We start from the raw sequence: 70,656 nt of genomic DNA on the forward strand, positions 1-70,656 counted from the left end.
TAAATAGACTTATTTATTTAAATTTAATATGGAAATTATTTCATTATTAAATTGATAAATATTTAAATATGTTTAGATTGAAAATATATTTTTTTATTTCATAGATGTATGTATTCATTTTTTAATATGCACTTAAATAGCATTTCATAGCTGTTCTGAGAGTAGACTCATGCCACTGTTGCTTAGTTTATTTTTTCTACCTGCATGTTGAGTCGTCCCCTCTGAGCCGCGAAGCCGTGGTGAGACTGCGAGGACGCCAGCAGCTGGTCGTCCTCCACCCGGTGAGACTCCAAACCCAGAGGAGGACACTCTGAGAGGGAGGGAAAAACACAAACAGGAGGAAATCCTCTGGTTCAAAACATTCGTTGGCTTCACTCGTGGGAGCAGTTGCTAATGAGGCTGTCAAAGCATTTTTTTTCTTTTTAATGAGACGCAGTAAAACATGTTTAAGACAAAAGACTCAGTGGATCAGTGAATAAACAGCGGTGGAAGAAGTATTCAGGTCCTTTAGTAATTAAAAGTACTAAAACCACACTAAAATATCCCCCATCAGTGTTTAATTTCTAAATAGTGATAAAGAAACTTTAGTTCTTTTCTTACTTTTTGGTTCGACAGGTACTGAGATCTGCCTCAGTCTCTCCTCTTCCTCCTCCTCCCACTTCTTCCTCAGCCGCTCAGCTTCAGAGGCGTAATGAGAAAACAACATGCGTCAAAACACGGACTCCCAAAATATTTCCATATGTGCTTGTACAGTGCACCTACATCCCCTCTTATATATTCCTGATGTGTTTCCCGTCTAAAATATGGGTCAGCTCGGTCTCCCGGGGTTGTTTTTGGCAAACAGTCTGGATTTTTAAACCAGAGTTTTGTAACTTTTCATGTGATTTTGCAGGAAATACCGAAATGTTGCGTAAGACTTTAGCAGTTATCAAAGTGATCCTTTCCGTCAGCTCCCTCCGGACTCTTGATATCATCATAACATCAGACAGCTGGTCTCTGAGGTTTACATAACAATCCTCGACCAAGCAGCTGTTAGAAATCCCAAACTCCCTCTAATGAATGCCACATCTCAAGAACGCCTTGAAAGAATTTCCTCAAATTTGGCACAAACGTCAACCTTAACTCCAGGATGAAATGATTTGATTTTGGTAGTCAAAGGTCACTGTGATGCTGTGTTCATCTCATTCTCATTAACATGATATCTCAATTTCCTCAAATTTGGCACAAACGTCCACTCAGACTTAACAGTGAACTCTTTACAATTTTGTGGTCAAGGTCACTGTGATCCCTTGTGTGTCTTTTGTGACCTTGATATATATCAGAAGTGACAAAAGGGAATTTCTTCAATTTTGGCACAAACATCCACCTGAACTCAACAATGAACTGATTACATTTTCGTGATCTAAGCTTACTGTGGTTCTTTGTCTTTCTGATTTTCTTTAAACACAATAGCTCAAGAACACCTTGAGAGAATTTCCTCAAATTTGGCACAAATGTCCACCTCAACCGAAAGATGAAATGATTAGATTAGAAATCAAGGTCACTGTGACCCTATGTGTCTTGTTCTTTTAAATGCGAGATTTCAAGAACGGCTTGAATTGAAGGAATTTCCTTTTGATTATATTTTGGTGGTCAAAGGTCACTGTGAGCTCTCATGTGTCTCGATCTCGTGACCTTGATGTATCAGAAGTGCCTCAAAGGAATTTCTTCAGTTTTGGCACAAATGTCCGCTTGAACTCAGTAATGAAATGATCACATTTTGTGGTCAAAAGTTACCCTGACCTTGAGTCCATCTAATTTTCTATGAAAGTGATAGCTCAAGTAGGCCTTGAGGGAAGCGTTCACTTGGACTCATCGATGAACTGATTACATTTTGATGGTCAAAGGTCATAGGTCCCTCTGACCCTGTGTCCATTTCTTGTGAAAGCGATATCTAAGCAATGCCTTCAGGGAATTTCTTCAAATTTGGTACAAACGTCCAACTAAATTCAAGGATGAACTGATTAGGTTTTTGTTCGTAATCCTGTCCATTTCATTGTCAAGAACGTAATATCTCAAAAACACTGTGAGGGAATCTCCTCACATTTGGCACAAACATCCTCTTGGCCTTGAACGCATTATCTCAAGAATGCCTCAGGGGAATTTCTCTAAATTTGGCACTGTAGTTTCTATCAAACAAGCAGAGGGAAATATTGCATTTAACAGGGACTTTTTTAAGCAAATCTGCATGACGTCCAGAAAAATATTCAATTAAAAACCTTTTTCTGCCTTTTCTTTTCGGGCTCTCTCCTCCTCCTCCTCTTGTTTCTTAGCCGCCACTGCAAAGACAGAATCAGATATAGAGAACAACTCGTCACAGTGCCGCAATCAAAAACTGCAGAGTAATTCGTGATTGGTGGGACGTTATCGTAATGATGCGCGTACAGTCAGCGTAGTCGTACTCTTCATACCAGGGGCCGACAAACGGGATGGCTGTGGTTTCCTCTGAAACAAAGCAAGCAGATGATTACAGGTTAGACTTTTCTCTAACCCTAACCCTAACCCTTCAAGGAAATACAATGACAATAGTAACACGTGAAAAATTAAAAATAAAAATAAAGTGAGCAGTGGCACAATTACCCAGTAATACATAAAAAAGTATCTATATAAATAAATAATATTAATATAACATTTATATACATATATATGGGTGAGAAATGTGATGACTTTACAAATTAAAAAAGAAAAAAAAGACTAAACTTGACATGGACTTTTACACCAGTGACTTGTGATTTCACTCTCATTTCGGACTTGAAAATACTTGAAACCTTCCCCTGAACCAAAAACTAAAAATAGCAGTACCTGGTATGTACATGATGGTCTCAGTAGTTGAAGTTTTTTGTCTAGCGCGGATAATATCTGTAAAAAAAAACACAACACACACCGTGTTATTATCACATTCTGCGACAAAATCAAATTAAAGAAACTTCACAGCAGCACGTTAATCAGCCCTGAAGTCTACTGTTATTATAGAAGAAAAACATTCCTTCCTTTAAATTCTCGATTATTTACACAGTAGTTTGTCTTTATGTTTTGTTGAAAACTATTTAAAAATAAAACTGTGTCATGGAGGACAGCAAATTCTGCTTTGATTCAGCCTTCATGTGCGTCTCGACATAAAATCTCAAAGCTCTTGTAACCCGCAGGAACCTTTACGCTCCGTCATAAAAGGAGTCGTAAAACTTTTGGCTCTGCATGAGTGGATGTTGATGAAAAAAACTGCATAAAAACAGACGAGGAGGTCGTTTTAGTTTTATAGCTTTAACAGCAAATCTATAAAATGATGCACCCACGCAAAGTATGCATGAAAAGTTTAGGCTATATTTAGCTGTGAAACTATTTAGAAATATTTAATTTTGTAAAATAAAGGTTAAGAGGCCACCTCAGTGACCCTGAAAATCCTCACCCAGATCCGGCTCAACGGGCTCCTCCCATACAGGGGCCTTCGGGGTCGCAGGTCGAACCACTGCGGAGATCACGTTAAAGAGTTAAAAACTACAGACAGAGAGGGTGATGTAATGACCAGTGGTGGACGAAGTATTCAGATCCTTTATTTTAGTAAAAGAACTATTACCACATAGTGGTACAAGTAAAAGTCCTGCAGTAAAAATGTTACTCAAGTAAAGTTAAGTAGGTATAATCAGGACGGTATTCTTGAAATTAAAAAATCTTAAAAAACAACGTACCAAAACCTTAAAATCATTTTTTTTAAACATAAAAAATCAAAATTATTTACAAAATATCCCCCAAATTAAAAATTATTAACACCCCGAACCCCCTCAAAATTATTTTAAAAAACCATCTGAATTATCAGAAAAAGAAAATTAAAAAAAAGACAAAACAAATCCCCCAAAAATTTTTTTTGTTTTTTAAAAGACACAACCAATAATTCACAATGGAGAAAAAATCCATTATAGAAAAATAGAAAAAAAAAATTAAAAAAAGTTTGGCATTTAATTTTTTGTCAGTCACCTGATGAATCATGACTAATCGTTGCAGCTGTACTCGTGTAAACTGTTTGATAATTGAATTTATCAGGAAAACAGCATATTGAATATATTAAATATAGTAAAATCTTTAGTTTTAATTTGTAAAGTAACTAAAGTTGTCGTTAAATGTAGTGGAGTAAAAAGTAAAATATTTCCCTCTGAAATGTAGTGAGGTAAAAGTATAAGGGGCATTAAAAGAAAATACTCAAGTAAAGTACAAATACCTCATATTTGTGATCCTTCTGTGGTTTAAAACCATAAATATAATGTTTACATACGTGTTCCCCAGCCGAGCTCAATCAGCAGCCTCTCCTCCTCCTCGTCCACAGACGACCTCTTGGTCTCTGGCGGCGGCGGCGTCGTTGTCGTCACCACCACCTTCGGCTTCTTGGTGGCTTTGGGCGCCTTCGGCTTCTTTGTTGGTTTTGGGGCTTTGGGTTTCTTGGTGGGTTTCGGGGCTTTGGGCTTTTTAGTGGGTTTCGGGGCTTTCTGCTTCTTTGCTTTGGCTTCCTTCTCTGCTGCTTTCTTTGCTCTGGCTGCAGAGGGTTAAAAGAGGAAAACAGTTATGTGACTGTTTGTGAACGTAAAGCAGCTTTGTTAAACATTTTATTGGCGCATTACAAGACGAACTTTTCTTTCTTGTTGTTATATGTTTGTTAGCACAGACACATTCACAGCAAACGTCACACTGTAACTATAAAACAAGTTTTAGCTCAGACAGACAGGACACATAAACGCAGCAGGAGCTGGCTCTGGAGGAGAATTCGTCCACTTCGCTGGTTTGTTTTGGTCTGAAACCAAAGTATAAAGTCCTCAGAGAGGAGACCAGAGCCGAGGCCTAAAAATATAAAAATAATCCACCCAGGTGTTGTTTTTAATACTGTACCGTGCATGATGAAGTAGTTACGTAAGAGCAGACTCAGTTTGATTTAATTTCAGAGCTACGAAAAAAGGTTATATTTTATTCCTCTGGGAGCGTGGCAAAAATCAAAAACGTTTAATTAAAGGAATACTTCACCCACAAAATGAACATTTGTATATTATTTTGTCAGGCTGTGAATTTGTGAAGAAAACTGTTTTTTTCTCACATGCCTCTGTGGTGAATAACTGATTCACTGATTGACTTCGGTCCATGTTTAATGACAGCGAAACTATTTTAAAATATCATTTCACAAACTCTTACACAACTCATGCAGCATAATTCAAATCTCACTTATCCCGTCGTATTGTTAATGCTTCCCAAACACATGCATTTACACTAATAAAAAACTTAGTGTTGGAGTTTGGCTTCGAGGAGACAAGTTTCACTTTTAAACTGCACAAGTTGTGTCAGTTTGTAAACAGATGTATTGATGAATAAGTTTGCTGTTTACATGGAGAAATGCATAAAAAAAGAACATTTTCTTTATGAATTTAAGGTAACACGTCATGATTAACTGATACACAAATGGTCATTTTGTGGGTGAAGTCCCTAAAATAAACTCACCTTTTCTCATTGAAACACTTTTGCGGAAAATTCAGCTTGCTCTCGTTCCAAAGTTGTCAAATGCTGCTGCTTTGGCAGTGATTTCAGCGTAAGATACCAACAGCAAAGGCCACCTTTCACGGCGGTGTGATTCTCCAGGGGTCGGCATCAGTTTGCATGAAGCTTTAAAAAAAATCCTTTTCTTTATTTATTAATTTCTTGCAATATTCGGGACATTTTATGCTCATTGCCTTTTCGTTCCATGTTTTTGAAAAAAGAAAACAATTAACTCAGGGTTCAAAGATTTTTAAATACTCGTGAAAGGCGTCTGAACACAGCACAAAACTGATGTGGATCCAGGTTTGAAAAGGGTTAACTCATCAAATTAATTTGTGCACAAACATTGAGGAACAAACCAGCATGTTTTTTGTGTGCACAGTAAATATCCACCGTAACATATTGAGGTAACCGGAAAGACGGACGGACGGATGTAGGCGATAATCTCAGACTCTTAAATCATCCTCAGTGTCACTTTACACCTCCTCAGCTGTCTGATGAGAAACTGCTCACAGACCCTAAAGTATAAAATAGTCGGTTTCAGGTGAAACTACTCTGAATATTACAGAGAGGAGATCCTCAAAGAGCTTTAGGGTTTTTAATCCAGTGTGGTTATGAAACCATCATCAGACTCAAGCGCAGACACAGAGGGCGGCTTGTTTTCGTCAGCCAGACATGTTTCCTGATGTTCCACTGGTCCTTAAACACAACAGCCAACCCATTACTCACCCCCGCTGCCCTGCAGCCACTCCTCATTACGGTCACCTTTTCTCTGTGGCTCAGAAACAACATTATACAACATGTGCTGGACGCTCCAGCTCCAAAAAGCTTTAACAGTTTCGGTTTCTAAAACACAAGTATGGATTTATGTCAAAGAGTTCAAATCTTTCCAAACGATGTGACGGTAAAAGACAAGCTGGACAGCAGGAACCAAAAGTCCCAGGTTCACTGCATGTCCAGTGTGTAATTTACTGTAGGTAACTGCACATTTTTTGGGGAACTGGTTTTTCTTGTATGCGTCAAAATCTTATTTAACAACCAAATTTCATCACAATCCATCCAGTAGTTGCTGAGATGTTTAAGTAGTGAAATGACCGACAGAAAAAAGTCTAAATACCAGACCTGGTTCCCAGGCTTTTTGATAAACAAGCTCAGTTTTGTGCTTTTTTATGCACTGTAGCAGTTAAACTCAATTTATGGCCCAAGGGCCAAATCTGCCAAGTGCCCCCCCCAAATAATTTTCTAATTAACAGTAAAAATAAAGTGATTCACAGTGGTACATAAGGTGCCAGAGTGCATAAAACAGCATCAAATTAGAGTTTGTCCTAAAGTCCTTGAAACTACCTAAAGTCCACGACAAGTCCTAAAGTCTGAGAAATTCCGAAATTTCTAGAAATTTCCTTAAATATGGTTATAAGGAAGTAAAAAAAGTGCTTTTATAATATTTTTTGTTATAAATTATTGTTATAGTTGAATAAATCTTATATTACGTGGTTACTGGCAGCATCGTTACCTGATGCTGTCCTTCATCATTTCAGGCACATGCGACCGGTTTCGTCCGCTGTCAAGTGATGTTGCTCGGGCACGTCGCATGTGGACGTTACCCACTGCCTTCAGGCCATCCGCAAGCATACAATAACAACGCCACTGGTTCTATCTGACCGCTTTATCATCTGCTGCTATTCGTACATGTTGTATGTGGACGCAGAAGGTGGCTTTTGGCGTCTGAAAGCACTGACAGAGCGGCGCTATTTGACGAGTTGGAAGTGAGAACAGGCCAGTAATGCTGGTGACTTATAAAAATGACGTGACAATATATGCTCGATGTTCGCGATGAAGTGATATTATACATCACACAAGCCACAATACATCGAGTATATCCAATATATCTCCCATCACTACGGCAAACTGTTTCCTAAAAATGGCGGTCACAAATGTCACTGAGGGTTCTTCATGTGTTTGGAAAGTACTGACTCTGAAAAAGGAGCCAAAAAACTCCCCCAAAATGACATTTTAAGACAATGATTGTTCCGACTTTTGCTACACAATAAAAAAGGAGGCATTTCGAACTATGCAAAAGTTACTTCGGTCCAAAAAACGCCTCTAATCTGCACTTAATGGGAAATATTAGGTTTGAGTTTGGGATAAAGAACCCCAAAACAAGTTTTCAAGCACTGCAGCAAATGTTCTCAAAGTACACACAAGATAAGATATGTTAGAACTATGCAAAAGTCCCTCTGGTCCAAAACATGTCTGTACTTTATGAGAACTTTTTTTGGATTTGGGGTGTAATGGCAAAATTTCCAGCCATGCATGCAGCAAATGTTCCCAAAGTAAACAGAAGATAACACTGAATGGCTCCAACAATCATAAAAAATCTGACGCTGAAACGGAGCTGATAGAGATGTTGCACGCTCAGCAAAGCCTCCCCTGCATAAACAAAGCGTGAAAGGACTGAAAAACTGTTTTGGGTCTCAGGTTTAGGTAATTATGGCCTTTTATGTAACTCGGATCAGCCACACATGAGGAGCTCTGGCTGCTACGGCCTGCGGTTTTGCTTCACGCAGCGGAAAGTTCAGAACATCATCGATGCTACTGAAAGTGGGTCGTCTCGTAAATCCTGCTCCACTTGTGGAAAATCGTAGTGGAAATATTTCTGCCGTGGCTCAGAGTGTGTATTTTTTACAGATGTGTCTTTGCTTGGGAGGCATAATTGAGGCACAGACGCAGCTCTTTGGTTGTAAAAGCTCATTTTCTGATCTGACAAAGCAAAATGTTTGTGCACTGGAGCTGAAGTCCGGGCAGAGCGGAGCGGGTCGGTGCCGTCACGCTGCCAAGAAACTGTCAGACCACCAACTGCAAGTTTCTGCCCCGTCATCTCTGAATCACTTTCATAACAAAAAAAAAACCCAAAAATACCCAACTCTTGTGCACACGAGGCTGTAACATGTGGAGACAAAGACATCTGAGGACGGGTTCAGAGACAAAGCTGGAGACGGAGATAACAGAGTTCAAACCGAAACGTTTTCCTGCCTCAGAGATTGATTGCAGCCTTTCCTGTCTGAGTGTCCTCAGTGTCTCAGCTGCATTTGTGCCCTTAAAGCAGGGACACTCAATGTGCTTTGTTTGGGGGACACTTTGCAAAATGACAGGAGGCAAGGGGCCAGTCACAGCAGCTCTGTACACGCTTCTACAGGACGTCTCTCAGATTTTAGGACATTTTTAGGGATATTATGAGGTTTTAGGATGTTTTGTTTTCGGACATTGCTCAAATTTCAAATTTCTCTGATTTTAAAACATTTCTAGGATTTTAGGACGTTTCTTTGATTTTCAGACACTTCTAAGATGTTAGGCTATTTCTAACATTTTAAAACATTTCTCAGGTTTTAGGATGTTTCTAAGATGTTAGGGCATTTCTAGAGTTTAAGGCATTTCTTAAATTTGAGGACATTTCTTGGATTTTAGGACATTTCTCGGATTTCAGAACATTTCTATGATTTTATTTCTGTTAGGGCATTTCTTATATTTCTAAGACATTTCTCAGGTTTTAGGATGTTTCTAAGATTTCAGGGCATTTCCAGAGTTTAAGGGCATTTCCTAAATTTGAGGACATTTCTCAGATTTTAGGACATTTCTCGGATTTTAGGACATTTCTCCAATTTTAGACCATTTCTAGGATTTTAGGACATTTCTTAAATTTCAGGACATGTCTCAGATTTTAGGACACTTCTGAATTTTAAGACTTTTCTGGGATTTTAGGGCATACTCAGAGTTTAGGACATTGCTTGGATTTTTTTTAGCACATTTCTCCGAGTTTAGGATGCTTTAGGATGCTGTTAGGAAGTTTCCGTGACTTTAGGACATTAGGGTCTTAGCTAGGACGTCTTGGGGGGGGGGATCCTGCTCTGGCTTTTTTTGTCGTTTTGCTGTAAGGTCGACCCTTAAATTCAAAGTCATCTGAAGAGCAGACTTTGTGTCAGTTCCTTCTTACCTGCCTCAATTTCCTCAGGTGTTTTCTTCTTCTTTGGTTTTGTCTTCTCTGGTTCCACCACTTCAGCCGGCTCATCTGACATTTCTACGTCTGTTTTTGGTCTCTTGTGCTCGGACAGTTCTCGGGTTTCTCTCACCTGAATCCGGTCTGTGGGGAGTTTTTGCTCCTCCACATCTTGTCGAGCGCAGACTAGAGCGCAGCACAGGCTCAGCCCCACCAGGACCACCAGCACCTGGGTCCTCATTTCTCCAGTGAAAACGCAGACCAGACGCTCTCCGAGAAGAACCCTGAATCTTAAACTAGCCGTAAAAACAACTCCCAGCGACTAACATCTGACCCGCAGATGCACAGATCCAGCTATAGGGTCCTCAGGAAGTCTCAGAGGACATGAAAGAGACGCAGAGGACAACAGGATGAGCCTGCAGAGCGTCCTCTTCTCCACTCGGCCTGCAGAGAGACAGAAAAGCTTCTGTGCTGAGAGTTTTAAAGCAGCCTCCTGCTCGAGCTGCAGCGGAGGAAATGCATCTGTCTGGAGTGGATTTTCTCCAGCCAGCAGCAGCAGAGCAGCACACCTCCCTCCTCCTCCTCCTCCTCCTCCTCCTCCTCCTCCTCAGTCACATCTCTCCTTCATGGCCCTTCACCCCCTTTTCCCCTCACCCATCTCTGAGCAGAGGGGAGGAGCGTCTGCCACATGTGACATTCCTACCACAGAGGAAAGAAAGAAAGAAAATTATAGGACATTTTTACTCGGCTTTGCAGCTCGTAGAGTGAAAGAAAAGACCAGAGACTGACTCAGTCCATGTGGTTTAAACCTCAGTGACGAATAACGGAAAACATGAAAACAAACAAAACCTGAAAAACAAACTGAGGCTCCACATTTCTACTCGATAGATTAATAGACATCAAGATCTCTGCTTACCTTATAGGACATTTCTAGGATGCTAGAAAGTTTGTAGGATTTTAGGACATTTGTAGAATTTTAGTAAATTTCTTGGTTTTTAGGACGTTTGTAGGATTTTAGGACATTTCCAGATTTTAGGACATTTGTACGATTCTAGAAAGTTTGAAGGATTTTAGTAAATTTCTTGGATTTTAGGACGTTTGTAGGATTTCAGGACATTTCTTGGATTTTAGGACGTTTCTCGCATTTTAGGACATTGTTAGAATTTTAGGGCATTGCTCGGATTTTAAGACATTTGTAGGATTTTAGAAAGTTTGTAGGATTTTAGGACATTTCTCTGATTCTAAGACATTTTTAGAATTTTAGGACCTTTCTTGGATTTCAGGACGTTTCTTGGATTTTAGGGCATTTGTAGGATTTCAGGACATTTCTTGGATTTTAGGACATTTGTAGGATTTTAGAAAGTTTGTATGATTTTAGGACATTTCTCTGATTCTAAGACATTTTTAGAATTTTAGGACCTTTCTTGGATTTCAGGATGTTTCCCAGATTTTAGGATGTTTCTCGGATTTTAGGACATTGCTAGAATTTTCGGACATTTCTTGGATTTTAAGACGTTTCTCGGATTTTAGGATGTATCTCAGATTTTGGGACATTTCTTGGATTTTAGGATGTCTCTGGGATTTTCTAGTATTGTAGAACGTTTTTAAGATTTTAGGAGATGTCTCAGGTTTTACGAAATTGCTTGGATTTTAGGATGTTTCTGAGATTTTAGGACATTGCTCAGATTTTAGGATATTTCTTGAAATTTGGGACATTTCTGGCATTTCAGGACGTTTACAGAATTTTAGGACATTGCTCAGATTTTGGGACATTTTGAGTATTCTGGTACATTTCTGGGATTTTAGGATGTTTTAATATATAAGTATCATTTCTGCTGCTGCCAAAGAGTTCCCGCTCAGTTCAAAGACTTTACATTATGAGGGCGTCACAGATATTTAAATCTTTGTTTGCTGCTGCAGGTAGTGTACAGGAGCTTTTTGCTGCTTTTTAGCTGCAGATTGAGGCGATAACTATTTGGGTTTTCACTACAAATAACATCTTTCATGCATCCTTTGTTCATGAGTATCGATCAGTGCAGCTTTAAAGACTGAAGCACACTGTTGACTGGCTCAGACTGCAGGGTCACCCTTCACATTATCGTGGTAAAAATCAAACGTGTCGGGTCATTTTGACGGCTCCGGCTGGTCTGATCTTCAGTCTGGAGGCAGAATATTTAAATCCTAAACGCCTCTGAAAGATAACCAGTCCTGACTGTCAGTGCTGACCTGCGACACCAGAGCAGACGCTGTAAAACGCTGAAAACATGCCTGAAACGTTAAAGCGATAAATGTCAAAAAGATGTGGATTTATCCATCTGGAGCAATATTATAAAGTATAATTGTATTACACAACACTTTTTCAATTGTGTTCTCAGTCAGCGGTCATCGGCCATAAAAACTGTTACCAGATGTGAAGTTTTTCTGTGTGAGTGAACAAACTGAGTCATGTTATAAAGTCAGCGGAGAGACATTCTGTTCGTCTCAGCTTCACATGATTAACTGACGTTAAATGAGACGGTTAAAGACGTAAAAGTGCTGCAGTTATACACACAAAACACGACACAGCAAACGTTTCCTGTGATAAAAGAAGTGCTGTTTGTCAGTGTAGACAGTTTTGGTGTGAGTCTGTCTTCTCTGCAGTATAATCAAACTAGATGGCACTCGGCTTGTGGTGATCAAAATACCAAAAAATATATTAAAAAAACTCTGTATAAAGTTTCTTTCATAAATCATGACCAGGTTACTAAAGATAATGCAAAGACCTTGTTGTGAGAAGTTTGATGGAGGAACCATTTTTTTTTACCTGAACAACATCCAGATCAAGATTTATGCAGAGACATTTCTGTTGGGTTTTTCTTTATTTTAATTTTTTTAAACCTGTTTTTTCAATTTCTTTTTTGAATTTTTTCCCTCCATTTTTTTCTCTTTTATGTGTTTTTGCTTTGGGGGGTAAATTTGAAATATTTGTTCTTTACTTGAGTATTTTCTCTTTTTGGTACTTTATACTTTTAAAGGCTTTTAACTTTTGCCTTGGCATTTTTTGGTGTTGACTTATTGACAAAAGAAATAACAAGTTTACTCTGTTCCTTCTTTTCTTTGTCCTGTTTTTGAACACAGGAAGTAGCAATCCAATCTTTTAAAAAAATATATCTATTTAGTTATTATTTTCAGCTGATTATTGACTAAAGAAAACACACAGATTATATTTTATTCCATTTCTGCTGATATATTCGTTTAAATTCTACACATTGGATCTCTAGGTTACATTAACAGAGCGTGATTTTTACTTGTTCCTGAGTATTTTTATAGTGTAATATTAATGCTTTTTTACTTCAGTAAAGGATTTAAATACTTCTTCACTTACTTGTAGCAGCTCTGTGAAGCTACATGTACAGACATAGTGGTGTTTGGAGGGAACTGCTACCATTTATCGTAACATCATATTAAACATTTTTATCTTCTAAACACCAAGCTTTCGTGAGTATTTCGAGCGTCTGTGTGCAGCCTCACGGAGCCGCCAGCGTGACTTTTAGTTTTCAGTCTTTTGTTCTGAAGTCAAGAACAATGACTTTGACTTTAAAAAATGTTCAGTGTCAGAAAGTGATCATCGAATCAGCGCTGACCACGAGACCGTGCGGTGACTCACGTCCATAAAACAGAATAAAAACAGCTGTTTCATCTCAGATCATATCTGCCCAAAAGACTGTGGTCTTCTTTTTTTTTGTTTTATCCAGTGGTTTAGTTTTTTTTTTTAGGATACTCATTTGCTGCAGCAGCTGCTATTATTCTTCCAGTGTATAACATATACTGTACATAACAGGTAAAAATAAAAATAATAAAAATAAATTAATTATAATGATAACAATGAAAACAATTTCAATGAGAAACCTTAAGTAATAATAATACAAAATATAATTTTGACAAAATTTAAAAAATAACGACAAGAAACTGATGATAATGATAATAATTTCAACAAGAAACAATGAGTAATAATAATAAAAATATAATTCTAACAAAAAATAATGAAAATAAGTTAATAATGATACAATATACAAACAAGAAACAATAAGCCATAATAATAAAAAATGCAATTCTAATAAAAGACAAAAGGGAAAATAATGAAAATACATTTTTAATAATGATAACTATTTCAACAAGAAACAATAAGTAATAATAAAAATTTAATTCTAACAAAGCAAAAAATAAAATAATAACATTAATTTCAACATGAAACAATAAGTAATAATTAAAACATAATTCTGACAAAACAAAAAATAAATAAAATAATGAAAGTAAGTTAATAATGATAACAGTTTCAACAAAAAACAATAAGCCATAATAATAAAAAATGGAATTCTTATTATAATAATTTAAATCAAAATGCATCTGCTTTGTTACCCTTCACAGGTGCATCAAACATATAAAGGTGAAACAATAATTCAGATCCTTTACCTGAGTAAAAGTATGTAAGAAGAGTAAATGTACCTCCGCCTTTTGTTTCTTGATTTTACCTCCTGCAGAAAAGGACGGAAAAACCTGCAACTGTGTCACTGGTTGACCATGTTGGTCGTGTTTAATCGTGCGAACTTTGTGGAAAACATTTGATTTGTTTCCATGTTCTTGACTCATTATCCTGCTCACGCTCATAATCTTTCCTTTTTCAGACCTGTGTGAGTGTGTGTGTGTGTGTGTGTGTGTGTGTGTGTGTGTGTGTGTGTGTGTGTGTGTGAGTGTGTGTGTGTGTGTGTGTGTGTGTGTGTGTGTGTGTGTGTGAGTGTGTGTGAGTGTGTGTGTGTGTGTGTGTGTGTGTGTGTGTGTGTGTGTTTTCTGGCCTCCGTCTGTTTCCAGTACCTCATCGATGATGGAAGTGGTTTCAGATCTGTTTCGCTCTGAGCTGCCTGCCAGCAGCTGATGATAACACGATGTTTCATCTTCTTTAAAATCTATTTTATAGATTTGAAGAAATATTTATGCAGTGAAGAAATGTGTAGCATTTCTATATGATTTTCCAAAAAAACCTAAATTCTTCACTGATTTTGTCTCGTTCACTATAATAGATGTTTGTTTGAAAGAGTTCAAAACCCCCGACATCTGAGGATTAGAGTCTGTCCCAAATTACAAACAGATGTGCTGAGCAGCGTGTGTGTGTGTGTGTGTGTGTGTGTGTGTGTTGAAGTAAGAAAGACTTATTCTGTGCATCTGTGTGTCTTTAAAAATACTTTTTAGTACAGAATGAGTTTAATTTGGCCCAGAAAGAGATACAGCGACTAGGGAGACCATCTGCTGACACACACACACACACACACACACACACACGCTGAAACTGCTGTGTGTCCATAGCAGAGGTTCAGCTCTGTTTTGTTTAACATCTCTTTTAACTGAAATCTGATCCTGACACTATTTTGGATTCAGACAAGTTATTTTTGAAGAAACACACATTGTTGTATTGCACTTCATTTCACTCTAATTTTAGATTTACAGGTTTGTTTTTTTTTTGGGGGGGGGGGGGGGTACTCATTTGCCAGAAATGAGTAGAAATCCTTTTTAAAAATAATTTCTTATTTGTGGGACATTTCTTACCAAGTTGCTCGCTGCCATTTTTAGCATGTTTTTGAGTGAAACACTTTTTTGCTCATGGTTAAAATTCTACATATATCCTTTTAAAAGTCCTATAAAAACATTAAAAGAAATTTACCTGAAATGTGCAACAAAAAAATAGAAATGTAGAGGGACAAAAACAGGAAATTGAAAATTTAAAAATTAAAATAATAATAAAAATATGTGGCTTAATTTTATATTCTATCTATTTAATTATAAAAATATATATTTCTTGATATTTTTCCCTGATTATTTGATATTTTCTGGGTTCTGTTTTTGTCACCTTTTACTGATCTTTTTGCCATTTACGGTGCATTTCATGGCTCTTTTTACTATGTGAGGGTCAGTAGGTCAATAAACAAAGAAGAAAGAACAGTTTTTATATAAAAAATGTTTATCAAAATAAGTTATAGCATAATTACATTAGAAAATATGTTTAACTCAGTCCAGTTCGGCACTAATAAAGACTCTCTTGAATAATAGTGCCATATTTTGCTCTCTGTGAGACGCTTTGGTCCATTTTGCGCTCAGTCTCTCATTATGTGTAATAGAGGTGATGCGGCAGAAGCGGCAACGGCGCGAACAGATGCGGTGGCGGAGCGCGCTGCGTGCACCACGGACTGAAGGTCAGAGAGGAGCACACAGCCGGGTGTGAGGAGGATAAGAAGGAGGAGGAGGTCAAGCAGTGCTCCTCCTCTGCCTCCCTCCCCTGCAACCGCTCCTTCTTCCACTTGGTGCGTCTGTTCTGAAACCAGATCTTGACCTGAGTCTCGGAGAGGCGCAGCACCGACGCGATGCTGTGCCGCTCCAGCACCGACAGGTAGTGGCTCCGCTGGAAGCTGCGCTCCAGCACCTGCAGCTGCTGCAGGCTGAAGGCGGTGCGGATCCGCCGGCTTTTAGCCTTCGACCTCCGGAGCTTCCCCGGAGCCTCCTCCTGCTCCTCCTCCTCCTCCTCCTGCTGCTCCTGCGGGGTGGAGCCTCCACCTGCAGGAGGACGCTGCTGCGCTCTGAGTTCCTCTGCTGACAGATAACAAAATACAGGATTAGATTTATGAAAACATGAAGTTCAATGTAACAAACTGCTGCAAAAATACCAACAAATTCTGACAATGTAACTTCTTCCAAACTTAAGTAAACGCAGTAAATGTTTCTGCTTTTTGGAGACAAAAACAACATTTAAGATTAAAAGTAGGATGTTGTATGATTTACTGCAGGGATACTTAACTCTCTGTGGGCCCCTTTTGCAAAATGACAGGAGGCCAGGGGCCAGTCACGGCAGCCACATACAAATTCGCAGGATTTTAGGATAAATCTGGGATTTTTTACTTAATTTTGATCTAGGCTTTCTGGGTGTTTAGGATTTTAGGACTTTTCTAGGATTTTAAGGTGTTTCTCAGATTTTTTAAATGAATTTCTTGGATTTTAGGGCATATTTGAATTTTTGAATTTTTTACGATTTTAGGACATTTCAAGGATTTTAGGATTTTGAGATGTTTCTCAAACTTTATGTGTTTAGGATTTTAGTACGCTTCTTGGACTTTAGGGCATTTCAAGGTTTTTAATGCATTTCTAGGATTTGAGAACCTTTTGGATTTTTGCACATTTCTCAGATTTTAGGATGTTTTTAGGATTCCACAATCATCATACATATTTACTGTAGGAAACTGATTATTTTAACTTAAAAAAAATGAAAAAATAAAGTTAAGTGAATTTGAAAAGACAAGTTGAGGTAATTTTTTTTAATGATTGAACTTTTTTTCTCAAATTCAGTCAACTTAAAAAATCAAGTTTACGTTCAGTGTAGCCAAAGTAGAAAGTAGTGTTACACTATAAACCTACATTTCACTATAGAATACTGTAATAAATGTAATATACAGTGTTAAAGTAAGTGAGGGCTGTGACACCTTAAATTAAGTGTAGGTGCTCTACCAGTTTGCTGTAATTTCAGGTTGAAAGTGTGTCTCAGTGTTGTGATCCCTGCAGGTCTACACTGTTTTTTAGGCCTCAGAGTGCCTCACCTGCTGTCGCTGCATCCTCTGCACAGATGATCCTCCTTGTAAACTTTGTGGGATCCAAAATATCCTCCACAGAGAAAGGTGTCCTGTGCACCAGCGGGACTTTGGCTGCGGCCGGCTGCATGTCTGCAGGTGGATCAGGACGCTCAGTCCGCGGTGTGTGAGCCGGGGCTCCTCCGGGGTTTATATAGATCCAGCCTGCGCACACGCCGCCGGAGCTCCTCCACATTTACATTTCATTCAAAAAAGTTACCCAAATGAAGCGCTGCAGGAACAATCGCAGCCTCTGTCTCTCCTGTGCGTAACGCAGACACGCTCCGGCCCCGTGGGGCCCCCGTGGGGCCCCCGTGCGGGCCCTTGAGAATGCAAATGACGCGCTCTCAGCTGGGGGGCACTGAGCGTGTTATTTATTACCGGGCATCTGGTTAAAACGTGCCCCCTTTCTCTCCCTCCGTGTTCCTCTTTGTGCAGAGGCTTGTCGTATTTGCAGTCGTCAGATTTTCCGCCGGTAGGACACGTGAGGGCCGCTTGTGATGCTAATTGATGGACTCATCAAAGGGAAAGTTGGAGCCTTTTTTTCTGTCTTTGTGTCTTTTTCTGTCTCTCAGTGTCCAAAGAGTCGTTTGTCCTGTTAACTGCAACAAAAACGTAAAGAATTGTTCGGTTTAATGAGAAGCTCACTGACAACTTTATGAGAAGAGCTGCAGGACAATGGAGGACCGAAACTGGAAAAAAATCCAAAATAAATGAATAAATGTGTCAATGCCCAAAATGACAATATTAATCTAATTTAATTTTCCATTTTATTTATCAGTGTATTTATCAGTGTATTCATTTTTCCATTTGCTTATTTATTTATGTATTATTTTCCACTTCGCATATTAGTTCCCAAAGTATCTGACTTGCTGCTGCTGATGAGATAAATCATGAAAACAGGACAAACTCAGAGAGTTTTCCATCATTTTTTATAACTTTACATTTAACTTATTTTAAGTGGTTAGTGCTGAAACACTTAGGTGGATTTATGTATTAGTTAACCCTTTGAAACTAAAAATAAATTGACTATTTCAGTCAAAAACACCAGAAGAAAAAAAAAAAAAGAAAAAATATATATAATATATAAGATATATTTAGATAGATAGATAGATAGATAGATAGATGATATAATTTCTATTATTTTTTTCATCTATCTAAATAGATTAAAAATAATGATAATACAAATGAACAAATAAAACATGATACCAATAATTAATAATTAACTGTTTCCTGGACAATTTCCCTATTTTTTAATTATTATTATTTTTGACTTAATCTTTTCTCTCTCTCTGTCACTCAGGATATTAACTATATTATTTATTATTATTATTATTATCGTTATTAATATTATTGTTATTATATTACTAATATTTCCTTTTCCTGTATTCTCTTAATTACTTGCAAATTGTTGGTCATCATATATAGATAGATATAACATATATGGACACATATATATTATAATATACACTTTCTGGTAATATTGCTGCTGTTTTGCTGCCACAGTGTCTGCATGGGAAAGATCTGATGCTTTTAAGAACATTTATTCTAATATGTTACAAGTTACTGGTTTACTTTTTGTGGTTTTATTTTTGTGCATGTTCTCTCCTGTGGAAACTTTGCATGCAGGGATTTTTTCTTTTCTTTTTTTCCAGCTGAATTAAGATGAACTGCAGGTTTGTGCTTTGGTCAGAGAAGATTATAATGTTTACGTGTACTGAAGGAAACTCTGTGGAAGCTGTGTGGAAGCTGTGTGCTGTGGATTTGTAGTGAAATCCTCCCGTAGTTTCCTCCCTGGATGATGGATTTGTGGTCAGGAATTCTGCAGCTTCAGGAGCAGCCAGAAAAGAGCGGCCGCTGGTTCTGGCTGAAACCTGATGATGCGGGAGACGCCAAAAAATGAGAATCTACCTCAGACTCATTCATCATGTCCTCTCTCTGAGATATAAGCACAGGAGCAGACTGCTGCAAAAACCTACAGCTATGCACACAGCCGGTAGCTTTGTAAAAGGTGTCTTAATCTGACAGACACTTGTGAAGCTGCAGATCCTGTCAGCAAGTATAAAATCTACTTTAGTATTTCCATTTTATACTGCCGTATTGTACATCTCAGACAGAAATATTGCAGTTTTTTTACTCTTATCTGACAGTTTGCAGATTCACATGTATGTATACAGATTTTATACATCAAGTCGAGAAGTCAACAGGCAACTTAGCAAGACATGGCCACCCCAAAGTAGCAAAAAATTAATTTAAAAAATATAGAAAAAGAAAAAAAAAATAGTTACTAGAAAATTACCTGAAAATAAGCAATTAAAAAAGTTTTAAAAAAGAAAGAAATTGAACTGATAATAGCACAAAAAATTTAAAAAAAGAGTATATATTTTTTCTTTAACATGATAACATTAAATATATAATTATCATGATTAGGAATGTAGTGTTCTGGGCATTTTTGCCTAGTTTTTTTTTTTTTTTTGCATTTTTTGCAATATTTCTTACCAAGTTGGTCCCAACTGTTTTTGGAAGAAAAAAAAAAATAAAACCAATTTTCTCAGGTTTCAAAGGGCTCATTAAGTTATCTCTTCTTGGTGCAGAGGCTACGTAGTTTTACATAAATCAAGAAAATTATATATTCTAATAATAAATGTATAAATTGTAACACTTGCACAGTAACTGCTGATACTTTCACTAAAATTTGCTGTTAAATGGGCACAAATTGACACCGCAGCTGGGTAGTGTAATAAATTTAGGATATTAAAGTGAAAACATAGAAATGCACTATGGATTATTAAGGTATAGGTCTAATGCATGCATTTCATGTGACGTTTGGGGGCTGCAAAAATGTTTCTGAGTGCTGATTTTGGCCCGTGGGGGAAATCTACATCATTGCTGAATGTAAAATCCTTCAACACCAAATCAGATTTAAAAAGTCTTTAAATGAAGACACAATGCCGTAAATGAATAGCTATAGCGTGCTCAATATAGCAGCTGATCAGGTGTTTGGATGTGCAAATGTCTTCTTTACGCCAACATTTACATTTACTGTTAACAACGTAAAGAGCGATACGTAAAAAGCTTTGTGACGACGTGAGACCACCCCTCACACGCTCTGAAAGTCAAACATTACTCAGAAGTTTTGTGGGGCCGTTCAGACACCAGTAAAGAGACGTCGAGGACAAAGACAAAGTGTGCCAGCAGACGTCCCACAAAAGAGCACGGGAATGCTGAGAGCACGCCTGGGTGCTGCAATAAATGCCTTCAGGTCTTTGTTAGGGAGATAATAGTTCAGTTCTCTCCTCCTCTTTCCTCTTGAAATGGAGACACATCTGTGACGTTGGCACAAAGTTTCTGACCTTAATTTTGTTTTTCTTTTAGGTTTTAGGCACTAGAGATGTCCAAAAATCCTAGAAACTTCCTAAAATCAGAATAATGTCCTCAAATCCCAGAAACTGTCAACTGTCGGAGAAATGTCCCAAAATCTTATAAACACTGAACAATCAAAGAAATGTCCTAAAACCCAAGAAACATCCTAAAATCCGAGAGATGTCCAAAAATCCTGTGAATATCTCACAATTCCAAAAATGCCCTAAAATTTAAAAAATGTCCTTCATGTCCTTAATTCCCAGAAACTTCCTTAAATGCCAGAAATATCCCTAAAATCCAAAAAAATGTCAGAAATGTCCTCAAATGTGAGCAATGCCCTAAAATGCAAAAACCGGAGGAACTCTGTAATGCAAGAAATGTCCTAAAATCTGAGAAATGTGCTAAAGTCCTGCAAACATCCTAAAATCCAAGAAACTTCCGAAACGTCAAGAGCTGTCGTAAAATCGCTGAACCTGCCTGAAGTCCGAAAAATGTCCTGAAATCTGAGAAATGTCCAAAATCCGAGAAACTTGTATGGGGCTGCTGCGACGGGCCCCTGGCCTCCTGTTATTTTGCCATCGTGGCCCTCAGGCAAAGCGAGGTGAGTAAACTGGTTTAAGTTTATCCAGTTTCGATGTGAGACTTGAACTGGTTTTGGTTCTTTTGACTCCTTGTTCCACTATTTGAACTTATTTTGCATTGATTATTTAATTTGATCTTTTTTTCAATTTGAATTCTGTTTTTATTATTTTGATATTTTATTTATATGGAATTATATATTTATTTTATTTAATTTATATATTTTTTAGATTTTTCTAATTTTAAGCTTTTTTATTCTTTCATCCTGCCAGCTTGTGTCTTCATCATTTCTTCATCACCTCCTCCTCTTTCCTCCCTGACTCTGTCCGTCTTCCTCTGTCCTGCAGAGACAAAGCTCGGGGTCAGCGAGGGTCAAGCCTACCGGTGACATCTGCTAATTGTCCTGATGGGACGGCCTGTCCTGTCCCCTCAATACCAGCAGCTCTGTGGGAGTCTGTAGCTGCGAGCACGCTGGCAGCTGCCGCCTTCATGGCTCCGCAGGATCTCCGAACCCCCCGCGGACCCCGTTTTACCGTAAGACGAACGTCCTCTTGGGTTATTAGGAGACTGTGAGCTATAATGTGGATTTAAAGATGCGACTGTTACCTGAATGTGAAGTTAATGAAGCATTTGGAGGCAGATCAAAGTGTGCATGCAGACAAACATAAACGCGTAAAAAGGCAGTAATAAAGAGTAACTAAGGACATTTACACAAGTATTAAGGACAATTTCAGATTCTTGTTGTAATTGAGTATTTCCTCAAAAACATGGGAAAAAGGCTATAAGCAACTTAACAAGAAACAAGAGATAAAAATTAAGCATTAAAAAAAAGAAAATAAGCAACAAAAAAGTAAAATTGAATAAAAAACAAACGCAAACATGAACATTTATGCATGTGTTATGCACAATTTAAAAAAAAAAGCAGAAAACAAATTAACACAATTAATACAACAGAGGGATAATTAAATAGTTAGAAATAAAAGTTAGCTGATAAATTTATATTTGTATTTTTTATAGAGAATTTATACAATATATAATTTATATTCATTATAATATAGGATTTATGAATATATGTATAATAATGGAATTATTATTATTATTGTTGTTGTTGTTATTATTGTTGTTGTTGTTATTGTTATTGTTGTTGTTGTTGTTGTTATTACTGCAATCTTGGTCATGACTTCTTTGGAAAAGAGCATCTGAATCTCAGTGGGACTGTTCCTGGTTTAGAGTAGATTATATTTAATTAAATAATTATTTATACATATATAAAATTAAAACACTTTATATATATTATTATTATTTATAGTAGTAGTAGTAGTATCCTAAGAATAATAGCCACTAAATCTGGTTCATATTTCAGTATTTAAATATCCAGGTGTAAAATGGTCTGTCTTATTAATTATTTAGCAGAAGTTGGGTCACTTTTTTGCAGATTATTGTTAGATTTCCAGCCCGGCGCTCAGCTGCAGTTCCGCTGTCCTCCTGCGGTGTCGCTGCTGAGCCGCAGCTCTGACCCGGAAGCAGAAACAGTTTTTTTTGTTTTCATTGATTTGAAAGATGGCGTCTGAAGCGGAGGCGGGCAGCGCTGCTACCACCGAACCGGAGCCCGCAGACGGGTATGTCGGCCTCATGCCAGCTTTATTTTACCGTCACAAATGTGTACACGATGTTTCCGATCATACGCGGAAATATAGAGTTTATTTCCGCTCGTTTTCGGCTTTAAACGGTGTTAGCAAACAGGCTAGCTAACGTTAGCCGTAAACCGTTAGAGCTCAGCTGCTCTTTGTCAACAAAAACACCCAAAAATCAGATTAATGTTTAATGTTTGCCTCTCTGCCGGCACAGGTATGAAGTCCTCCGAGCATCAATTACTTCATGTGTCCCTCTGATCGTCTCTTACGTGTTAATTAACCCCGCAGGACGGACCGCGTCTGAATAATGTGAATTTTAAGTAAATAAATCTTTGTTTATTTAGCACAATTTATCTCAGGAGGAAGAACAACGTTCAAATTATAGCGCAAAACATCGTCGTCAACCCACCATAAAAGCGGGAAAAAATAGAATAACAAAAAAGACTTTTAATTTTTCTTCTGTTAGTTTTTTCTTTGTCTTTTTCTTTTTTCTTCTCTCTCTCTCTCTCTCTCTCTCTCTCTCTCTCTCTCTATATATATATATATATATATATATATATATATATATATATATTTAAATATGTTTATTTTTTATGATTCCTGTGTTCTATTAATTGTATACTATTTTATTGCGTATATATGCTTTATTTTTAAGTTAACTATCATATTCTATTTTATTTTATGATATAGAATATATATATATATATATATATATATATATATATATATATATATATATATATATATATCAGGATAAAATTAAAGTATTTATATATGTATATACTTTAATTTTATACTATATACATATATATATAACCATTTTTTGTATGTTATTAGTTTTGCTCATTAAACTCGTAAAAATGCTGATAAAAAAATAAATTAAGACATTTATTTAATGCAAATATAAAAGGGACAGCATATTAATGAACATCAGTATAAAATACAAATGTAAATATGTCAGAGTTAGCAGGACTGCTAATTTACATTTGTAGTACCAAAAATATCAAGAACTAAAGAAAAAAACAGCAGTTCATACAGAGGACAAAAACATGATCCAGACAACAAAAGTGACAAACATAAAAATATTTAAGACAAAGAATAAACCAATTAAAGATAGAAAGACGTAAGTCAGAACTTTTTAAACATGAGCAAAGGGCAATGTGTAAGAAACGATCCAGAAATTAATAAGAAATTAGTAGTTGCAAAAAAATTAGCTAAAAAGTAGAACAAAACAGCAAAATAGATAAAAAAAAATTTTTAAAATGACCTGAAAAGGGCTTTAAAAATTTAAATTTACAATTATAATTACTGCATTCTGGATATTTCCCCCAGCCTATAAAGATAAAAGATCTAAATCTAGTCACATCTTTCAATTTGCACAATTTTTTCAAAGTTGCTCATTGCCTGTTTTGTACCATGTTTTCGAAAGAAATCAAACCACTGGGGTCAGGTTTTAAAGGGTTAAATGCTTTTGACAGGCATCAGGTTGTGTAAAGTTAAATCAGAACTGGTGTAGTTTGATGTTTTGTGTTTTTTTTCACCTTTAAGGATTTATTCTGTTCTTTGTACCAGTTAATATGAACTCACCATTCGTATCTTTTTGGGTTAATATCTGATTAATGTTTCTGTTGACTTTCAGGGATGCTGCATTCGGTGAGCTGCCCACCAGCATGGATACCGAATCATCAAATGGCAAAGAGGGAATGGTAAAATTGTTAGAAATTATTGTATTTTACTTATTTTCTTTGTACGTGTGTGTTTCCTTTTATTGCGTGCGATACACTCGCTGTTTTTACAAGCAGACTTTGTTCCTCACAGGAAACAGCCGGCGAAGGCTCGGAGGCGGCTGATGCTCTGACGGGATCTGGAGACGAGGAGAGCGGGAGGCAGCTGGGAGAGGTGGAGCTGCAGTGTGCCTTGTGCATGAAGTGGTTCACTGCGGACACGTTTGGCATCGACACCGCGTATGTACGCTTATTTAAATATCAGCTGTTGCGAGACAATACAGTAATTATATTTTTCATAATTCAATCTTCTCTCTATCTCCTTGATATTTTGTGTTTGAATTTTGATCTTTGCATTTGTTTTTCCATCTCATGTAAGCTTCTGGCAGTATTTTATATTCTTTATTTTGTATTTTTATCTGTTTTTTGTTTGTTTGTTTGTTTTTGCATTTCATATAAAGTGTCTCTGAGTACCTAGAAAAGCACTATATAAGTCCTGTCAATTATTATTGTTTTTATTATTGTTGGAAGACGGAGTTAAAAAAAATAAAATAAAATGTAAACTGTTTTAATTTAGTTTAATTAATTTAATGTAGTTTAATTTAAGTTTTTATTTTTCATGATCCCTCTGTTGTATCAGTTTTAATTTGATTGTCATTATTTGCTTTATTATTTTTTTATTAATTATTTTATTTTAATGCAATTGATTAGTATACACAATATACAATATACAAGTATATAATTTACAAATTATTTATTTTAATAAATATAAATTACTATTTAGTCAGACTAATAAACACACATACACACATATGTATATATGTGTGTGTACTTTTGTTTTAATTTACTTTTTTAATGATCCCTCTGTTGTGTTAATTGTGTTCAGTTTTATTTGTTAAATTGTATTAATATTATTATTATTATCTTTCTCTTCAGGACCTGTCTTCCCTTCATGACCAATTACGTGTTCCACTGTAACGTGTGCCATCACAGCGGCAACACGTACTTCCTCAGGAAACAAGCAAGTAGGTGCCCTGTTTGTGACCAAATACCGAAAATTAACAAAATAGTGAATTCAAGCTTCGTCATACTTTCTTTCTGCACTTTAAATCTTTGACCAACCAGTGATACTTTCTGCGTTGTAGACTTGAAGGAGATGTGTCTCACAGCGCTCGCTAACCTGACATGGCGGTCCAGAACGCAAGACGAACACCCAAAAACGATGTTCTCCAAAGACAAGGCGAGCATAAGATTTTTCAGTAATTTTGGGGTTCATAGTGGAATATGCTAAATAAAAATGCCACGCAATTCTCATTTTCTGCTATCAAAAAATTGCAAAAATGCAAAAAAAAAAAAACAAACAAAAAAAAACAGGCATTTTTTTATTTTTATGGGTCAGAATTGGAATATACAGAATAGAAATGTCACACAGTTCTCTTCTTCTTCTATTAAAAAAAGAAGAAAAAAGATAAAAGGACAACAGAAAGTCTTCTGAAATCAGAAATTGTCCCAGGTTAAAAAAAATCAACCAATTATAGTCAGTGAGACAAGTGAATATTAAATAAAGAATAATCCCCCATAAAGAGTTGTGATTACTAAATCACTCATCGAAGTATTTTTGTCTTTATGAATTTCTCTCTGCAGGATATCATCCCCTTCATTGACAAGTACTGGGAGTGCATGACAACTCGTCAGAGACCGGGGAAGCTCACCTGGCCCAACAACATCGTGAAGACGATGGTAACGCCGTGAAGTGTGTGTAAAACGTGTGAGCCAGCAGGACTGGACGGGTGTGACGTGTAGCCAGCAGCAGTGGGGAGACATTTAGGTCCAGACGCTCTTTACTCTCCGAGTAAAGATTGTTTCCATTTCATACGTTTATAATCCGAATCAGAGCAGAATCTGGTTTTATTACCAAGTGCATTTACATTGACTTGGTGTTATTGTGTAAAAAAATTAACATAAAGGAAGAATAAAAACATTGAATTGAAAAAGTGTAAAAGATAAAAATATAGAAGCAATTTAAAAATATAATGAAAAAACAATACAAAGAACACAAAATGTATGTGCAAAAATAATGCCAAACATATGCCAAACTACAGGCAGAAGCTGTGTGACCCGTCATGCCCTTCACAGCTCTTCACTCTGGGTTTCCGGCACGTTTTCCAAAATATTAGATGGGCGATGACATGCTGGTCTCTGTGTAAAAAAGCAAAGCCGGTTTAATGAAGGATCTTTGTTGCGGTGGTATTGCAGGATCTCTGTAGGGCCGCCCACTGAAAGCCCGAAATTTGAAACATCAGTTGTAGACGGCTGAGATTCCCTCAAGTCAAACAGGCCTTTTTTGTTTTTGTTTTGTTATTTTTTTGTCCGTCTGTGTGCAGTGGAGGCATATTCGTCCCCAGATTTAGCTGCAGAGTGAGCACTCTTCACCGTGATGCTGCTGCCCAGAGGAAGAGAAGATTTTCCCGTCAGGCTCCCTGATAATGTTATCTGCTTACTTGTGCTAAAAAGTGGTGAATTTACAGCTCACAGCAACTTCATATGATACAATCATTTCATTTATTTATTATACGAACAACACATTAATCAGCATTTCTGTAGATGTGCCAGTGTGCCATCAGGCTAATATTCACCTGCAGTCCTTTTGCAAGATTTGGCAAAATTCACATAACGACAGCAGGACAACGTAAAGACAGCAACAGCTACAACAAACAGGAACAAGAACAAGAATAACAAGAATAAAAAAATCTTCAAAAATAAATAAAAGGTTAAAAATATGATCAATATGTTTTGTTTGATATCCAGTGTGTCTCCCCAAACGTCCCTCTGAACCTCGGTCAAACTCTAAATGGTTTTAAAGGGAACAGACAGCTGAATATTGAACATCATTCTCAGTCGATTCTGTCCAGTTCTTCAAATGCTTTGAATCTCCGTTATCTGCAGTTTTTTAAAGCCCCAAACTTTTGACCCCTTTATGAAGGAAATTTACAGATTAAAAAAATGTAATGCTTTTAATGTAATTACATAGTAAAAGTTTTGTGACGTGCTTTTTTTTCCAGAGTAAAGAGCGAGACGTCTTCCTGGTGAAGGAACACCCCGACCCCGGCAGCAAAGACCTAGAGGAGGAGTACCCCAAATTTGGCCTGTTGGATCAGGTACTCACGGCTCAGCTGCAGAAACAGAAAGATGTTTGTTTAAAGCATTTTATTGAGAGGGGTTAATTTGCACAAATTATTAAAAAATATACACAAACAGAAATGATTGAAAACAACTGTAGCGTGAAAATGTTAGTGCACTGAAATAACGAGTTCAGACACCACTCTTCTCTATTAAAATATGAAAATAAACAATGATAATAAAAAAGAGAAACAAACAAAACAACAAACAAAATGCACAACCCACCCAACCTCGACAAAAAATAATCAAATGGCATCACACTGTTGTTGTTTTCTCCAAATATTGAATAAAAAAGATTCCAAGATGGCATCAAATAATTTCATCTGCTCGTTTCTAATAAATCTGATCCTCTCCGGCTCAGGAGCACTGACGATATCATCAGTGAATATAATATACGTTAGGGAAGCTTCCACCCCTCCACTGCGTCAGCAAGCACTTCTTAGCTGACAAAAGTGTTGTTAAGTTGTCTGATGTCTCAGAAATATTAAAAGTAACAGCTTGTGGCTCAGGCTCAATTCTTGAATCAAGAATTTCTGAAATTATACCGAAAATGTTGCCGATGTTTGTTTGTGAGTTTTGCGTGTTTTTTTATATCTGAAGTCTAATTTGAGTTTGTGTTTCTGTTCTGCAGGACCTGGGAAACATCGGACCGTCGTACGACACACAGAAACAGACCACTGCCGCTCCCGCTGCCGGAGGACTCAACGGTAAGAATAAAAACCCGAATCTAAACTGAAAAATAAACATGTCACATGTCATCATTCTGTATCAACAAAAGCCATGTGCAGGTAATGTCTGACATCACCGTCCCGTTTATAAACGCCGCTAAAGCTGAGAGTCGGAGCGTGTTAAAAGTGGTGACCATGGCGATTTTGTTCATTGTGTTCCAGGTGGATCTTCTTTCTCAGGTGAATATTTGTTGGTATTTTGGCATCTGGAGCTGATCGGTGTGTTTTTTGTGTGTCTGGATAGAAGTTGGCCCTGAGGTTTTCTCAAAAAGCATCTTGCGGACAACTTCATCCAAACCCCCACCCCCACCCTCCTGTCTGCTCTCTGCACCCCCTCCCTAAAGCTTTGATCGGTGAACGTAGCTTCCTCGTCTCTGGCTTGCTGCTGTCGGGCTCTGAAATCCCCTAAAAATCTCCTGAAATGACACTCGACTCTCCGAATGGCGACATGTGTGAGAGCCGAGTGCCATTTTTGATTTGCCATCGGCTTTCATCCAATGCTGATTAGCCTCATCCTCTCGCCTCCATTTGTAATTTTTGTGGTCAGATCATCATCCAAATACTCACTGAATTCTGTTAAATGTGAGTTTGAAGGTTAAAATGCAAAGTTGTAGTTTGTAGTTGGAAAACATGATGGGATTTTTGAAGATTTTCAAAGAGAGACATATTTTATTTTTATTTCTTAGTTTATTTGACAGCGACGATGCAGCCAACAGGGGTTAGAGAGGGGTTAATTTGCACAAATTATTTAAAAAAAATACACAAACAGAAATTATTGAAAACAAATGTAGCGTGAAAATACTGGTGCATTGAAATAACAAGTGCAGTCACTCTTCTCCAGGATTTTTAAAAATGATGCGGCAAACAGTCGAAAACCAGTTACTGATGTGATGCATAACAGGCTTCTATCCAAGGCTGATTTGCAGCCTCTGTCCCTGTTTGGGCTTTTCTATCTTAGAATAAAACTAAACATCTTAAAAACATGCATCAAATTAGGCACAAAATAACATATTTTCAAGATCTCATAAAATGTACAAGTTAACATATTGACGTAGGGACCATTTATACGGCAACTTTTCCTGCATGAAACGTTTGTTTCAATTTGACCTTTGATTCACACGACAACAGCGTTTCTGGGACTTTAGAAATCAGGTACCAGAGTGTAATATTTTGGAAACGCCACCGCTTCTGTGCAGATCCCGTGAGAACGGTGACGTCACGGCCGCATTTAAAGCGTGCACGTGGTCTTCTTCTGTGGTGTGTCATTACAAAGTTACACCACCAGCTTCTGGCCCTTCAGTGAATATTACAGCGGTTTAGTTGTTTTTGCAGATCTGCGTACACGAGGATCGTTCTCACGATGTTATCATATTAATGCAAAGTTTAAAAACCCCCACAACTTTTACATTTTTATTAGGGCCGTTCTCATATAAACGTGTCACCCAAAATCAAAAATACATATTTTTGCGCTCACTGTTTTGGTGTGAGCTGCAGAGTGTTTGAGATATCGGCCGCAGAGATGTCTGTCTTCTCTCTAATGTAATTAAACTAGATGGTGCTCGGCCTGTGGTGCTCAAAACACTGAAAACTTTATACTTTCTGCAGAACCACACCTGCCAACCCTGTCGCTTTTTTCCACGTTTTGTGGAATATTTGCACGTTTTAATATCTGAACTAGTTGACTTGATATAGTTTTTCAGACACGATGGAGAAACAAACACTATCATTTGAGTTATAAGCTTTCCAAAAGGCAAACAGTGCTTTGCTGTTTACATTTTTAAACATTTTTTTCTCGTCTGTATATAAAGAGTTTGATTTTCCATCTAACTGATGTTATTCCAGTGAAGGGAGAGCAGAAATAGAGCAATGTGGGTCACATTCAAGAGGCTGATAGTGTTTGGAAAATGCCACGCCAACTAATTGCTGCCTTTTTTGTGCCTGCTGTTTCCCCGTGTTCACCAAACGCTAAATAACCTGCTTTTACTTTGTGTGCGAATCTTTGTGTGTGTGTGTGTGTGTGTGTGTGTGTGTGTGTGTGTGTGTGTGTGTGTGTGTGTGTGTGTGTGTGTGTGTGTGTGTGTGTGTGTGCGCGCGTGCATGCATGCATGCATATTTTAACACTCAGGAGTGTAATCTGTCTTGTGTTATTTTGAAGGTGCTTTGGCTCCTGGCCCCGGAAAAGGAAGAGGGGCCAAACGTAAACAGCAGCAGCAGCAGGAAGGCACAGCTGCAGGAGCCACTAAGAGAACCAGAAGGTATAGAAACACACACACACACACACACACACACACACACACACACACACACACACACACACAGTGTTGAGTGTTGCAGTTTAAATTTAAAGATGTCGGAGCACTTTATTATGTTCATGAGCTTTCAAACTGTAATGTGGAAACGATAAGGACGCTACAAAGAAGACGTGTTGTGTTTTATCGCTCAGAGCGGTCAAACGTGTTAATAAATACAACAACATTTACAGGATAGTATAAATCAAAGACAACAAGAAGCCCAGAAAACAGAGTGGAAAAATTGTCACGTTTTTGTATTTGTTCACGTTTGAAAATGTTGTTTATATATTGTAAAATAATGAGAGGCGGCGTTGATAGTTTGTCGTGTGACTCATGCGTAGCTATTTAGCACGGCTGTGAATGCTCGCGTTATTTCACTCTACGCGACCTCCTGTGTCGTCTATGAAAAAGGCCGCTCTGGACAGTATATTTCCTTCCTTCCTAAACGCAAACTTACCCAACTTACTCACTCAGCTTGTGCTCCTTTTCCCCTAAATTATCTTATTATCTTTGCACCTCTTTATAATAAATCTGTATCTTTTATTATGTTTTATTGCTCTGTAAAGCACTTTACAGCTGCACGCAGCTGCTCACTGCTCTGCAGAGGATGGATCACATGTAGAGGACAGTTTCTCTGCATAACGCACATGAAAATAAAGAATTCTTCTTCCTCCTTTACCGCAGCGACCCTCTGTTCTCGGCCCAGCGCCTGCCTCCTCACGGTTACCCCTTGGAGCACCCGTTTAACAAAGACGGGTACCGTTACATCCTGGCAGAGCCGGATCCTCACGCTCCGGATCCGGAGAAGCTGGAACTGGACTGCTGGGCCGGAAAACCCATTCCTGGTGATCTGTACAGGGCCTGTCTGTACGAGAGGGTGCTGCTGGCCCTACACGACAGAGGTACAAGTTGTTTAACCGTAACCCTTTGAAACCTTTGCAAATTTAGCTTAATTTCTTTCCAAAACATGGGAGGAAGGCAGTTAGCAACAACAAAAAAATTAGTAAGAAATAAGTAAAAAAAATAATAAAAAAGACACCAAACAAACAGAAACAGAGTGAAAAAAAAGAAGAGCAAGAAATGACCTGAAAAAATTATGCGTTTTTAAATCTACTTTTTTTTTTGTCATTTATGGTACATTTCCTGCGAAGCTTCCACCTGCCTTTTGTCCCGTGTTTTAATTAATTTACAAATAAATGAAGAAGACTTGAACTTTCCACTAGATATTCGTGCATTCAATTTTTTATAGGTGAATCTCAGTTTTATACTTTTGAAACACCAAACAAACAAACAAAAAGGAAATGTGAAAAAAAAGAAAATAAAAGCCTGAAATAACCTTTAAAAAAAGCTAAAAATAATAATAATTCTGTAAAATCATTTTAAATATCTTATTATGATAATTATAGTTTCCTGGACATTTTTCCCTAGCTTTTTTTAAAAACAATTTTAAATCTACTAATTTATACCAATTTATGGGACATTTCTTGCCAAGTTGCTGATTGCTTTTTGTCTGGTGTTTTTCAAAGAAATTTCAAGGGGTTAAATAAGAAAGTTACTTTTTGTCACGTTTATATGATGAACACAAGACAAACTCATGTTCACGCTGCAGCGCCTCAGCTGAAGATCTCTGACGACCGCCTGACTGTGACCGGGGAGAAGGGCTACTCCATGGTGCGAGCCTCGCACGGCGTGCGGAAAGGCTCGTGGTACTTTGAGGTCACGGTCGATGACATGCCTGCAGAGACGGCGGCTCGGCTCGGCTGGTCTCAACCGCTCGGTCAGTGGGGCTCCTCTCTTACACGAAACTTTTTACACTCAGAAAGATACTTTGCATGAAACCTCACTAACTGTTTCCTGAACACACACATTCCTCTCAAATCATGTAAACTTTCTTTCATATGAAACAACCTTTTTTGATATTATTAGATAATAGATGGTTTTTAGCTCTGAACATGATAGAGAGATAGAGAGAAATCGGTTTTCAGTTGTGTTTTTGATTTTAATAGCTGAAAATAAAGCACTTAAGGACTTTTTAGGATCATTCTTGAAATGCTGTGATCTATTTTAGGCAACCTTCAGGCGCCTCTGGGTTACGACAAGTTCAGCTACTCGTGGCGCAGCAAGAAGGGCACGCGCTTCCACCAGTCGATAGGAAAGCATTACTCCTCGGCCTACGGCCAGGGAGACACGCTGGGCTTCTTCATCGAGCTGCCTGACAATACAGAGACCGCCAAGGCTCTGCCGGACACGTACAAGGACAAGGTAACACCCGAAACACCGTGACACTCACACCAAAGCTGCACTGACACTGAAGCTGCACACACACTGAGTCTGCACACACACACTGAATCTGCACACACACTGAGTCTGCACACACACACTGAGGCTGCACACACACTGAATCTGCACACACACTGAATCTGCACACACTGAGGCTGCACACACACTGAAGCTGCACACACACTGAATCTGCACACACACTGAGGCTGCACACACACTGAATCTGCACACACACTGAGGCTGCACACACACTGAATCTGCACACACACTGAGTCTGCACACACACTGAATCTGCACACACACTGAGGCTGCACACACACTGAATCTGCACACACACACTGAGGCTGCACACACACTGAATCTGCACACACACTGAGGCTGCACACACACTGAATCTGCACACACACTGAATCTGCACACACACTGAATCTGCACACACACTGAGGCTGCACACACACTGAGGCTGCACACACACTGAATCTGCACACACACTGAATCTGCACACACACACTGAGGCTGCACACACACTGAATCTGCACACACACACTGAATCTGCACACACACTGAGGCTGCACACACACTGAATCTGCACACACACTGAATCTGCACACACACTGAAGCTGCACACACACTGAAGCTGCACACACACTGAGTTTTAAGGTGTGTAACTTTTGCTGGTGACATTTTAAAAATGGAGAAAAAACAGAAATAAGTACAATGAAAAGATTTATCATTTCTAAAAAAAAAAAAAGAGAGAGAAATGTAGCTTATTTAGCTTAGTTGATCTTTTGTAAATGTGTAATCAGTAAGTATAACATACCCTCCACAAATACAAAAAAAGATTTGGAAAATGCAGCTGCTAATGCACAAAAAAAATCCAGTGTACGTGAATGGTCATGTGATACGCGTTTCCTGACGTGTTTGTATGGATGGAGATTATTTCTGTTTTTATTTTTATAAAATTCTCAAACTTACACAACTTCATTTTTGACCTGTTGAATCCGCTCTCTCTTTTCAGGCTCTTATTAAGTTCAAGAGCTACCTGTACTTTGAGGAAAAGGACTATGTGGACAAAGCAGAAAAAAGCTTGAAGTCAATGAGCCCCAGCAGGGTGAGAAAACCTTTCAAAACAAAATCCAGTAAAAAAAAAAATGGTGCTGCTCGCTGCTGTAAACTCGTGGATGCTGTTTTCCAGATGATCTTCTATAAAAACGGAGTGAGCCAAGGTGTCGCCTTTGAACACCTGTTTGAAGGCATGTACTTTCCCGCCATCTCACTCTACAAGAGCTGCACGGTCAGTACGCGTGTTGTGTTTCGATTTTTTTGTATTAATTATTTTTAGTGTGCTAAACTTTACATTCTCACTCTCTTTTCAGGTGTCAGTTAATTTTGGGCCACATTTCAAACACCCTCCGAAGGACCTCAAGTACCAGCCGGTGAGGGTTTCTGTAAAAATCACATCTGCTGTTGTTTGATTAATCCACTGTGGTTGCTCTTGTGACTCTGCACCACTCTGGAACCTGATATCTCAGGAAACTCCATCTAATTTTTTCTTTTTTTTCTTTTTTTTACAAATTTGGCACAAACATCTGTTTGAACCGTGAGTTGATAAGATTTTGGTGGTCAAAGGTGTAGGTCACTGTGAACTCATCTGTCTCGTTTTTTTGAACGCGATAACTCAAGAGCGCCTTGAGGGAGTTTTACAAATTTGGCACAAACATTTGCTTACACTCAACAATGGAATAATTCGATTTTGGTGGTCATAGGTCCAAGGTCACTGTGACTGATTTGATTTGGTGGTTAGAGGTGTAGGCCATTGTGACTCTGACTGTCTCAAGAACACCTAGAGGGAATTTGTCCAATTTAGTACAAACGTCCACTTTGACTTGACGGTGAATTGATTGGTTTTTGGTGGTCAAAGGTTGCTGTGCACTCCTTTGTCTGATTCTTGTCAACGTCATATCTTAAGGAACACCTTAAGGAACACCTTGAGGGATTTTTTAAAAATTTGACACAAACATCCCCTTTGACTCAAGGATAAACTGATTTTATTTTGGTGGTCATGGCTAATAGCCCACTGTGACATTGTGTCCTTCTTGTAAACAGACTACCTCAAAATCCCTTGAAGGAATTTTCATCAAATTTGGCACAAACGTCCATTTGGACTCTATGATGAATTGGTTTGATTTTAGTGGTTAGAAGTCAAAGGTCAAGGTCAGGGAGACCTCATCTGTCTCTTTCTTGTTAACAAGATATCTCAAGAAAGCTGTGAGGGAATTTCTTCAAATTTAGCACAAACGTTCACTTGTACTCAAGGATGAACTGACGACATTTTAGTGATCAAAGGTCACTGTGACCTTGCATCCTTCTCATTTTTGTGAAAGCATAGCTGAAAAAGGTCTTGATGGAGTTTCCTCAAATTTGGCACAAACGTTCATTACAACTAAAGCATGAACTGATTACAGTTTGGTGATTAAAAGGTCACTGTGACCTCACAAAACATGTTTTAAGCCATAACTGGACAATTCATCAAGTGTGACAAAATTTCAGGCAAAGTTTTGATAGGATAAAATGATGAAGAACTACAATTTTTTATCCAAATGTCAACTTCGTTGTGGCGACATTGTTTTCTGTCTGTCACTCGGCGCCATATCTCAGGAATAAAAATGGAGACTTTTGGTCAGATGTTGAGTTGGTGACACTAAACTGCTGATTGCAGAGATGTTGTGTTTGTGAAGCGTCCACGTTTTCACAGACATGGATTTAAACCTGAACAGGTTTACGGAGACATACGACGACGAGGCGGTAATTTTAGTATCTTTTCTCCATCTCAGATGAGCGACATGGGCTGGGGCGCCGTGATCGAACACACTCTGGCCGACATGCTGTACCACGTGGAGACGGATGTGGACGGACGGCGCAGCCCTCCGTGGGAAGGCTGAACACGGCTCGATACTCAGTACGCTCACACGCCCCAGTCAAAACATCGATCAGCCTCTGACCGTAAAATCAAACACCACATGCTGCAGTAGCACAAAAAAAAGTTATGGCTGATTTGCAACGTAAGTTTTGGAAGACCTCAAATACGCTCTAAAAACGACAACACCAAGCTGAAAGTGAATGGCTGCGTATTATTTTTTGTTAGCGTGCCATCTGCAGACATTCCTCTCTGAACATCTGACGACTGAATCGACTTATTTTTGGTGCTCTGCTCTAAAATCTGTATATTTTGAAGTTTTGCGGTAGAGACTCATCATGTTGAACCTCTGATGTTCTGCATGTCGTCGCGGCCAAACAGACCGACACCGACACGTCACCTGTAGACGAGAGCTGATTCTCAAGTCTTTAGTGGATTCAGTGTTTTTTTTGCTAAATTTATTTGTTTTACAATGTGTGTCAGTTATTTACTGTTTTATACTCTGGGTTAAATAAATAAAAAATGCTACATGGACAAGGTGAAACTCATTCATGAAATTTGGATTTCAAACGAAGAAATTTCACTTCAAACTTTTGTTACTGATGTTTTTTTGCTTGTACATCTTTAAAAGTAAATAGGGCTGCAAGAAACGATTTTGCCCTTTTCCACAAAAATTAGTATAAAACTCCACAGAAATTAGGCCAAATTAGACTCCTTTCCCATTGCCAGGAGACCAGAGCAGCGAACAGTAAGTTAGTATGCCTTACCTCATTCTCCTGAACGTGATATTTTAACCCTTTGAATCAACGTCAGTTTATTTGTCCTGTGCTCAGACATCTTCCTCAAGCTATTTCACACTTTCAAACTTAAGCAAATTGGTTTGATTTCTTTACAAAACATGGAGGGAAAAAAAGGCACTTGACAAGAAATATCCCACAATTGTAAAGAAAAAAAACAATAAGTGAAAGTTGACATGAAAAAAGCTTGAAGACACTTTTGTTCGACATTTTTCCCCACAAATTTAACATGCTAGCATTATTAGCACAAGTCTATGGCATTTCTTATTGCATAAATTAGCTTAGCGGTTAGCTGCCTTTTCCTCTACCTCATAATAAATCCAGGATAAATGGATGAATCACACACAAAACTTCAAACTTCAAACTCTTTATTGTTTCTTATCTGTGAAATAAAAGTAAATAAAAGCTTGTTTTTTTCCCACTGAAGGAAATTGTTTTTAGTTTACAAATATGTACAGGAGGTCTGCGTCGCCAGGACTCGAACCCGCACATCTGGCTGCGGCGAAGGGTACGTATCGAGGCAGAGCTTCAGGATGGAGTCGCAGCAATGTGCGTCCTCTCCAGCTCCGCCCCCTCGTCTAAATATGGTCACTTCTGGCTCCAAAAAAACATGATGGCGTCGACCACAATGCAAAACTCAAGATCTCGAAACGTCCATAAACCACCGGGTGACGTCAGGGTAGCTACCTTCATTTCTTTTTTAGAGGGTATGTGTCGACGTCACTTCCCGCCTGAACACGCCCCCTTAGAGACAGTTTAGAAACAGCGAAAACGAAAATCAAATTAAGAGCTGCTGGACCAACAATCGGCTATCTTGACGTTTATATTTACCTGATTTTGACACATTAATTTAAAATTTGTTTATTTAATCAGCCACTAGATTTAAAAAGAAAAATGTTAAAAATCAAATCATGTAATCAGCTGATAATAAGTCAACTTACAGTGTCCAGTGTACCGACACATGTAAATATATGTATAATTTACTTGTACGTTTGATACTTAAGTACATTTATTACCTGAAAATTACTTTTGATACTTAAGTTCAGTTAATACGAAATGGGAACCGCAGATCCAGGTTTCGGTGGCTGGATTCTGTCTGTTTCTGTGCAGCGATCAGTTTTCTTCAGTTTGCTTCGAGCAAACGCTGCCGCTCGTCTTTCTGCTCCTCAGCGGGCGTAACCGCGCGTTGTAACGTTAACGTGCATACCCTCTATACGGCTCGTGTTCATGAAGTCACACTTGTACCAAAATTCAAGTACTTAACAAAAAAGCTACAAATTTGATTTAAAAACAAAGAATGTGTTGTTGCGTGTGTGACAAAACACTAAATTTCTGCATCTTTTTTTACCTGAGACGAAGTGAAGTGCTTTTATAGTGAAGTTCGGTGTTAAAGACTAAAAAAACTGTACAAACACAAAAACAAATGTATTTCATGCTGTTATTTACAGGGGCGAACAGAGCGGCCGTCTTTTGCTGCTCCGGGTGTTTGTAACGCAGTCTGAGCGTCCTCAGAGCGTCGAGCTGACCAGTCCAGACTTCAGGAAGCTCTCATTGGACACCAAACTCTGTTTGCTCTCGTCTGACGAGTCCGAGGGGTGCTGTCGGAAACAAGAAATATTCAGCCGACGCATAAATACACACTGACGCTCTGAGAAACAGTCAGTTGTTGGTGGAAAGTACAAATCTGAGGTAACTTTCTACTTCTGCTCCACTATATCCCAGAGGTAAATATTGTAGTTGTACTCAGTTTTTCATGCTCCTCCTGTCCCGTGAAATCCACGTGTCTCCAGATGTGCTGATTTTGAATGTTTGTGGTGAACGTAAGCTGGACTGGACCTAAATATTTGTATTTTTTAGTATTTATTTATTTGCACAGTAAAAACAAAACATCAACAAACTAGAAGCAGATTTTGCAGGAAAATCCAGAGAGGCTTATACGAATCTCACGTCTAAAAGAAATAAAAAGGAAGTAAAGAATCCTACAATATTAAGAAATAAGATCAATAAAGTACAATAAAAATGCCTACAGGATACCGTTTGAGTATTCGGATCTCTGATTCAGTTTTCAATATTTGTATTCCAGTTTGTTCGTTTTGACTATTTTACAAGGTTTCCACAGCTTTGGAAAACCTGGAAAAGTCAGTTAAAATCCTTGAAAGTTTTAGAAAAGTCATGAAATTTTTATTGTACGTTATGAAAGCGTTACTGTAGTCTTCTCTGGATGATCTTCCACGTAATCTAACATAACAGGAAATTTATTTTCTGTAGTTTGTCGACGTGACGCTCAAATATGTCAGAGATATTTACAGTAAAATTCATTTCTTTATTTTATCCCCTTCTTCAGACTCTCATTGTTGAACAGAGTTTGAATCTGATACGCCTGAAAAATGCTCGTCAAATGATGTTTTATCACTATAGGTCCTTGAAGAGTTATGGTAAAGTTTTGAAATGTTGTCCATTAAATGTGTGTATTTAAAACCCTCTTTTATTGCAGAGTGCTGGTTTGTTTAGATTCCTCCGCTTCCCTGTGTGGTTTTTGTACTTTTACTCAAGTAAAAGGTGCTAGTACTTCTTCTACCACTGCAGTAATGTTCGCTTACATGTCTGCGGAAGATTCGGTCCAGCAGGCTGCGTTTGGGGCTCTCGGGGGGCTGAGACCAGTCCAGGTCTGGAGATCGAGATCCTTGAGGGCCAAAGAGATTCAGCTGCCTGAAACATCCCGTCTCTATCACCTTACAGAGGAGGCAGACGGTGAGGGTTACGCTTTTCGGACGTACGTTTTCTGATGTAGCCTAGAGGCGAACGTACCTCGTTTTGCCAGGTTATAGGGACGCTGCCCGTGTTGAACTTGGAGTAGAAGTAGTCGTCCTTCTGGTCCAGAGTGACCCCCTTCACCGTGGAGAACTCTTCGATGTCCTGCACGTCGCTGCAGTAAACCAGTCTGGGCTACAGGAGGGAAAACACATCACAACACACAGTGAGTACGAACTGAAACTCAGCTTTTCTACCTTCAAACTCATCACTGCTGGTGGAAGGTGGTGTACTTTTACTACTTAACTACAAATCTGAGGTACCTGTACTTCAGGGTTTCCGTTTTTCTCTACTTTATACTTCTGCTCTGCTTCATCTCAGGAGGAAATCTTGTACTTTTTACTGCACAACATTCATTTAATACCTCGAGCTACTATCTAGATTCAGATTAATAACAGGAAATATAATAAATGAAGGAATTATGATGTTATTATTAATATAAGGCCGTTGAAATTAACCCTTTCAAACCTGCACTGACAAAATAGATATTGACAGAAATAATATCTATTATTTTAGGGGTAATTTCCTGTTTCCTGTTACTGTTTATAATTTTTATAGGCGATTTTAAAAACTGCATTTTGTGTGCAGAGTGGTATGAGTGTGAGTATTTGACGCTGCAAGAAAAAATATGACGTAAAAAAAAAAATGTTGCTGCTAATCATTGACATATCACAGGCTGTGGAAAAATTTTTAAAAAATCTACTTAGCATGTGAATTAAATGTAATTGAATGTGATTTTTTTTTCATCTAAAAACACAGTGGCATTGTAAAAAAACTGGAATTCAAAGGGTTAAAATTCTAATGATATTTATTTGACATTAATGATGAAGACTGATGTTGGTTGAAAAATAAACTAAATGAAAGTAGAAACTCTTATTAATGAATAATACTTTTTATAGTTTTTTCAAGGCCTGAATACTTCTGTCACTGCCCAGTTCGGTTTAGGTAACCAAAAAAAAAAATGTATACATGGATGTGCAGAAATAATTGAGTCTCAACCATTTTTCATTGGATCAATTTTGGGGGAGTACTTGCATCAGGTTTGAAGGGAGGCTCGACGAGTCCGGCCTCCAGCATCCTGAAGTTGATCTTTTTGAAGAAAGAATGCGACTTTACTTCTCTGCCGCCGGAGCTCCTGCAGCCGAGCCGCTGTTTCGGATCTTTGTGCAGCAGCTGCGACACAGGAAATAAAAGAAAACCCGTGGATTCCTTGAAATGTGGTCTTCGGATTTGAACGGATCAGTTTCTGGACTCACCGAGGAGCAGAGGTCTTTGACCGCCTTGCTGAAGTTGTCACCATATTCCACCTCCTCCGTCTGGATCCTCCTCTCCATCTCGGAGGGTGTAGGATGCTCCCCGCGGGCTCGCAGTGGAGGCTGACCGGCGGTCATCTCATAGATCAGACAGCCGAGGCCCCACCAGTCCACGCTCGTCCCGTAGTGTTCGTGTCCGATCACCTCCGGAGCTGAAAGGAGGGAATCGCGGATCTTTAACTGTCCGCTGCAGCCCGTGAGCGACAATCTGCTTAACTTACTGATAGAGTTTTTATGTGATTTAAGGAGGTTTCAGTCCCATCCAGACATCAAAATGACCTTTTTTGAGTTAACAGAGACACAAAGATTCATTATGAGGCAATTTTTCAGAATAACGGGAGGCCGGTCGCTGCAGCCCCAAACATATGTCTAGGATTTTAGGACATTTCTTTGTTTTAAGGGCATTCGTTGGTTTTTAGGACATTGCTCGGGATCAAACGATATTTCTCAGATGCTGGGACATTTTCAGGATTTTAGGAAGTTTTTTGGATTTTAGGACATTTTTAGGATTCTAGAAAGTGTCTTGGATTTCAGGACATTTCTCAGATTCTAGGACATTTCCTGTATTTTAGGACATTTTTAGGAATTTAGGAAGTTTCTTGGGTTTGAGGACATTTTTAGGATTTAAGGATTTTCCACAGATTCTGGGACACTTCTTGAATTTTCAGACATTTCCAGGATTTTAGGACGTTTCTTGGATTGTAGAGCATTCTCAGATTTTAGGACATTTATCGGATTCTAGGACATTTCTTGGATTTTAAGGACATTAGGATTTAAGGATTTTCCTCAGATTTTAGGGCATTTCTCAGATTCTAAGGTATTTCTTGGATTTTAAGACATTTCTAGGATTTTAGGACATTTCTTTGTTTTAAGGGTGTTTCTTGGTTTTTAGGACATTTCTCAGATTCTTGGATTTTAAGTCATTTCTAGAATTTAAGGATTTCCCTTGGATTTTGGGACATCTCTTGGATTTTAGGACATTTTGTAGGTTTTTTGGATATTTCTTGGATTAAAGTACATTAGGGTCTTTTTTGGGGGTGTGGGGGATCCTCCTCTGGCACTTTTTTGATCAACAAGCTCTATTTTGATGCTGTTTTAAGCACTCTGGCTCCTCATGGACACTAAAGTACAGAAACATTTTGGCTCGGGGTCTGTAAGTTAAGTATCACCGCTGTAAAGCCTCCCAGAGCTGCAGGAATCAGCCTCTGGGGAATTGTTGCTGAAAGCCGTCACTCTTTGTCCTTGGACTTGTTTGTCCTGAATCGATCACGGCGAGGTTCATACGTACCCATGTATCCCAGTGTTCCCACTCTGCCTCGCACCAGATTTCCCTCAGACAGCCTCACAGCCAGGCCCAGGTCTGAGATACGGATGTGTCCTAGAAGGAGCAAATACCAGAAAATCCACTGAACCGGTTTATATTTCTTTGTCGTTGTGACGGACTTTCCCTTCATTAATTTAACCTGTTTCCCTGTGGCTCAGCTGAGGCGTGCAGCCGGAGCTGGAACCAACACAGTAACCATGTGACAACCGCAGCCGCGCTACCCAGTAATTACGGAGACACGCAAAACCAAAAGGTATCTCCAGGTTTCCAAACATGCTGCCAAGAATGAACGAACAGGTGCAGGGTTTTCTTAAAATAGACGCCACGCCTGATTCCCACAGGCCTTCCACTTCCTCAAACCGCCTTTGTTCGAACACCTGTCAAAATACCGTCAACACGACCGTCTGGCTCAACTCGACCTGTTATCATCATTCAGGCTAATTTCACAGCTAAAAATAACCGAGGTGTTTCGTCATGCTCTCGGTTTGGAATCTGGTGTTCCTTAAGTTTATGACAGGACGTAAGTCGTTGCGTGAGATTCATTTATTGCGCGAGAAACAAACAGGAGGTTTACGTACCGTTGTCGTCCAACAAAATGTTCTCTGGTTTCAGATCCCTGCAAAGTCAAACGCAGTATATCTGTCAGTTTGTAGTACTTTTGAACCCTGAGCAAATTAGTGCAGAATCTTTCAAAAACATGGAAAAAAGGCAAAAAGTAACTTGGTGAGAAATGTTCAACAAATTGCAAAAATTGGTACATTCAGAAAACTATGTTTAAAAAGCAAAGGGAAAAAAGTTTTACGTTAAAAAGAAAAAATATGTTTACAGCTAATTAACAAAACTACAATTTAAAATTCTGTTTCAGAATTTTTAACATTTTGAAGCACTTTTTCTGGGTCATTTCCTTTTTTATTTTTTTTTAATGTTTTCATATTTTTCTTTTTTTCTCTCTTTTTTTAAATATGTATGTAATGTAATTTTTTGTTTGGTGCAAGAGTTAAATGTCAAACTCAATGAGACCTTGAGATCTGTCTCATTCTTGTGAACATGATTTCTTAACAACACCTTAAGAGGTTTTTTTTCAAATTTGGCACAAACGTCCACTTGGAGTTAACAATCAGCAAAACAGAATTTGTTGTTTAACGTACAAATTTACTCTGACCTTGCATTTGTCTCATTCTCATTCTCATTCTCGTAAAAACGAAAACTCAAGAAGGCTGTGAGAGAGTTTACTCAAATTTGGCACAAACGTCCACTTGGACTCAAGAACGATCTCATTAGAGTTTGTTGGTCAGGGAGAGGTCAGAGGTCAAGGTGACTTAACTCATGTATTTTTGGCCATAACTTAAGTATGCATACACTGATTATTACAAAATTTCACACAAATGTCTGATAAGATACAACGATGGCGTGAGGACACTTTATACTCAAAAGGCCAAAGGTCAACTTCACTGTGACATCATTATGTTCTGCAAAAACGCTTTTCTGTCCGTTATTCAGCGTCTTATCTACAGATAATTAGGTCGGATATAATGTGGTATTAGTACTTTTACTCGAGCTGCTGAGGCAGGATCGCACTGACCTGTATAATATCGACCTCTGGTGGAGGTGAATTAAACCGCAGCAGACTTCTGCAGCGTAGAATCGCACTCTGACTTTCTCCAGGCCGGGCTCGCCGATGTTATAAATGTGAAACCTCAAGTCCCCGCCGCTCATCATGGTCAGGACCATGCAGAGCGCGTGCTTGGTCTCGTAGGCGTACGCCAGGTTCACCTGAAGGGAAAACAGGGACGTGCGTGTTGAAGTGTCGATCCGGTAACCTCTCAAACTCTGCCGGACCAAATGCTCAAATCCATTTAACCTCAGTTTTTTATTCTAATAGAGATCCCAAACTTTCTGGTGAAATGTTTATAAAAACAAATAATAATTTATTGTATAAGTCAGTGATTTCAGAGGTTAATACGATCAAAACATTTCATTATTTTACCGTTTTTCAAAACAAACCAACTTTTTTTTTTTACATTTTTGTAAAACCAAAGTCACAACAACAGCTACTTATAAACACGTAAAAAAATATATATTTTTAACAAGTTATTTAGTCCCAGATAACTGAATAATAACTGTCAGAAGAGAAAAAGTGTAATATTTATTTTAGCATTTTTTATTTTTATTTTTGTTAAACAACTCTTTAAAAATAGATTTTTCATCCATTTATTAACTTCTTTTATTTATTTATTTTTTGAGAAAAAAAAGGAAAAATACATTTTTGACATTCAGCAATGGCCCACTCCAAAATGCATCAGCTGGGGTGAGCGAGAAATAAATTAAATATTTCATAACGCACTGAATAACCTGTTAAAAAGAATAATTTGGCTGTAAATACGTCGCTGTTGTTACTTTGGGTTTACAAAATTAGTAAAGCAGTTGGTTTCAACCAAAAAAGATAAAATGATTATATATTTTTATAGTTTAAACCTCTTACTTGGCTTTAGAAAGTTTGAGAGGTTGAAAAGTTTAAAGCTGTCATTATTTTTGTTTTATTTCTGCTGTAATTTGGGTTTTGAACATGGAGGTCTACGGTGTTTGACTCTAATCTGGAGCCAGACTCGTGTGGACATCAGAGGAAACACTTTTCACCTTGCAGCCTGTAAACTTATTTTGGAAAGAGCGTGAGCGCAGTGATCTCACCACAAATCGACTGTCGAGCGCTTCCAGGAGCTCCTTCTCGTTGAGAGCCATGTTTTCTCCCCTCCTCTTCTTCACGTGAGTCTTCTCCAGCTTTTTGCAGGCGTACATCATCCCCGTGGCTCTCACCTGACAGGCCCACACCTGCACACCAACCACAACACGGACATATTCTGAATTATATTTCCTGATGATGGTCAAGCAAAAGAGAAAAATGCCCAGAAATGATCAGAAATTGAGAAAAAATTATCAGGATTTTTTAGAATTATTGTCATTTTATATTTGAAATTATGTTACACATGAAGAAAAAACGATATTAAATTGCAGCACATTTTCAGGTAATTCTCCTTCTCTTTTTTAAAAAAATATTTACACTTATTTTTTTTCTTATTTTCAGGTAATTTTCTTGAAACATTTTTACTAAATTCTTGCTAATTTTGGGTAATGTCTTGTTATGTTGCTCACTGCCTTTTCGCCATGTCTTTGAAAAATATCAAACCAGTTTTCTCAGGTTCCAAAGGGTTAAAGTGATGCAGGTTTGGTCTTACCTCTCCAAAGCCTCCTTTCCCGAGGAGTCTGTACTGTCTGAATGTGTGCTTGGTGATGGGCTGCCTTGAGGAGAAACACACATTGTTTTTAATTTGTTCAGACAGTTGAAGTCGTCATGGAAACTCGATGCGGCACACAGTTAGCGGTTAGCACGATGGAGCGTTTCCAAATACAGGCTGATAAACCAGCTACCCAACCACATCACACGTTTTATTTATGTCTTATTTCCTTGTTTCGAACACACACACACACTGACCTCTCCAACATCTTCCACTGCAGGAAACGATCGAAAAACATGCTCTCCTGATACTGGATGAACGGCTCGCCACTCAGGAATTTATGAAGGTCTCTGAGACAGGAAACAGAGAGGTTAGTCCCTAAAACTGTGACACTCAGTTTAGGCATGAGGGCCAAATCTGGCCCCTGATAGGGTGCCGCGTGGCCCCCAGAACATTTTCTAATTCACAATAAAAATAAAGTGATTCACACTGGGAATTGTTTTTGTACTTTTAGTATAGATAAGGTGCCAGAGAGCATAAAAAAGCATCAAAATAGAGCTTGTTGGTGAAAAAAAGAGCCAGTGGAGGATCCCCACACCCCCGAGAGAGGTCCTAGATAAGACACTAATGTCCTAAAGTCATAGAAATGTCCTAAAATCCTAAAAACATCTCAAAATTCTAGAAACATTCTAAAATTCTGGAAACATTCTAAAATTCTGGAAACATTCTAACATTCTGGAAACATTCTAAAATTCTGGAAACATTCTAACATTCTGGAAACATTCTAAAATTCTGGAAACATTCTAACATTCTGGAAACCTTCTAAAATACTAGAACTAAAAAAATCTAGAAGTGAATTCTAGAAGTGTCCTAAAAGCATAGAGATGTTGCAAAGATCCTAAAATTCTTAAAAATGTCCTAAAATCTGAGAAACATCCCAAAATCCAGGAAACATGCTAAAATCCTAGAATTGTCCTAAAACCCAAGAAACATCCCAAAATCTGAGAAATGTCCCAAAATCTTAGCAACATCCGAAAATGTGTGCACACGTGTAGCCAGAATGAGTTTGTGTGTTTTTGGACTCACTCTCGGCAGCTGTGGAAGACGTCCATGCAGGGGTGGAGGTCCAGCATCTGGATGCAGCTCTGCTCGTGTTTCAGCACCACGGACACACACTGATTGGACTAAAGGACACAGGGATGACGGGGTTAAAACGGTGAGAAGGTTTTTGTGATAATATCTGCAGATTAAAGTAGTTACTGCTGATTTGTGCTGCACAGAAGTAAAAAAAAGTGTTTTTGTGTCGCTGTCAGACCTGACTCCAGAGGAATCTCTGAATGATGCTGAAGCCGAAGTCTCTCCTCTCTTCATCGGACTTTGTCTCGAAGGCGTCCTGAAGGGCGAAGACATGGATCAGTGTGAGCAGAGGCAGCGTGTGAATGTTACGGGTCAGTGAGAGGCAACATTTCTTAAAGTTTATCAGTTTCAAACTTCAGCTCCGAGACGCTCTGCGTCATTAAAACTGACGATAATCACATCATTTGAACTTGTTTCTAGGATTTTAGGACATTTAGGATTCATTTATTCATTCATTCATTTAGGATGTCCTAGGATTTTAGGACATTATGTCTTAGATTTTAGAATGTGTCTGACTTTTTAGGACATTTCTACGATTTTAGTATCTTCTATGATTTTAGATCATTTCTCAGATTCGCGGATATTTCCAGGGTTTTAGCACATTTCTAGGATTTTAATACATTTCTAAGGTTTAGGAAGTTGTTTAGGATTTTAGGGCCTTTCTGGATTTTTGGCTATTGCTTGGATTTTATTGTATTTCTTAGATTTTAGGACATTTCTGGGTTTTTAGGACATAACTATGATTTCTAGAAATGTTTTTTGATTTTAGCACGTTACAAGGATTTTACCACATTTCTAGGATTTTAGATAATTCCTCAGATTTTCTGACATTTCCAGGATTTTAGCACATTTCTAGGATTTTATTACACTGCTTTGATTTTAGGACATTTCTGGGCTTTTAGGACATGGCTACGGCTTTAGTTTTTAGGATTTTAGGGCATTTCTGATTTTAGATAATTTCTAGGATTTTAGGATATTAGAAGATTTCTGGGATTTTAGTTCTAGGATCATTTTCTTGTCACCTTGAACTATTTTTGTTATTTTGCAGTTTGTATTTTTTGCATCGCAGCAGTTTGCTCAGGGTTCAGAGGTCTAAATACTTGTGAAAGGTGTCTGAAAGTAGCACAAGAAAAGTGTCTCCAGGTTTCAAAGGGTTAAAGATTACCAGAGCGTCCAGGAGGGACATGTAGTTCTGCAGATCAGGTCGACTCCGACAGAACAGCTGGAACAGTTTCTTGCCGATCGGCTGCTGCACACACATACTGTAGTAGTCTCGTTCTGACGGAGGAAATAAAACATGTTAAAATCACTCAGCAAACCCAAGACAAGCCCCTAATGTCCTTAAATCCCAGAAATGTACTAAAATATTAGAAATGTACTAAAATATTAGAAATGTACCGAAAATCCAAGAAATATCTTAAAATTCTAAGAATGTCCAAAAAGTCTAGAAATATTATCAAATCTGAGAAATATCCTAACACATCGGAAGCATCCTTAAACCCTGGAAATGTCCTAAAATACAAGAAACATCCTAAAATCTGCAAAATATCCCAAAATCCTTGAAAAATCTTAACAATCTCGAAATATCCTAAAATTCTAGAAATGTCCAAAAATCCAGAAAAATCCCCCCAAAATAGAAATGTCCTAAAAACAGAGAAATGATCTAAAATCCTTGAAATGTCCTAAAAATTTTAGAAATGTCCTAAAATCCTAGAAAAGTTGTAAGATCCCAGAAATGTCCTAAATCTAAGAAATGTCCTGAAAGCCAAGAAATATCCTGAATTTTTAGAAATGTTCAAAATTCTACAAACATCACAAAAACATAGAAATGTTCGAAAAACATAGAAATTATCTAAAATCCTAGAAATGTTCTAAAATGCTATAAAAACTCTAAAATCTGTTGTTCTAAGTTGTAAGATCCCAGAAATGTCCTAAATCTAAGAAATGTCCTGAAAGCCAAGAAATATCCTAAAATTTTAGAAATTTTCAAAATTCTAGAAACATCACAAAACATAGAAATGTCCTAAAAATTTTAGAAATGTCTTAAAATCCTAGAAGTGTCCTAAAATACTAGAAATATCCTTAAATCCTAGAACCGTGCTAAAACACTTAATGTTCTGAAAGCCCCTGAAACGTCCTAAAATCCAGGATTTAAAATACTCACACACACACACACACACACACACACACCTATACCTATGCTCATGGCCAGGTCCACACACTGACTGATGTGCGGGAAGCGAAGCATGTCTTTCCATTTCCAGCTCCGTCCTTTATTCCCTCCGCCTGCAGACAGAAAGAAAACAGTCACGTTGCGGAGCGATCACTCGGAGCGATCACTCGGAGCGACTCGTGTGGTCTCGTGTCGTGTCGTCAGCGCTCGGCCCCGCCCGTCAGCTGTCAGACGAAAGTTTGCTCGTGCAGTGAATGAACTATTAATAGCGCGGGGAGCAGGTGAGCAGAGCCTGTGGGACCGCATTACTCTGCGACTTACTTTCACCTTTAAATTTCCACGCTGACACCGGAACAGGACGTCTCAACCTCCCGCAAAAAATACATTTATTTAACAACTTCAGCAACGCATGCACATTAACCCTTTAACACCTGGATCCACATCCGTTTTCCTGGTTTGATTTCTTTCAAAAACACAGGAAAAAAAGAGCAACTTGAAACTTAATTAGTTAAAGATTAAAAGGCAATGATCTGAAAATTATTAGATATTACCGAAAAAAGGGGAATAAACTATATTTGTAATGGTCTTAACCCTTTGAAACCTGGGCAAATTTGTTTGATTTCATTTATTTCTTTTTCAGAAACATGGGAAGAAGGCAACACGAGAGGAAATGACTCAGAAATGAGCAAGAAATTAGAAAAAAAAAGTTTGAAGAAAAAAAACAAGGTATATATGTAAAAATAAAAAAGGGTTGCAATTAAAAAATATCTCTATATACATTTTTATCTTATAACGTAATTTTAAATATGTGACAAAATATGTTTAAAAAAACATGAAAATAAAACAAAAACAAGGAAATTACCTGATAAAAAAACAACTCTAAAAATAATCATAATAATTCTCTAAAATAATTTGAAATATATAATTATGATAATTATGAATAAAGTTCTGTGAACATTTCACCCTTCTTTTTAAAAAATAAATTTCTAAATCTACTATTTTTTTTGCAATTTTAGGACAGTTCTTGCCATGTTGCTCATCTCCTTTTTTGCCATATTTTTGGAAGAAATCAAACCAGGTTTCAGAGCTTGAAATTCTTGTGAAAACATCTGGATGTAGCACAAGAAAGCAATGTCCATCCAGGTTTCAAAGGGTTAATTATGAAACAGAAAAACAAATACATAAATATAAACTTTTCAGCATCTGCTTGGGGTTTTGTTTGTTTGTTGTTTTTAGTGTTTTTAGTTTTGGGGGTTTTTTTTGCCTATTTTCAGGTAATGTTCTTGTACCTTTTTGACTTTTCTTGCTACTTTTTTTTAACCATTTCTTGTTAAGCTGCTCTTTGTCCTCTTCCCAAATTCTTGAAAGAAATCAAGCCAATTTGCTCCAATATCAAAGGGTTAAGGGAGAATGTAATTCTTCACTCTCATGAAAAATTAAGTGTTTCTGGTGCTGAAATGTAACTTTCTGCTCAGTTTTCCTTCAAAGAGCCGCAGAGGAAATATTCACCCAGAAGTATTAAATTATCGAGGATAAATAAAGCCAGTTTTGACGTGGTTCGATAAGCAAAAAAAATGTCCTAAAAGTCGTGTTAGTGTGCTGGTAATCTGAGATCAGTTTCATCATTTCTCATCCTTCAGCACCTTCTTGTTGTTATCGTCCTCAGTTCACCCGACCAAAACGAAACAGGAGCCTCCTGTGACCCCTGACCAAGGTTATGTCATAAAGTGCAAAACATAATTAAAAAAAGAAACTTAAAGTCTAAAAAAAAAACGATTTAAAACAAAGTGCAACATGTTTTTAAATTAGCCTCTTATTTGGTCTTAAAGTGGCAATAAAATATATTAATAATAATTTAAAAAATTAAATAAGAATTTTAATATTGTGTCTTTTTGTCACTTTCCAAAAAATTTAATTAAATTTAGTAAGAAAGGGCTCTTACCTTCTCTGGCTTTAATAAGGACACTATTTGCCACCATGCTTTCAATCTCCATGTAGGAGTTTGTGTTTGATCCCAAAGTCGTCCTGGTGTGTTTGTCCCAAAGTCGCCGGACAGTCCAGCGTTCATGCAGCGACTGTAACTAAATAAAAAGTCTTCAGCAGCCACAGTCAGCGAACAGCAGCGGTCCAGTCGGGCAGGTTGGAGCAACGAGGTGTGCCTGCCGTCTAACCTGCAGTCCCTGTGACTCACTGATGAATGGAGGTGAACTGTTTGCAGGTTTTGTACCGCAGACAGCGTCTTCCAGCAGCAGGACACTCCCTCGTCCTCACAGAGGCGGGACAGACGCTCATCATCACCTGAAGAATGACTGCTGTCACTGTGAGGACACAAAAAATCATTTACATTCAGCTCCGTACATCAGAGGCAAAATTCAGATTTGTTTAAAAGAAGCTGCACTGAAGTCTTTTATTTACACGCAGATCTGCTCACATTTAATGTGGATTTATCAAAAACGGACTCAGAGCTTTTACTTAACCCCTTAAAATCTGAACAAATGAGGTTCATGTCTTTCAAACATACTTCCCAAAGAAATGACCCAAAACTAGCAAGAAATTAATAAAAAAGATTCAAGAAAATTACCTGAAAATTAACGCACAAAGAAAATGGCTTGAAAGAAGTGAGAAAAATATAAATGTAGTTAACTTTAAATATATAAGTATAATTATTTTTTATTTTTTGTTAATAGTTTTTTTCTGTTTTTCTGTCTCTCTCCCTGTATTTTTATTTTTTTTAAACTAATTTTCTGTAAATTTCCTTTCCAGCATTTTCTTTCGTCTTTGAAAAACATGAGAAATGGGCAACGATGAGATCACCAAGAACTGTTCCAGAAATGAGCAAGAAATTAGGAAAAAAGAAGAAGAGAATTACCTATGAGATTAGCAAAATAAACAAAGCAAAACAACAAAAAACAACTACAAGAAACACGAAAGTAAAAAAAACATATAACTGCTAAAAAAGTCATAATGATTCTGTAAAACAAACAAACCAAAAACAAAAGAAACAGGGAAGTTAAAAAAAACAAATGACCTGGAAAAAACTGCTTAACAAATTAATTTAAAATATATACTTAGGATAATTCTGAAACATTATATATATATATATATATATATATATATATATATATATATTAAAAAGGTCAAGTAAAATAACAAAAATGTAAGCATCAAAGTAAAATTAGTAAAAAAAAAAAAAGAAAAGAAAAAACAAATAACTAAAAGTGAAAGTTGACAAAAATATGAGAAGTCAAATAAAGTGCAAATACTCCCCAAATCCTTTGAATGCCTGACAAATAAGCTTGATTTCTTTTACAAACACAGTGGAAATACGATAAGCAACTCTCAAACAAATTATCCCAAAATTAGCAAGATATAAGAAAAAAGTCCATGGACAATTACCTGAAAACTAACAAACAAAAACAAAGAAACAAAAAAGTAAAGGAAAAAGAAGTAAAAATGGAAATGTGCTTTAAAGTATAATCATTCTGTAAAAGTTTTCCTTTAGTTCAGCTTGACTGAACCTCATGGAGCTCAGCTGAAGTGTTAAAGTGTTAACTGAAATAACCCTCTAGGTGGCGCTGTGGTTTTACAAACGTCACCTCAAAGATAAAAACTTCCTCCTCTTCTGTCCAGGTGTGATTTTACTCCACCGATGTTACAGAGGGGAGAAATCCTGACATCTGGTGGACAGACGACTCAGTTACAGTTTGTGTTTGTCAGGAACCAAACTTAACCCTTTAGGGACTGTTTGGGGCATTTTACACACTTTTCAGTCTTCATTTTTTGACAATAAGTCTAAAATACACTGTGGAAACTAAATAGTTACATTCAGACTGTTCAGGTCCAAAAATGCTCCATTGAAACCCATTCAAACTGACATTTTTGATCCCACAGCCATCAGAGCAGAAAAACAGGACTTGTATTATTTCTGGGTGTCATTCTGGGCTTTTGACTCTGAATTTGTCATTTTGACTATTTTCCACCTGATGAGGTCATTTTGACCATATTTGGCATATGGAGGAAATACATGCTATTTCCACTAGGTGACCTGTCACAGTCAATGTAGCTGCTGATCACTGACATATCCCAGACTGTCAGCAGCTACACTCACACACTGACATATCCCAGACTGTCAGCAAATAAATAAATAAATAAATAAATAATCATCATTATCATCTGTTTAACATGTAGTATATTGAAATAATTCATTTTTTGTGGTGTATTTTTAAGATTATGTTGGTTAGAGGATCTGAATGTCAGTTTTGATAATTTTTCCATTCTTTTTCTACTAGTGCTCAGCACTACCTTAAGAAATATTGCTCCCAGTCTTACATTTTATTATAACTTGGCCACGTGTCCGGATAGGACGGAGTTCTGGTCCGGATCCGGTTCACGGTGCGCCATTGTTGATGCCTGGCTTACAGGTACATGTGATGAATCAGTGGTTTGGGCGCTATTAACAGCCACCTCCGTGCGCATTGGCCACGCGCAATAACAGGTGTTTTGTTGGAAAACCTCACAGGAGCGAGACAGTTTGTAAAACCGATCCAGTCAGAGCGGGCCTGGGACATGTCCGCACTGTGGAGCGGCTGTGGGACATGTCCGCACTGTGGAGCGGGCTGTTGGACATGTCCGCACTGTGGAGCGGGCTGCGGGACATGTCCGCGCTCTGGAGCGGCTGTGGGACATGTCCGCACTGTGGAGCGGGCTGCGGGACATGTCCGCGCTCTGGAGCGGCTGTGGGACATGTCCGCACTGTGGAGCGGCTGTGGGACATGTCCGCACTGTGGAGCGGGCTGTGGGACATGTCCGCACTGTGGAGCGGGCTGCGGGACATGTCCGCGCTCTGGAGCGGCTGTGGGACATGTCCGCACTGTGGAGCGGGCTGTGGGACATGTCCGCACTGTGGAGCGGGCTGTGGGACATGTCCGCGCTCTGGAGCGGGCTGTTGGACATGTCCGCACTCTGGGGCGGGCTGTGGGACATGTAACATCATAATGAAATTAAAGCTGCCCTGGTATGTGGGGGTCCTGATGGGGACATCAGGCGGTAGTTCATGACTGTGACAGTCGGATAATGCCTGCAGAGAGGTTGGACCCAGGAGGCTTTTTTGTGCGTCTCGGCATGATACAGAAGTGTCCCCATAGTCATAAATGTATGTTAAATTGGGCGTCGGGGCTTCGCGTTAGGGGGCGCTGTGGAGCCATTTTGCCACGTCTGTTTCCAAAACCATCAAAATACAAAATTTATTTTTGACGAGCACATCACATTTCATGCATTTTTGGGCATGTTTAGACGTCCAAAAATGCAATTCATTGAGGAGAAATATAATACTTGCATTTCAAAAGGTCCTTGCATGGTTCGTGCTCGGGACCTAATTAGCAACACAGTTTTGTGCAGCAGATTTTTTTTGTGTGATTTTGTGATTTGTGATTTTGGGCTGTATAGATAAAACTAACTTTTCTTGACTTGAAGTTTGACATCTCAGCTTTCTGGATGATTAAAAATGAATATTTGAAAAGGTGAGAGATAATAATCCTTCTTCGTCTGTCTCAAAATGCATCTTTTTTTCTTTGTCTTCCACAGAGACTACAAACACCGTCGGACACTGCGAGCAGGCGTCCTGCTCTGAGCGGCAGAGCAGTGTGAGTACATCCTGCTCTCACACACCTCACACACTTTACATCAGCACACACTCATTACGGCCGTTTATCAGCTGATATCGGCCTGAAGCCTAAAGAGGTGAAGGTTGAAGGTGAGACGGGATTTCCGTCACATGAGAGAATTTGAGCGCGCAGGATCAAATCTCAGATTATTCAATCCTGTCCTACAAAAGAATAAAGTGATCAGTTATCAGTGATTTCATTTAACATCTGGGGTCAAACGTTTAGTTAAAGGATTTATTTTTGTGAATATATTCCGACTCTAAAATGTTTTGATCTGCTAACTTTTTATTTTTAACTTTTGTGCCAAAAAACAACGAAAAATTCACAATTTAAACCAACGGTACATACTGATCAGTGTCGAAATGTACTGCTATAATCATCTTTTTTTAAAAATATAGACTATTTTTGGGGAAAATGTTGGCCCTTTAACCCTTTAAAACCTGAACCAACTGACCAGATTTCATAAAAAAAAACCAAAAAGATAAAATAATTAATATTAATCACAATAATAATAATAATTATAAATATATTTTTCAGGACATTTTTTCTATTTTTTGTTATAATTACTTCTGATAATATCTCAATCTATCCTAAACAAGAGTTTGCAATTTCAAGCAATTAAAAATGTGTTAAAAGCCATAAAAATGTCAAATTAACAGTGTGCTCTGACAACATCTGTGTAAAAACGGGGGGGTGAAAATGTTGCCCCTTTAACCCTTTAAAATCCCAGCAAAATGGGCTGATTTCGGTCAGAAACACAGGAAGAAGTTACAGGAAAATACTTGAAATTTACAACAACAAAAAAGAGAAAAACAAAGAAAAAACGTGTTAAAAAGGTAAAAACAAACAAACCAAAAAGGTTTTTTAAAAAATGAATAAATTAAATAATAATAATAGTAATAGATAGGACTCATGTAGCACTTAAAAAACGTCTTTTAAGTTTTTTTTAAAAATAAATATTATATAAATTTAATTTATAGTAATTATGAATGAATGTTCAACATTTTGGAGTTTAGGGGAGCGACTGTGATTTGTATTTGAGGAACGTTAGATAATGAGTTGCCTGCGGGCTGATGGGAAGTCTCAGCGACGGCGTTTCATGTGGGACGATCTGAATGCCATCAGAGTGATCAGCTGGTTGTTTCTGCCCTTTTAAAAGACGCCACAGGAGAAACCGGTGTTCTCCTTCTGTGCTGCGACGCTGCGAATCTGAAAAGTTCTCAGTCAAGTTCAGGGTCCGTGTCGAAGCGATGATGTGTCACTTTCACGCCTTTAGTTTTGAAACAAAGTGCTCCCTGTGTGTCCGCCCCGAGCGCCGTTCATTCTGAGGACAAGCGACCTTTCAGGGAGGCAATTTCACCGCTCATCCGTGTCCAACTGATTTCAACAACGTAACCTATTTTCAAGCTTTTTTGTGTCCGAAATTTACCCTTAATTTAACCTGAAAATCTGCTTTTTCTGACCAAAATAAGAGAAAGCAACAACAAGTTACAGAAAAACAGTAAATGCAAGTTTTGACCTGATTCTGGCGTGACATTAAAATTTGAGGGATCGCAAAAAATGAAAATAAAGCTGAACAGTAAATATTGGAAGTATTTGTACTTGAGTATTTCCACTTTCTGTTACTTTACACTCAACATGTCAGAGGGAAATTTTGTACTTTTGACTGTCATTTTGTATTGTTACAGGTTAACCCTTTGAAACCTGAGCAAACTGGCTTGATTTCTCTCAAAAACATGAAAAAAAGGCAATGAGGAACTTAAGAAGAAATTATCCAAAATATAGAAATTAATTAATTAATTAAGGACATTTCTTAACCATTTTAGAAAAAAAACAATAAAGAAAAAAACAAAAAACCAAGGCACTCTTCTTCTGATAAAAAGCTTTGTTATAAAGGCTTCACGAAGGAGCAGAATAAAATAAAGGACCTTCATCGGGAAAGAAAAAATGTTGAATAAAAAGACAATTTTGATTTTTTTCAGAAACATGGGAAAAAGGCTATAAGCAAATTAGGAACGTAGGACGAAATTACCCCCAAAAAACTGGCATTAAAAATTCAAGAAAATCAAGTAAAAAAATAGTAAAAAAAAAAAAAAAAAGAAAGAAAATAAATGACCTAAAACCTATAAAATAATTATTTTTACAGTATGAAGCACTTTGCGTTACAGTTTTGTATGAAAGTGCTTTACAGATGAATTGATTGATTATTTTCTGAATTTCTTGAATATTATGAATTTTTTGGACACTTTGATTTTACAGCACGAGTTGTGTTTAAGTTTGTAAATTAATTTTTTATGTCGTTTTGTTAATAAACGCGGATCCCCACGACTTCAATTCATCAAGAATTTTCTCTGTTTTTAGATTCTCTGTTCATTATGGAAACATTCGAGAAAAATGAATTTTCTTCCCAATTCAAAGTACCAAAAGGTGAGTCATTTACGTATAAATGATCATTTGGGGAATAAAATAATCCCTGAAGGATACGAGACAGAAAAATATACATATATTTGCACAGTTCTGCATTTTTCCTCTGAATTTCAACATTTTTTCAGTGTTTTTTCACTTCCTCAAGTCTCGAAAAACCTCAAAATAAAACAGTTTGGGAAGAGGAAAGTTATTTTTGGGGGGGGTGGAGTGTTTTAGCTCACGTGTTAACCTGTGGTGAGAAGTCACGAGCAGATATTGTGTCATTTTAGGTCTCACATGACAATAACAGATGTGAATCACTCATCCAAGACAACTTTTCCTGCCATGTTTTCACTGCCTAAACTTCAGTTTCAGCTCACGTGTGCACCTTTTCAGCAGCGTGTTTATGTTAAACGTGTGTGTTTAACCCTTTGAAACTTTAACTGATCTTTGAACCGTGAGCAAATTGGTTTGATTTTCTAACGAAAACATGGAGAAAAGTCAATGAGAAACTTGGAAAGATGTGTAAAATAAAATAACAAAAATATTTATATTTAATTATTATAATTGCATATTCAAAATTATATTACATAAAAATAGATATTTTTACGTTTTCAGCCTTTTTTGTGTCATTTTCTTTCTTTTTTTGTCTTTTTAAAAATACTTTCCTTTTTTTTAAAATTATTTTCAGGTAATTTTCTTGCAGTGTTTTTACTAAATCCTTGCTGATTTTGGGGCCATGAGTTGATCAGTTACACAGACCCGTCCCACAAATTGAGAAAAATTAGTAAAAAGTGACAAAAGAAAGACCTGAAAATTGGTTTTAAAAAGTTTTTTAAGAAAAAGTTTTTAAATTTTTTTAAATTTTTAAGCACTTTTAAGTCTTTTTGTTTTGTTTTGTTTTTCTTTAACCTCCACGTTGTTTTAATTTTTTTGTTTGTTTGTTCAGTTTTTTTGTTTTTTGTTCATTTTCAGGTAATTTTCTTGAACTTTTTTCGTATTTTTTGCTCAACTAAAGCCAGTTTACTCATGTTTAAAGGGGAGAAACGTGCATTTTTAGGGTAAAGTGTTATTTTCGGTGATGTGTCAGAGTGTAAATCAGCATCTCGTGTTCAAAAATTCGTCAGAAAACAACAAAACGTCTGTTTTCATTGTGAAATATTTGTGTGAGAGAGTCATGGATCACCTGCAGTGACTCACCATCTCACTTTTTAATCCAGTGACACATCCATCAGATCGGAAACACATGATGTTTGAGGGCGAGGGGAAGCTCAAGGCTTTTTAGTTAAGACTTCCTCTTTTTAATTAAATACCACCATCAGCATTCAGGAAAGAAAGGCATGTGAGGAAAAACTCACAATTCTGGCTTTTCAAGTGCGGGCTGACGTGAGGCGCAGAGATTTCACAGAGCAGTCAGATGAGCGTCTGTGGTGGCTGCTGCTCTGTGACTCTATGTGTCCGTAATACGTATGAAGCGATCATGAGTACGCTCTGCAAGAGAGGAGCTCTTCATCGCCCAAATTCACCAAATCCATGAATAAAGAGAAACGAGGCATCGGGCATCATCAGCGGTTACGGCGTCTCGATGTTCTTAAACACTCTAACCTGCAGGGAAATGTTTGGTTTGATTGTAAAATGACGCTCTGGGATCTTAATTATCTGATCCTCAACGATCACGACACTTTGTGCAACGTGATCTACGAAGACGCCGCGTGAAGGTGTGAGTTTTACCCATCAGCCCCTCCGTCGATTCTGTCCAGACTGGAGTATCAGCTGGGTGAAATTTAGCGCAGACATTTATGAATTCAAGTTGGTTTTTTTTTTTATTGTTTTGGGGGGCACTTTTGCAAAATGACAGGAGGTCAGGGGCCAGTCCCCCAGCCCCATACACGTCGCAGGATTGTAGGACATTATGAGGATTTAGGACGTTTCTAGCATTTTAGGGCATTTCAAGGACTTTTGGATTTTTCTAGGATTTTAGGACATTTTTAGGATTGTAGAACGTTTCTCGGATTTTAGGACATTTCAAGGACTTTTGGATATTTCTAGGATTTTAGGACGTTTCTTAGATTTTAGGACATTTCTAGGATTTTAGGACATTTCTAGGATTGTAGGACATTTCTAGGATTTTAGGACATTAGTGTCTTATCTCGGACCTCTGTCGGGGGGGTGTGGGGGATCCTCCTCTGGCTCTTTTTTTGATCAACAAGCTCTATTATGATGCTGTTTTAGGCACGCTGACACTTTATGGAGATAAAAAAGTACAAAAACAATTCTGAGCATCAATCACTTTATTTTTATTGGGAATTAGAAAATGGTTGGGGGGCCAACTGACGCCTTACTGGGGGCCAGATTTGGCCCACGGGCTGTAAGTTGAGCATCACTGATGTACTAAAACCATGTGGAAAAAAGATTTTTTCACAAACATTATCAGGTGTTTTCCTCAAGCTCAAAGGTCAAAGGTCAAAGAGGAGGATGCAGCAGAAGAAGCTGAGGCAGCATGTAACTGAGGAGAGGACGCTGTCCATATGTCAAAGGGCAGCTGGGACAAGAAGTGTAGAGGGGACGCGGGCGTGGTGTGTTTGAGGTCAGCTCAGTTTAGTTGTGGACGTGTGTCTGCTGTATGTGGAGGAAGTGGCATTGTGCCGTGTGTGCGGTCGGTTTCCTAAATGAGAGTTCAGGTCAGGACGGACTCATGTTGTTGACGGTCTGTGTGATGTATCAGACTGTTGGACGGATGGGAACAAAGGCTCTTGATGGGACAGGTGTCGCGCTGCGTTCAAATGAGGTCGTGTTTACTGTGTTTACGAGAAGTGACCGTATGAACGCGCCCTTGTTGTGGAATCCTAAACCTCGTGAGTGAAACTCTGAGAGCTCCGAGTTCAAGACTTCTTGTACACAGTTCGTGTTGTAAACATGAGTTCACTTCAGGGTGCATTTTACCAAAAAGATTTCATCACTCTTCCAGACTTTTCCATAACTATTCCATGTCCAAATAATCCTAGAAATGTCTTAAAATCCTCTAAATGTGAAACGTCCTAAAATACAAGAAAGGCCCTTAAATCTGAGAAATGTCCTAAAATCCTTGAAACATCCTAAAATCTAAGAAATGTCCTAAAATCACAGAAACATCCCCAAATCCTAGAAGTGTCTTAAAATCCTAGAAATGTCTTAAAACACAAGAAAGGTCCTAAAATCTGTGAAATTTCCCAAAATCCACGAAACATCCTACAATATAAGAAAGGTCCTAAAATCACAGAAATGTCCTAGAAGTCCTAGAATTGTCCTAAAATTTAAAAAAATGTCCTAAAATCCAAGAAACATCCCAAAATCCTAGAAGTGAAATCCTGGAAATATCCTAAAATGACAAAATAAATGTCCTAAAATCCTAGAAACGTTTTTAAATTAAAAAAATGTCTTAGAATCCAAGAAGTGTCCTTAAATCCTTAAAACATCCTAAAATACAGAAAACGTCTTAAAATTCTAGAAAAATCCTAAAATACAAGAAAATCCTGAAAGCCTAGAAACATCCTAAAATCTTACAAATACAACTCAAACATCCGCATCAGGTAACTGAATCCTCAGAGCGACGCAATCTCTCTGAATTATTGCTGCGTGTGTAAAAACGGATTTAACAGACGTTTGATCTTTTGTAAATTGTTGTGCGTTTTATTTGCGTAATCTTCAGGAAACAGGAATCCTCGTTAGATAAGTCCATCTGGTTCCACAGTGTCTGGACCTTTTTGGTTCAAAATTGCAGTTTGTCTTGTTTGTGTTTGTCCCTGGAGTTATTGTTATCAAACGTTTTAATTTAATTTCTTTCAAATATTTGAGAAGAAGGCAAAGAGCACCTTAAAAAAATGAATAAGAAATTAGTAAAAAAACTAATAAAAATAAATAAATAAATATTAATAATAATAAAAGAAAAAATACAAGAAAATTACCTGAAAAATAAATAAAGAAAAAGAAAAAGAGCAAACAAACAAGGAAATGTACTTGGAAAAAAAATATTTATAATTACAATATTTTAAAAACATTATTTAAAATATATAATTCTGGTTATCAGAAATATAGCTGTAGTTATAATAATTTCCAATAGATATTTATTTTTTTGCCTAGATATTTTTCCCCTTGCCTTTTTTTTTCTTTTTTTTTAAAAATATTTTTTCTAAATCTATTAATATCTCGCAGTTTGAGGAACATCTTGCTGCTCGTTGCCTTTTGTCCCATGTTTTTGAAAGAATTCGCACCAATTCGCTCCAGTGTCGAAGGTTTAAAAACTTGTGAAAGGTTTAAGTTTCTGTACTAAAAAAAGTCATTATCATTTTATTTATTCAGTTTTTATTATGTTATTCCAGACACTTAGAAAGACTTGAAAGACTGCATTGACCTGATATTTTATCGACTGTGCAGTTTTTGTGGTACTCGTGGTCTGAATTCTGGGTCACAGTTATTTTCTGATGCATTGAAAGTATCAGAGGTCCAGTGTTTTGGAAAAGGATGCGTGGAATCAGAGGCCATGTTGAATGTTTTGGGAGCAACAAGTATTTTGGGGAAAAAACACTTGATGGAAAGCATTGTTTTCCGGCCAATAGGAAATGTCATTGATGACGATGTTGAATTGCTGGTCTGGAGGGTTATCACGGATGAGACAATAGGTGGAAATGGAGTCTTCAGAGCCTTCAAAATAAAAGTCAAAGATTGACGTAAATATAAAGTCACGATGTGTTCTCATCTGACCCTCAGAAGCAGAAGAATCTCTGGTGATAAAAACTCAAACACAACTTTCCTAATGAATCAATCAGCAGAATAAAATGTTGGCATTGTTCATTTCTGCAATCTTTGTTTCTAAAGTGACGGCATTTTTCGAGCTGCGGAGGGGGCGGCGGATGGCGTGTTACCGAGGCAACACGGCAGCGGCTGTAGACCGCCATTCAATCCCAGCAACCAACAAAACCGATTTTGTTTCAGCGAGTTTTCACTGTTTCCAGCAGCTTTTTAGGCACCAAATGGGGATGCGCTCAAGCAACTTGTTGCTGTGCTTCCACGGGGAGAGCGCTACCGAAAGCATTTGTTTTTTGCAGACATCGCTGTGTTTCTCGCAGCTTCCGAGCCTCCAAACGTAGATATTTTGAGCCACTCTGCTGTTTTTCCAGCGGCTTTATGGCCACAAACGTGGGTGTTTCGCAGGGACTCGTCACTATTTCTCCTCTGAGGACAGAGTCATGAAAAGCAGTTGTATTTCACCAAGACATCGTTGCATTTCCTGTCGCTTTTTAGCCACCAAATGTGGGTGTTTTTAGCAGCCCCTTTCAACAGCATTTCAGTCATCAAATGTGGATGTTTTTTAGTGCCCGGTCCTTGTTTTTCCAGCGTTTTTTTAAACCACGAAACAGGAATGAGTTTAGCATCCTGAGTGCGCTGAATAGGAGCTGCGTTTTTACACAAACATTGCTGCGTTTCTAGCCACTTTAAAGCCATCAAATGTGCTTTGTTTGCAGATTTTTTCCACTAAACATAACCGATTTTTAGTGACCCGTTGCTGTTTTTCCAGGGGATTTTATGCCACGAAGTGAGGGTGTGTTTTAGTGAGCCCTTGCTGTGTTTCCAGCAGGGCTAGTGCCACGTAAAGCCATCATTGCTTTATTTCAAGCAGCGTTATAGCCACAAAACATGGGTGTTTTTAGCACCCTTTTGCTGTTTTTCCAGCGTTTCTTTAGCAATGAAACGAGGTTGTGCTTCAGTGACCTCTTGGTGAATTTCCAGCAGGGGACAGTGCTACAAAAAGTGGTGCATTTCTAGCAGCTTTTTAGCAGCTAGAAATGTATTTTTTTTTAATTATTTATTCAGCTGCATTTTTAGCCCCCAAGTATGGGGGTTATTTAGTGCCCAGAAGCCTTTTTTTTTATCTTAACATCAGTGTTTCAGCCAGCAAACTGAGCTGTTTTTAGCAACCCTTTGCTGTTTGTCCAACAGCATTTCAGCCGCCAAATTTGGGTGTTTTTTAGTGCCTTGTCCCTGTTTTTGCAGCAGTTTTTAGCCACTAAACGTCAGTGTTTTTTAGTGACTCCTAACTGTTTTTTCAGCAGCTTTTTAGCCACCAAACGTGGACGCTCTTTAGACACAGCTGACTGTTTTTCCCATGGCTTTGTCACCACTAAACTTTGTGTCTTAGTGATTCTTTGCTGTTTCTCCAGCGGCTTTTTAGCTACACAGATGTTTTTTCAGTAACCTGTTGCTGTTTTTCCACCGGGGAAGCTGTTGTTTTTGACATTGCTGCCTTTCTGCCTAAAATACCACTTTGTGTGAGCATAAAAACCCTTTTTTGTGATAAATGGGAGATGTTTTTTTAATTGACACGTTTCCATTAAGCGTATTTTATATACGCAATTCCAATGTGCATACTTTGAGGGTTAATGGAAACCCGCCGAATGAGCACGTCAGTGGTGGAGAACGTATCCAGATCCTTTACCTGAACCTGCAATAGCAGATTTTCAGCAACGTGTAAAGCCACGCGAAAAACAGTTAAGTGTTCACCAGCTCGTCTCTAACTGAGTCTGTCTGCTGAGTGCTCGCCTTTGTAAACTTTTTCACTGAAAATGTCGGCTTGCTTCGGCTGTAAAATGGTTTGATGAGAACCAAAACGGAAAAATAATTAGGTGTGAAACCAAAAGCGATGAGCTAAAAAAAAGGCTTAAAGCCTCCGTAGAGGTGAGGGGAACCGAGGAATTACTGATAACTCTTTTTGGGGTCAGACAGGTTATGGACAGAAGACGGCCTGTTGTCGCTTCGTTAGATATCACTAATGAACTAATCGTGGCTCACTAACGGCACTTTAGCAACACAATGAGAGCGGGTGTAACTGAATTCCCTGAAACTCACATTAGTCGGAAAACAGGGCAGAAAAACCAGAAACATCTACTATCAAAACAGCTGCCAGTAGCTTTTAAAAAGCAGAAAAGCACCTTTTTCACGCATAAACTTTCTCCAGGATTTCCTGTGCTTCAGACAAAACAAGAGAAACCTTTATTCAACCTCAGAGGGGAAATGTGGCTGTTAGCAGCACAAAGACAGCAAGAGCCTGGATAAACAGAGAGAGTGAAAGAATTAATAATAAAAGTTATAAAATATAAAATAACATTGTCATATATAATTTATGATAACATTGATAATATTATCATAAATAACAACATAACATTATATGATCAAGTCATTAATAATAATAATAACAAAGAATAAGAGATATTGTATATAAAATAAAGCTTGAAAATCATATTTGTTTAATTTAATAAAGAATTTTCAAAAATAGAAAAAAAGAAGAAGAAAAGATAAATAAATAAACTGGGAAAAAAGAAAAATTATACAAGAATGGACAAAAAAACTATAAAGTAAGGTGACAAAAATAAAAATAAGAAAAAGCAGAAAAATATGAAAATATATGATAATATATTTAATTTCTAATACCATTTTTCAAAATATATTTATAGTAATATAATAAATCATGTAAAACTTTAAAACTACTGTAGAAACATGACGATCTCGATGATCTGCTCCCTCTGCAGACATAAACGGCTCTTTTTAAGGCAACAAAAACACAATGATTCTTATTTTCAGGTTATTATAATAAAAAATAATAAAAAGATTAGTTTTCTTATATTCCATTTCTGCTAATTTATTCCCCTAAACCCAAAACGCTTCTGTGGTGGAAAAACCAAGAGGAGAATGTCAACATTTTTCTGCTGAGTTTCTTCACTGAAATTTAGACATAAAGTCATCTGACTGAAATGTGACTGCATGAATTTATATAAATTTGGGATGAACGCGCACAAAAAGCGCGCACAGCCCTCGGTGAGAGGAGGGGGCGGGGTCTGCAGAGTATAAACACAGAGAGCACGCGCCGGCTCCTGTTCATCCCCGGGTCACCAACAGTCACTCATTCATAAAACCTTTTGGAAATAACTTTTGTTTGTTGTTGTTGATGATTTCCAGCAGCTATGGCCATCAATAAAGCCAAAGTGGCGATTGGATTTATAGTGGCGGGCACTCTGGCGGTGGTTTTTGGGGCAATTCTTCTGTGTGTGGGACCTGCCGTGATGAAAGACCAAATTACAAAGGTAACATCATTTCGATATTTTCTATTTTGTTTCATTTTTTAATAACAGGGAAGCCTAAATGTTTATTTTTGGTTATTATTTGCACAAAAAAATAATAATTTCACATTCAAAAATGTGCATGAGCGTTTAAATTCACCGATGACTCGTATTTGCGCGCTTATCAATGAGCATGCATCTCATAATTTGAATGAAATACAATGCATGCTGCACATCAGTCTGTTTTTAGTGTTGCTATAGTGTTGTGCAAAATCTGTTCATGTTGCACAGCTGGTGACTTTATGCGAAAAAAAATGTGCGCAGACGGTGTTTCTTTGACCTGGGTCATGGAGCTGAAAGTGAAGTAAAATTTTGCATTGAAAAAAGACACACTGGCACTGAAAAATGAAAGGCATTACATTTTTTTGTTGATAAGTTTGATATTTTTGCATTCTTATATGTTTCTCGTCATAATCTGTTGACGCTTTTCTTCGTGTCAGACACCAAATGTGGCCATAGACGGTAGTATGCAGATTATATGTAAATTACACCGCACGTTCCCCTACCTTAGAGCGCCTTCTGTCTGCAAAAACTGAAACAGAAAGTTAAAAAAATTGTTAGCAAAAAAATCCTAACAAAAAAGGATTGACATGCAGACAGAAAAAAAATCAAAAGATCGTCATTAAAAAAAAGGAAAATATATTTCCATCTTGCTGTCAAAAAAAATAATTGTTGAATTTTATTTACAGAGTCAATGCTTACTATCACTGTTCTTGCACCATAAATTAGCAGATTATATGTTAACTAAACTGCCCTTGTTTAAAAAGTTAAAAAAAAAAATTTGAACTAAAAAAAGAGCCAATGTTTACTTTTTTAATGCCAAATTTTATTATTTATGCTAAATCTACAATGAATTTTTCCTTTGCCCCTCCCCTCAAGCATCTCCTATGCATCCAAAAACAGCTAAAGTAAGTTAAAACTGAAAAAAACATGGTAATAGGAGTAACATTAAGGAAAAAAAATCAGAAGATTGACACAAAAAAAAACAGAATGCAAAATGAAGTAAAATATTTTTTATGTGTGTTTTACATGTCATTGGAACCTTTTGTCAGTGCCAGTTTCTTTTTTATTGCAATTTAATGCTAAAACTTACTGTCACTGTTCTAGCCTGATGAATATGCACATTATACGTAAACTGTCGGTGCCTCCTCCCCTCAAAATGATATATTATTAATATATTATTAATTGTATTTCCTGAGCAATTTCATTTTCTGCCGTCAAAAGAAGTGAAACTTGCCAACAGTTTAAAAAAAATAAAGTAAATAAACAATAATAATAATAATAATTCAGGATTAACCCTTTGAAACCTATGAAAATTGACTTGATTTCTTTCATAAAATGGGAAGATGGGTTTTGTAGAGTTGGCCCCATGTGCGTCCGCAGGTTCAATTCCGACCTCGGCCCTTTGCTGCATGTTGTCCGCTCTCTCCCCGTCATGCCTAAGCTGTCCTATCCAATAAAGGCAAAACCTAACAAAAGCGGTCCAAAAGTAGCTAAAACTTTGTAAAAAGTTACAGGAAAAAAACCCTGAAAATTAGAAAAATTTAAAAAATAGAAAAGTAAAAAAAAAAACCAACTAAAAAATAATAAAGTAAATTATAAATATAGTTTTCAAGGCGTCTGAAAGCAGCACCAGGAAAGTGACATTGATCCAGGTGTTAAAGAGTTAACAGTCAACTGTTTGTAAAACTCAAAAAGGCGACTGTGACTTTTGATGTTGTATCTTTACATAATCATAATGCTACCTTTGTTCGAGCAAAGAATCTCCCTCCACCGCTGTGATATAAGGGGTTAAACCTTTGAACCCTGAGCAAATAGCTGCAATTTTCTTTCAAAAACATGGGGACAAAAGAGCAACTGAATAACAAAATGTTTCTAATTGCAAGAAATTAGTAGATTTAGATATATTTTTTTTGAAAAGCCAAGAAAACATTAGAAAAATTAAATTAAATTTAAAAATATATATATTTTTTTAGTAATTAAAAAATTTTTCTCTTTCTGTCTTTTTAAATTATTATGAATTTTAAGGAGTTTTCCATTTTTTGTTTGCTTATTTATTTGTTGTTGTTTTTTTTACTTTAAAAAAACAGTTTTTAGGTAATTCTCTTGTACTTTTCATGTTGATATTTGAGTCTTTTCTTCTTCCATTGCACATTGCCTGTTACTTTCCATGTTTTTGAAAAGCTAATTGTAATAACATATTTAAAAAGATGTTTTAATCATTATTTTTGTTTTTTTTCCCCTTTTTTCTGTTTTTTAATTATTATAATTTTGTTTGCACAAGTCTTGTTTTTCTCGATTTTTGTGTGCTTGTGTATTTGGTTTTTTTTTAATTTATTTATTTTTTTTTACTATTTTTCTTCATCATTTTTTGGTAATTGTCTTGTACGTTTACAAATTCCTTGTTAATATTTGAGTCTTTCTTTTGTTCCTCCCCTTTTCATCCATGTTTTTGAAAAAAAAATCAAGCCACTTTGCTCAGGTTTCAAGGGGTTAAAATCGTAGTTTGGGTGAAGAATGAGCGGAAACTACACTTCCCAGAATCCTCGGCGCGCAGCGGTAGGCGTGACAATTGACTATAAATACAGGGACAACAGAAGCAGGTCAACTACATGGATGAGAGATTAAAAAACGGCGCTTGGCCCGCAGACTGTGGACATTTAAAGCCTCACAGTTTAGTCTTTACGCTGCAGTCAGTCACTTTTCTTTCATTTCGTTCAGCCGTTTAGAAATTTAGCGTTTTTCAGGACGTAAACAAGCTCCAAACTGCCTGTCAGCTGTCAATAACGAGCCATGGCTATCGACAAATCCAAAGTGGCTATCGGCTTTATAGTCGCAGGTGTCCTCACGGTGTTTTTCGGGACCTTGCTGACTTTTGTGGGGCCGATAATCATCGATGACCAGGTAGTGAAGGTAAGCAGCGCGCGCGTGTCACGTTTAAAGGTACCTTTTAAATGTGCTGAGTCAAGTTTATTTTTGCCTTCAGCCGCAGCCGAAGGTTTCAAAGGGCTTCAGGTGACACGTGAGGATGCCTGTAAGTGGTAAAAAGGCGCGTGCGGGCAAACAAACTGCAAATAATTAAAAATATGCATGGACTTTTGCTGCTGTCAATGCAAAATTCAAACGGTCACGTTCTCAAAACTATGTATTTTAGTGAAATGTACTGTATGTCCCCCCAAAAACTGTTAAAATCTGCAAAAAAAAGGGTATAAAAGTGTATATTTTGTGTATTTATTTATTTTGCGTGCAATACAGTAGCCTACATGCACCCAAGTACTGCATTTGTCCCACTTGTACATTACTCCAGTGCCTCAATTTTACTACTTAATACTTACTGCACCTCATATAGAAATGTCGTAATATTTATTCCACTATATTTATTTGACAACTCATAGCTGCATTTTACATATAAAATACACAATATGCTTGTTAAATATGATACAACATAAAAAAAACAAATAATATAGTATTTCATAATAATATAACACTGAAAGCGTCTTGTCAGTGTAATGAGTACTTTTACTTTTAATACTAATGTACTTTTTTGGGGTTAAATTTTGAATTTAGGACTTTCAGACCGTCATATTTGTACTTTTACTTAAGTAAAGGAGCTGAGTACTTCTTCCATTTCACAACTGATATGTGCATGTATGCAGTATGTGTGGGGCATTTCATGTACTTGTACTAAAGACTAAGAACATGTACCCCAGTACTGCATTTGTAACTTTAGTATTTCCATTTATACTTCAACTCCACTGCATCCCAGAGAGAAAAATTGTACTTTTCATTCCTCTATAAAAAATTATTTGACATTTATTGATACTTTTTACATATAAAATGCATGATATAATATTTATGATGCAGTACTGTACAACTAATCTACCCAGTAGTATACATAGTGTCCAAAATTGGTCCCAAACTACAACATTAAAATACTCTTACATGTATTTATTGGTGATGAAAAAAAAACTTCATAATGTAATATCCTATGAAAGTGCTATTCTGCATATTAAGTACTTTTACTTTTAATATTTCTGTACTTTTTCTTAAATAAGTTTTGAATTTAGGACTTTTAGACCACAGTATTTGTACTTTTACTTAAGTAAAGGACCTGAGTACAGTTCACATCTGATATGTGCATGCATGCAGCACGTGAGGGGTGTTTCGTGTACTCGTCCTGAAGACTTAGTACCTTAGTACTGCACTGGTCCCATTTGTACTTAACTTAAATAGTTCCAATTATACTTCTTCTCCACTGCATCTCAAGAGAAATATTATACTTTTTATTCCACTGGAATTAATTATTCAACATTTATTGTTACTTTTTATATATAAAATACATGCAATGCTCGTTTAATATGATGTAGTACTACACCTTTAATCTACCTAGAAGTGTACAAAATTGCCTCCAAATTGATGAATTACAATAAAATGCTATTAAAAACTGAATAAAATAATATACTATGATAATGTAACATGGTGAAAGCAGCTGTTCTACATAATAAGTACTTTTACACTTAGTCCAAGTACATTTTTCTTACAATTTCAGAACCTTTAGACCACAGTATTTCTACATTTACTCAAGTAAAGGATATAAGAGCTTATTGCAGTCCACCTCTGCTGTGTCTGCATGTATGCAGTAATTGCGGGGTGTGTCATGTACTTGTCCTGCAGGTTAAATAAGTGCATGTACCTGGCAAGTACTGCACTGGTCCCTGTGGTACTTTACATTTATTCTTCTTCTCCATCTCATCTCAGAGACAAGTATTGTAATTTCTATTCCAGTACATTTACTCGTCGTCAAAGACTAGCAGAAACATTGATTGTGACAGCACCTCGTGGAAATAGCATGCATTATTTTTGTTTTTTTTTTGCACTTAACGGTCTGAATGTAACAACTGAGTTTCCACTGCATATTTTAGATTTATTGTAGGAGCTGAGCTCTAACTAATTTTACTCGAGTACCTGAGTAACTAAATCAACCTTGTGAAGATTTGTTGCTTTTCTCTGTTTAAAAATATTATAAAATTGAGTATTTTAAAGTTTTGGACTGTTGGTCAGAAAACAGTGCTGCGATACCATTAAATATCGCGATAACGATATTACTTACATTAAATAAACAGAAATATAAGTGTACTCAGTTCTGCCTTTTGCAGCTGATGTACAACAAATTGCTCGTTGGACATTTTAGAGACATTTTAAAATGCAGGTTTTTACTGATTATCTTTTGTCCAACTCAAACATCCCTGAGTGCAATATCACACTCTTATGCAAAGTGTTTATCACACACATTGACATCGTGATGACAATAAAACAACAATATTGTGCAGCTCCCAAAAGAATTACAAATAGTTTGCAAAAGGACGCACATGCACATACTGAACATAAGAGATCATGCAAAATAAAAGGGAACAATAGAGTCCACACACAAGAGTCAGATATTGCTTAAGTAAAAGTAAGTAGTTGTACTATGGAAAATATACTTTTTAGTATTAAAAGTACGCAATGCAGAAAAAAAAAAAATAATAATTCCACACATCCCAAAAACTCAACATTATTAGAAAAAAGGGAACAAAACACCCCAAAACTCCAAATTATTTAAAACAACGTAGACAATACGCCGTCTACGCTAAAGATGACAGCCGGCAGAGTCGGTGAAGGCAGTCGCTGGGAAAACTGAATGCTGTAAAATACTTAAATAAAATAAATGGATATCGATATTAGATACATTTTCTTGTCTGTCTTAAGTAAAAGTATCATTAC

The 70,656-nt window shown here is 37.5% G+C and overlaps 5 protein-coding genes and 1 long non-coding RNA gene across 13 annotated transcripts in view; 3 read left to right on the forward strand and 3 right to left on the reverse strand.

The window, feature by feature from the left end:
* The window catches only part of aebp1a (AE binding protein 1a), a 20,653-nt gene extending 10,570 nt beyond the window's left edge, over positions 1–10,083 (reverse strand). Inside the window, exons 1-8 of the mRNA XM_088071001.1 lie at positions 9,542–10,083; positions 4,307–4,564; positions 3,446–3,505; positions 2,842–2,898; positions 2,425–2,484; positions 2,259–2,318; positions 601–678; positions 201–310 (exon numbers count right to left, since the gene is read on the reverse strand). Coding sequence (XP_087927127.1) covers positions 201–310; positions 601–678; positions 2,259–2,318; positions 2,425–2,484; positions 2,842–2,898; positions 3,446–3,505; positions 4,307–4,564; positions 9,542–9,785 — 927 coding nt within the window. The 5' untranslated portion in view covers positions 9,786–10,083. The remainder of the gene's footprint in view (positions 1–200; positions 311–600; positions 679–2,258; positions 2,319–2,424; positions 2,485–2,841; positions 2,899–3,445; positions 3,506–4,306; positions 4,565–9,541) is intronic.
* A 5,597-nt stretch (positions 10,084–15,680) lies between these two features.
* On the reverse strand, positions 15,681–17,773 carry pnx (posterior neuron-specific homeobox). The gene is made up of 2 exons (XM_088071461.1): positions 17,161–17,773; positions 15,681–16,162 (listed from the first exon to the last, which is right to left on the reverse strand). The coding sequence occupies exons 1-2, from the start codon at positions 17,384–17,386 to the stop codon at positions 15,681–15,683; spliced, it is 708 nt and encodes a 235-aa protein (XP_087927587.1). The 5' UTR covers positions 17,387–17,773.
* Positions 17,774–22,664: 4,891 nt separating this feature from the next.
* On the forward strand, positions 22,665–36,423 carry ash2l (ash2 like, histone lysine methyltransferase complex subunit). 2 transcript variants are annotated; one of them, XM_088070880.1, is made up of 17 exons: positions 22,665–22,751; positions 24,406–24,472; positions 24,585–24,730; positions 25,427–25,515; positions 25,636–25,730; positions 26,135–26,230; positions 27,553–27,648; positions 28,302–28,377; positions 28,561–28,578; positions 30,554–30,653; positions 31,374–31,591; positions 32,299–32,466; positions 32,758–32,951; positions 33,988–34,080; positions 34,165–34,263; positions 34,346–34,405; positions 35,804–36,423. In XM_088070880.1, the coding sequence occupies exons 1-17, from the start codon at positions 22,693–22,695 to the stop codon at positions 35,909–35,911; spliced, it is 1,782 nt and encodes a 593-aa protein (XP_087927006.1). In that variant the 5' UTR covers positions 22,665–22,692; the 3' UTR covers positions 35,912–36,423. The 2 variants fall into 2 exon arrangements, with proteins under 2 accessions (XP_087927006.1, XP_087927007.1); XM_088070881.1 differs by lacking the exon at positions 28,561–28,578.
* A 611-nt stretch (positions 36,424–37,034) lies between these two features.
* grk5 (G protein-coupled receptor kinase 5) lies at positions 37,035–50,893 on the reverse strand. Of its 2 annotated transcripts, XM_088070882.1 has the most exons (17): positions 50,617–50,893; positions 48,698–48,787; positions 47,667–47,779; positions 46,680–46,757; positions 46,451–46,548; positions 45,622–45,714; positions 45,365–45,428; positions 44,820–44,960; positions 43,714–43,904; positions 42,710–42,747; positions 42,096–42,185; positions 40,751–40,959; positions 40,530–40,667; positions 39,492–39,629; positions 39,284–39,415; positions 38,427–38,519; positions 37,035–38,281 (listed from the first exon to the last, which is right to left on the reverse strand). In XM_088070882.1, exons 1-16 carry the CDS (start codon positions 50,666–50,668, stop codon positions 38,427–38,429), a joined length of 1,758 nt encoding a protein of 585 aa, XP_087927008.1. In that variant the 5' UTR covers positions 50,669–50,893; the 3' UTR covers positions 37,035–38,281. The 2 variants fall into 2 exon arrangements, with proteins under 2 accessions (XP_087927008.1, XP_087927009.1); XM_088070883.1 differs by lacking the exon at positions 38,427–38,519.
* Positions 46,690–56,764, forward strand: LOC148186237 (uncharacterized). Its single transcript, XR_015775116.1, has 3 exons — positions 46,690–46,812; positions 54,258–54,316; positions 56,699–56,764. It is a non-coding gene; the product is annotated as an uncharacterized LOC148186237 (long non-coding RNA).
* A 7,885-nt stretch (positions 56,765–64,649) lies between these two features.
* scarb1 (scavenger receptor class B, member 1) overlaps positions 64,650–70,656 on the forward strand; it is a 31,923-nt gene continuing 25,916 nt past the window's right edge. For 3 of the 6 annotated variants that reach the window (XM_088070855.1, XM_088070860.1, XM_088070857.1), the window contains exon 1: positions 64,650–64,857. In XM_088070855.1, coding sequence (XP_087926981.1) covers positions 64,738–64,857 — 120 coding nt within the window. In that variant the 5' untranslated portion in view covers positions 64,650–64,737. Of the gene's footprint in view, positions 64,858–67,482; positions 67,807–70,656 lie in introns of those variants that run through there. The other 3 variants (XM_088070854.1, XM_088070859.1, XM_088070856.1) reach the window with 1 other exon arrangement.

Source organism: Plectropomus leopardus, chromosome 20 (genome assembly GCF_026936395.1).
Source record: "Plectropomus leopardus strain MGB_pleo_1.0 chromosome 20, ASM2693639v1, whole genome shotgun sequence".
Taxonomy (NCBI): Eukaryota; Metazoa; Chordata; class Actinopteri; order Perciformes; family Serranidae; genus Plectropomus; species Plectropomus leopardus.

Excerpts from the sequence above, each read along its gene's own strand:
- pnx (XM_088071461.1), bottom strand. The coding sequence starts at position 17,386 with ATGTGGAGGAGCTCCGGCGGCGTGTGCGCAGGCTGGATCTATATAAAC. Across the intron at positions 16,163-17,160 it reads AGAGGATGCAGCGACAGCAG|CAGAGGAACTCAGAGCGCAG; the intron begins GTGAGGCACTCT and ends GTTATCTGTCAG.
- ash2l (XM_088070880.1), top strand. The coding sequence starts at position 22,693 with ATGGCGTCTGAAGCGGAGGCGGGCAGCGCTGCTACCACCGAACCGGAG. Across the intron at positions 30,654-31,373 it reads GCCACTAAGAGAACCAGAAG|CGACCCTCTGTTCTCGGCCC; the intron begins GTATAGAAACAC and ends CCTTTACCGCAG. Across the intron at positions 32,467-32,757 it reads CGGCTGGTCTCAACCGCTCG|GCAACCTTCAGGCGCCTCTG; the intron begins GTCAGTGGGGCT and ends GATCTATTTTAG.
- grk5 (XM_088070882.1), bottom strand. The coding sequence starts at position 50,668 with ATGGAGATTGAAAGCATGGTGGCAAATAGTGTCCTTATTAAAGCCAGA. Across the intron at positions 42,748-43,713 it reads CAGAGGTCGATATTATACAG|GGATCTGAAACCAGAGAACA; the intron begins GTCAGTGCGATC and ends TTGACTTTGCAG. Across the intron at positions 42,186-42,709 it reads CATTTTGTTGGACGACAACG|GACACATCCGTATCTCAGAC; the intron begins GTACGTAAACCT and ends TGCTCCTTCTAG.